Source organism: Silene latifolia, chromosome 9 (genome assembly GCF_048544455.1).
Source record: "Silene latifolia isolate original U9 population chromosome 9, ASM4854445v1, whole genome shotgun sequence".
Taxonomy (NCBI): Eukaryota; Viridiplantae; Streptophyta; class Magnoliopsida; order Caryophyllales; family Caryophyllaceae; genus Silene; species Silene latifolia.
Window position 1 is genome coordinate 13554625 of NC_133534.1, and position 61053 is coordinate 13615677.

The 61053-nt window shown below is 38.7% G+C and overlaps 2 protein-coding genes and 1 long non-coding RNA gene across 16 annotated transcripts; all 3 read left to right on the forward strand.

The window, feature by feature from the left end:
• Window positions 1-2473: 2473 nt before the first annotated feature.
• LOC141599130 (uncharacterized) lies at window positions 2474-7877 on the forward strand. Of its 11 annotated transcripts, none has more exons than XR_012523725.1 (8): window positions 2482-2834; window positions 3025-3143; window positions 3983-4089; window positions 4609-4767; window positions 4950-5047; window positions 5108-5169; window positions 5649-6838; window positions 7061-7877. It is a non-coding gene; the product is annotated as an uncharacterized LOC141599130 (long non-coding RNA). The 11 variants fall into 11 exon arrangements; XR_012523729.1 differs by having other exon boundaries at window positions 2502-2834; window positions 6736-6838; XR_012523723.1 differs by having other exon boundaries at window positions 2478-2834; window positions 5108-6838.
• Window positions 7878-32454: 24577 nt separating this feature from the next.
• On the forward strand, window positions 32455-43528 carry LOC141599135 (histone-lysine N-methyltransferase, H3 lysine-9 specific SUVH4-like). 2 transcript variants are annotated; one of them, XM_074419059.1, is made up of 16 exons: window positions 32455-32875; window positions 33765-34161; window positions 34661-34705; window positions 34793-34855; window positions 34980-35034; window positions 35146-35255; window positions 35826-36002; window positions 36100-36198; window positions 38244-38342; window positions 39770-39819; window positions 39911-39999; window positions 40755-40914; window positions 41000-41105; window positions 41186-41368; window positions 41872-42102; window positions 43102-43528. In XM_074419059.1, the coding sequence occupies exons 2-16, from the start codon at window positions 33772-33774 to the stop codon at window positions 43213-43215; spliced, it is 1971 nt and encodes a 656-aa protein (XP_074275160.1). In that variant the 5' UTR covers window positions 32455-32875; window positions 33765-33771; the 3' UTR covers window positions 43216-43528. The 2 variants fall into 2 exon arrangements, with proteins under 2 accessions (XP_074275160.1, XP_074275161.1); XM_074419060.1 differs by having other exon boundaries at window positions 32533-32875; window positions 34799-34855.
• A 440-nt stretch (window positions 43529-43968) lies between these two features.
• Window positions 43969-60391, forward strand: LOC141599134 (alpha-mannosidase At3g26720-like). Of its 3 annotated transcripts, none has more exons than XM_074419057.1 (29): window positions 43969-44302; window positions 48536-48619; window positions 48773-48861; window positions 49063-49237; window positions 49727-49846; window positions 49999-50082; window positions 50176-50247; window positions 51249-51362; window positions 51475-51575; window positions 51660-51753; window positions 51993-52160; window positions 52260-52334; window positions 52654-52719; window positions 52805-52861; window positions 53362-53578; window positions 53662-53801; window positions 54768-54836; window positions 55004-55063; window positions 55513-55584; window positions 56556-56603; window positions 56689-56808; window positions 57658-57723; window positions 58168-58280; window positions 58394-58478; window positions 58603-58713; window positions 58859-58954; window positions 59065-59112; window positions 59831-59899; window positions 59985-60391. In XM_074419057.1, exons 1-29 carry the CDS (start codon window positions 44099-44101, stop codon window positions 60192-60194), a joined length of 3027 nt encoding a protein of 1008 aa, XP_074275158.1. In that variant the 5' UTR covers window positions 43969-44098; the 3' UTR covers window positions 60195-60391. The 3 variants fall into 3 exon arrangements, with proteins under 3 accessions (XP_074275158.1, XP_074275157.1, XP_074275159.1); XM_074419056.1 differs by lacking the exon at window positions 43969-44302 and adding an exon at window positions 46927-47526; XM_074419058.1 differs by lacking the exon at window positions 43969-44302 and adding an exon at window positions 47099-47526 and having other exon boundaries at window positions 52805-52865; window positions 53366-53578.
• Window positions 60392-61053: the final 662 nt, after the last annotated feature.

Below are 61053 nucleotides of genomic sequence, written 5' to 3' on the forward strand. Positions count from 1 at the left end.
ATATAACGTTTTCAACCAAAATTTCATCATATGAAATCAGTTAGTAAGCAAATTACGAAAAACCTAAATCGATTCATTAACACGCTTATTTATGAAAATTTCAATAAAAATATCAATTTTAATAATAAAATATGAAACTTAGATGTGATTTTTACAGTTTACATCACTCTTTGAATTTTTTTAACTCGTGATATATATAATTTACACAATTAATTTAATATAAAAATAACGACATTTTTGTAAGGAATTTAATTAGTTAATTTATGTATAATGTGGAATGGTTAGTTCAGTAACTTTACATGGTGATGAGATAACATCATAATATGCTAGAAAAACCCTATTTTTTTTAATTATAGATTCATATAATTGACAGCACAATATGTTTTTGATTCTTTTCTTAGAAACTATGATCAAATAACTGTTTTTATTTGTCCTTTATTTTATTATTTATTTGTTTATTAAGGGTTTCTTTCGTTCGAGGCGGTTGTGGTAAACTCAGCATAAAAAAGACAATGGCGCTAGGAGGTGCATGACGGGTTGGTGGTAGGGTATATGTTTTTTAAATTTATTTTCGCAGTACGTATTTTACTCATTTCAGTACATTTTGCACAATTTTTTCCATTTACCTACCCTTGCTAAAAACAAAAACAAACCCTAATTCTCTCCAAGTGCAACAACTCCCCCTCTCAAATCTATCAAATTTATTTGATTATAAAGCCTAAATTGTTTGAAGAACATGTATATAATTCATAAATTACAATCTATTAATCAAATTAGTTATTCAATGTTTCTTTTTTTATAAGAATCTGGTTGTTCTAATAGGGTTTGAATTAGTTAGATTTTTTTTTAGTTGTTCGTTGTTGGTCCGAGGGTAACACGAGGAGCGACGATGGCATGGTGGGCCTGGAGAGGACGGCCGACATGAGGAAGGGAAGTGCAGGAGTGTAAAATGAGGAAGGGCGGCGCACGTGGTGGCACGGACAGAGGTTGCCATTAGAATTTAGAGGTGACGAGTGCGAATGACGGCGTTCGGTTATATAGAAAGATGTACGTTGGTTAATTAGACTGTCGGAGATAGGCGTGGTGGTCGCCTGATACTGGTGATGGCGGAAAGAGGTTGGTGGTCATTGTGGGTGGCTAATGGTAGACTGGTAGTCACGGTGTTGGGTAGGTGGCCGCTAGTGAAGGTTCGCTGACCACTAGCAGTTTAGTAATACATCTGGAGTAAATTGGATGAATTTTGCTTTTTCGTTTTTGTCCAATGTACTACTACTGTAACATAATAATGCTTGTGTTTTACTTTTTTTTCTTCTTCTTCAAATGTACTTCATAGTACTAGTACATTTATAATTGTAATAGATGTGTTTGTAAAATATTTTATCAACGAACTATACAATTTATCAACATATTACATAATTATTACGGTGTTATGAAAATAATTTATGAATGTAGTACATGATTAACATATAATTTAAATTTTGTTCATTAACCATAAGACATGTGAAATTAGAGAGAATAGATTAGAGAGAGAGAGGTTAGAGAGGGAAGATAAGAGAGGAAATGAGAGGGGTATAATTGTCAATAGTGTACTACGATGAGTAAAATGTGTACTGCGAAAATCAACACCCAAAAAAAAACCTTTATGTAATGCTCGATGTGTTTTATTTTTTATATTTATTTCCATTTACTTTTTTACCGCAGTAATTTTTTTTGTTTGTTGATTTCTTTTTATTACTTCTGTTTGTTTCTCACTTGTCGTACCACGCGATTGTTTTTGCTTTAGTTTGTTTTTTTGTCATCACAGTACATTTTATTTATATGATTCAATAGCGTGACTTTAGAAAAGTTTACATGAAAGACTCTATATTATCCATGTAGTACAATAATACGATATACAATATTAATTTAGCGACGCTATTAAAATATTTAAAGATATATGAAAAAAACATGTTAAAGACCTCGTTATTCGAACTTTTTTTTATGTATCCAACTAATTTTAATTGAAGGGTATATAGTGGTGTAATGTGATTTTTATTTGCCATATTACTTATTCTAACAATAAAACTACAAAATTTAAAATCTAGTATTTGATTTGATACTTAGTTATTGTTTAGTTTAGTTTATAGTTTACCTTTTTTTTTCGTACAATTTGTTTAGTTTACTCTAAAAGGCCAATTTTTAATGTTTGTTGTGCTCTAATGTGTGTTTAATGTAATTGGTTTATTTAATCTTTTCCCTTTTCTTTTATTAAAATATAGATGGTGATGTGGCTTGATAAAATCTTTCACCTTATACTAAATGTCCAAGCAACAAGTTACTATTCACTAATGAATAGTAACTTGGAGAATGAATAGTAATATGCAATGGGTGGGTTGGGTTGCTTTTGGCGGGTTTGGTTTTGTGAACGGTATTGGCCTCACTGATTGGGCCGTTTACATTTGTTTCTCGTTTTTCCTTTCTTCCCTTCACAGCCACTACAGTCCAACTCTTCCCCCCATCTCAACCGTTGATTCTCCCTAATGCAATCCATGCTCTCCACTCCTCTTTCATTCTTACCTACATCTTCTCACAACATCTGATCATTTCCCTCCATTCATTTTCATCTCCATTTCACTTCTCCTTTTTCTCGCCGTCTCACTTCTGGCTCCTCAAACTCTTCACTCCCTCAAAGAAAGATGACAACCTCTAATCGAAAGTATTTGATTTATGGGTTTGTTGTTTAATCTTTTCGTTTTATTTATCTTGTTTGATCGGTTTATTGTATCTTATCACATTGGGTAAGCCTTGATTTGAAGTAGAACTCACATTCATCGTCAAGGAAGAGGATGATTATGGTAAGTAGGTATTTTTTTGTTGTCTTTGTGGTCAGTTTTTTTTAATTTCCTCTGGTTTTATTGGTTTTCAAGTTAGGAACGAGATTAGTTTGTTTGTGGAGAAGATTTGCACTGTTCTGTTATTGAGCATTCAATGTTTTTATAAATATTATGATGATTATCAATCAGTTTCTCATCTATTCATTATCAGTGTGGGCTTTGGTGGTTGTACCTCCAATTTCTGTTGCTGTATGGAAATTCGATCGCTTTCTCCGTGAACTTTCACACAACACTCAAGCTGTGGCTGCAGCAGCTTCTTCAATTGCAGAGGTTTGTTGATCCATTAGCATTAAAAGCTACTATCTACATCCCATTCTTATTTGTCCTGGTTTGGCGGTCAAATACTCAAATCTTTTTTACTTTGGCCACTGAGTTCTCCAAACCTAATAGGTAACAAAATAGATGTAAAATATATCTCATTTGAGTAATTAAAACGACTATAATCACGTTGTTGATTTAAATTGCCAGTAGCTAATTAAAAAAAGGTCAGTGTTGTATTTGTATGGCCACCTTAGTCAAATGAGATAAATAGCGGTGGAGGAAGTTGTATTTATATGGCCGCTATAGGGAAATGAAAACTGATAAAAGGGGTTGAGGGAGTAATACATACGGGAGGTCCATTGGGGCATAACTTCAGTATAAGATATACTGCTAGATCTATCTTTTATCGCTTCCACTGAGTTGTTTGTACTACAAATTATTCATCTTCCATTCAAATTGGGAATTGTTACCTCTTTTTTGTTTTTTTTAAGGTTTTTGACTTTTGACGTGGCAATGGGTTTGATTTCTATGCTATGTTTAACAGTTGACCTTTTTATGATCATTTATCAGTTGTCGACCTTACTTATTTAGATATGGATTGAAGTTTACTAAGTCTGATTTATGATATTTGAACACTGTCAATGATCTATACTGGCGTGATGTGTACTTTTAGCTTCACTGCAATGCATTATTGATAGTCTTGGCCAATACCCAAGTTTTATTGCTTGTCTCGATCTTTTAATATCAAAACTCGATAGGGAGATTTAAGTGTTTACCATACTAAAGTATATATATTGAAGGTTTTTCGACTATAGCTATTTACAATACCGTAGCTCTTTCTCTCGCAGATTGCTAATGCAGTTGTGGTGCAAGAAGCATTGGTGCGATTCTTATATTTCCTAATATAAGGCCAACAGGGGAAGGGGAAGCAAACTGATGGATAATCGGACAAGAGGTCAGTAATCAAAGCTCGTCACTGCTGTTATTTTTCCAGTCTATTATTTCATGACATTCACACTGTTTTAACCCGGTTTAGCATACTGTTCCTTGACTAGAATCACGGGTCGGTAGTTCGACCCTCTGTTAAAAATAGAGTATTTTTTTCCTTTTGTTTCCATTCCGGAGGGTTGCTCTACCGAAAATGCTAACATCATATCCAAAAGATAAGACCATGTTTCTGAAAGGAGCTTAGCATATGTGCCGCATACACTATAGTGGACATCTACTGGGTTTGCTCCTACTTTCGCTATCAGTTGTCTTCTTTTTGTTTTGATATTTCCGTTTTCATCTGCAATCTTGATGGTCTATCCTCTTCTCTTAGCCCTTATATCGTTCCCATTGACCCTGTAAAATGAAGTTCCGTCTTGTTCTTCCCCTTGAGTTCTTTCAGAGCTATGCATTTATTTGACTTTCAGTGAGATTGGTAATCAGCTGCCCTCCATAATAATTTGAAATCTGTGCTTTTTTGTACCAGCTTTGACGAGGAGCCGAAAGAGGCATTCATGTCGGAACTGAGCAGGACGTCCGCTCAATCAGTTGACACATCATTCTCTTTCGAGAAAAATATCCTCTTGCTCTACCTTTGCTTATGAGAAGGAAATGAATTAGCTGTTGGGCAAACTTTCTATCCTAGGTGATGTTAATTTATCTGGAGAATGCTTATATTAGAGTTTGAAAAACTCATTGTTGGGGTCTTTTTTCTATTGCATATCTTTTAAACTTCTGACCAATTTTGTCTCCTTTGAACCTCATATGCCTATTATGAATTGGCTGTTAATTACATTAGTAAATGCAGATTTTTTATGATCTTGGCAGGTTGTCATATATTGGGAAAAAAAGGCGTCTCTGGACACACAGTCTACAAGTTTCAGTTGAAACGCCTTGAGGGGCAGCCTGACTTGACTACAAACCAGGTTTGTTTTATTGGTCTGCTCATTATCCAACCTGAATTGACTACAAACCAGATTTTATAGGGTTGTGCCTGACGGATTTAGAGCAATTCAGCCATATGGTGTATCGTTTCTGAATTCCTCAGGTATGATCAACTTGGTTTTGTCCAATTTAAGGTGGTTTTATTTAATTTTAGGGTTGTCTGTTTGAATGTTTCTGGTTTTTGTGACTGATTTGGGGGTTATTAAGTTGATGAAGTTTCTGGTGATTTTTTAGTTTACGAAAGAAACAAGTCAACTTTTCTATACTTGCAATTTGTGGAACTGTTCATTTATTTTTGAGTAGTATGGCAATCAACAATTGGTGTAATGGATCTTGTGGTTGAAATTATTTTTGTTTCATTAGTTAATAGACATGTTTAGACAAATCGGTATTTGCCTGAAGCTTTTTGGAAATGTTATCATCAGCTTTAAGTCTAGATATTGCTAACTTGCTGTGTTGAGAATTTATAAACCACCAGTTACTCTATTGGACCTTGCTTTTTATTCTCATTCCTTTTCCAACATGTATTATATAAGAAATTTATATTTTCGCTCCTTTTACCTTATTTTATTTACATTGCAGACATTCTGTATAAGCACATTTGGGTTAGTGAATCACTTGTACTTCTTAAGCTTTAGTATGCATAGCCAACAATATGGGAGTTGTCAAAGAATGAACTCTTCGGGGGAAAACATTACAACGAACTTGATAAAAGGTTACCTATTGCTACAACAAATCAATGTATTTGGCAGTGGCTAAGGGACAGGATGCAGTTCAGGTCAAATTGATGTCTATTTTATATTTCTATTCAAACACACATATATAGAGTATCAGTTTTGGTGTACTTAAGAAACTAAGTTGTAGACAAGTGAAAGTGGAAGTTATGGGCGATTATTTATGATTTTACTCTAATGATGTGTTCAATCGCTCAATGCGTTGGCGAAAAAATATGACTCCATACAATACACAATTACCAACTGAATAAACTCGATCATATTTATCGTATTATACAAATCATATTAACTTCCACTCTGTGAACTTTTATCATTTTAAGTTACTCTCTTTGTCCTAATCATTTGTTTTATTAGCATTTTAAATTTTAATCAATGGTATACAAATGATTGGGACGGATGTAGTAACATTCTCTCTTCGCCTGACTTTTGATGATCAAGTGCGAGTCTCAGCTGTTGTTTGCCAGTGCATTCATTCTTGCTTTGATACCTATCTTCTTATCATCGTTAGTGAGATTAGATCAGTAAGTTCGGATATAAAAGTTCGGACATAGGTTTGAAGCTGAAGAATCGCAAGATCATATTATATTTTCATGGATTTCGGGGTTCAGCTCTCTAAATCCCCTGCTGGTCTCCAATTTCGTATATCCTTCTTGTTCCATAAGACTGTATCCATAAGCCTGTTACAGTCGGCCTCTCGGAGTCTCCGCCATACAATAGCAATTTAGAATCTAATTTTCAAATACTTTTCACTCAATGGGCCTAATTAACTTGATATCCTTATTCCGGTTTTCTCGTGATTTCCATTTTGTTCATCATTTTTCATCACGGAATTTTATGTTCTGTGTTATTACATTACACCGGTTAAATAATGTAATAGGAGTATCTATCATTTTTCCCCTGTATAGTTGGGAAACTAAAGTTTAATTTGTGTGCAGGTAAATGATGAGTGCACGAGAACTTTAGAGATACTGAGTAAGAACTGGCATTTGTGGTTGGCGATTCTGTCGTGATAAGCTTCGTCCGAAGGCAGTTTCCAAGGTGGCCTTAGGCTCACTTAAATTAACTAAAGTTCAATTTCATTACCTTTTGCTTTAACAACTTTTGCACTTTCTAATCTCCTATTGTCAACCCATTACTTTGGAACTGGAAATCAACTGTTTCAGCATCTTCTTTGCCATATATTTATCTTGCTTTTCATCGTTCTTAAATCCGATCATCACATATTCTATTGGTTTTATATATGTGTTGGTTGCTTTGTAGGTATTTCCCAGGCTGTTTTTGCAGTAGAACTTTAAGGGCTTTCACTTATGAAGATGCGGAAATGAAGGATGCATCGTACTCTTTGATGCGTGTCTTTTATATAAGGTTTTCACCTCATTTTTACACGCATTTCTATGCTTTTTATGTAGCAACTGGCTACAATTACCCCCGAATATTCCACTTTGGTCCGTTTATTGTAATTTGCAGGAATTGACCGAAGAGGAGCTAAATCGAGCCTTAATTGTCCCAATTGTATGCATTCATGGAAAATAAGGAGTCGGAGCTTGGAAATCTAACACTTGAAAGACGCGTGAGCTGGGTTCGGGAAGCATTTCAAGGTTTAACGTGCTTAGGCCTCTCGATCGAGTAGTTTCTTGCTCGATCGAATGCTTTATTTTCTCAAGGTTGCTCGATCGAGCAGTTTAAGGAGTACATCGAGGAGTTTTGCAGGAAGTACTCGATCGAGTGGTTTGTCTCCACTCGATCGAGTGGATTGGTGATGCTTTGTTCGATCGAGTAGATTATTTCTACTCGATCGAGCGGTTTCTTATGTTTTAGCTAATTTCCGCTTAATCATATTATGGGCTTTGGTAATTAGTCCATAGATTAGGTTTTAGGATGAATTTTAGTATAAGACTGAGATGGAACTATGTTACTTCTCTCCTCTCTCACACACGTTGGTTTTGACGCTAGTTCTGGTTACTGTTCTTGGGATTTTTGCCTTTCTTTTACTCTCGGCTACTCGGATTTGGAACACGATTGGTATTATCATTTCACTGTTATTCCTAATTTTATTTATTGCTTTAATTACTACTTCTCTTTAATCGCTATCATAGTTACTTCATTTGAATCTCTGTTAGTTTCATCACCATGTTTAACTTTAATTATCAATTCGTCATTATCGTTAATTCATTGGTTATGAGTAGCTAATATTCTCATGCTAAGACTATAGGGGATCCGTAATATGAAGGGAGAGTAATCGATTTACTAGGTTAATGCTGGTACCGTCTTTGTTGTTTAAATGCTACAATTAATTGTAATTGCCTAATTGAGTCGACACAGTTAGACCTTTATTCTTAGTGATCCTTGACCTGGACCGAAAGGTTGGAAGAGGTAGACTAGTGGCGAACAATAGAGTATTGCAGTGAGGGCGAAAGTTAAACTGTTTACACTTTAGGGTGAATTAAGGACCGAAAGGTGACGTTCGCTACCCCTTAGACCGTACTACATCGACCTGGGGCCTAGATTACTTGACTGGATGATTATGGTGAACCGATTGTCTTAGCTGTTCCTCTTTATCTGTTTAATTCCTTCCTTTATTTCTCTTCTCCTTGTTCTCTTTAGTTTAGAAATCACATTTTATAAACCCCCAATTTGGTTACTTGACGAACTTAGATTTAGCTGACAATTTCCTACCTCTCTGTGGATTCGACCCGACTTCCCTAGCTATATTAGTTAGAGCCAGTTGGTTATTTTTGACAGGTACGCGATAGCCGTGTCAAATTTTGGCGCCGTTGCCGGGGAGGTGGCGCAAACTTGTTGCTTTAATTAAGTTTGTCTCTCGTCTCAGGGAATTTATTCCTTGAGGCCGATCTCATTTCTGCAAAGTTTTGGTTAGTTTGCAGGTTAACTTTTGCTTTGAAAGTTTATTCGCCAAGATGCCTACTATTACGGAGCATAAAGAGCCATGTGGTAGATGTGGCGCGGAAGGGCATGATCCTATCTTATGCATGGAAAGTGTTGAGCGCGTTCTTGCCTACCAGAAATACAAGCAGGGAGTTCCTTTCTCCCAGATGTATGAAGAAATCAAGAATGATTCTACCCCTTCTACGCCGATTACACAGTAGGTCTCTCTCCTTACGCAAGAGAAGAAATTGCCGAATTAAAATCCATCATGTTGAGTATGTCAAAGATGTCACGGCAATCTGAAACGGTTATATCGGAATTGAAAGAACAAGTCGCGCAGTTAACACTCGCGACAGACCAAGCCAAGCTTCTTCCAGTTTGTGATCCAGTCAGTGCAATGAATTTTCAAAATGACCTTACTCATGAAGAAGACGAGGTTTTGATAGCTGACGATAACTCGGATGATGATTTAGACGAGTTTTTGAAGGAAATACTTGATGCGTGTGCTGTAACCACTCGATCGAGTGACTACTACTCGATCGAGCAGTTCTAATCATCCTACCACTCGATCGAGTGAAAATGGCGATCGATCGAGAAGCACAGAATTCCAAGTTGGTCGATCGAGTGACAATCTTACTCGATCGAGTAACTATGCTGATGATATCACTCGATCGAGTGATAAACATGGTCGATCGAGTGAAATAGGAAAAGTAATTGGTCGATCGACTGATAAAAGTACTCGATCCAGTACTTTAAGTGGCGGGGATTCTAATTTACTATCTAATACCGCTACCGTGTCATCTTCCCCTGCTGTGGAGACATCACGCATTGACAAGGGTAAAGAAAAAGTTGCGGGACCACTCATCGCTACCAGGATACCCTTCCCAAGTTGTCTGAAGGACGCAAGGATCGAGCAACAGTACGGTAACTTTGTGGACATCGTGAAGAACCTCCAGGTAACCGTCCCTTTTTCCGAACTTGTTACTCAGGTACCCACTTACGCTAAGTTTATGAAAGATATCGTGACGCGTAAGAGAAATTTGAGTGAATTTGAGACGATTTCATTTATGGAAGAGTCTAGTAACTTGCTGTTAAATAAGGCCCCTCCAAAAATGAAAGACCCGGGCAGCTTTTCTATTACTTGTGTCATAGGCAATATGGTTATTGATAAGGCCCTTTGCGATTTAGGTGCCAGTGTTAGTGTCATGCCCCTCCCGTCTCGCAAGCGAAGTTGAGTCATTTCAAAGTGACTAACATTACCCTACAAATGGCTGATAGATCTGTTAGGAGGCCCTTAGGTGTCTTAGAGGACGTGCCTGTGAAAATAGGCAAGCTTTATATCCCAGTAGATTTCATTGTTTTGGATATAGCTGAGGACACTCGGACCCAAATTATCTTAGGAAGACCATTCCTTTTACAGTGGGTCATTATTGATGTCGACAAGGGCGTCGACTCTTGCGATGGGGATGACGCTATCACATTCGGATCCGCCAAGATACTTTAGCTCGCCCAATGATAGAGGACACTTGCTATTCGGTCGATGTCATTGATGAGTCTATTTATGACTTTTAGTCGGGTTCTTTTATGAAGGACCCACTAGAAGCCCTTATGCTTTTTGATGAGTGTGCAGATAGCCCAGGCAGCACGACGATGATGACTGCGTTGGATTTGCTTGTTGATGATTTAGATGAGCATGAGGGAGAACAGATGGAACAAATGATTAGCACTCTTTGCTCCATTGAGGTAAAGGTACCGTAACGTAAGCCTCTCCCTTCTCATCTTAAATATGTTTTCTTAGACGATACTGAGCAATATCCAGTCATTGTTAGTGCCAAGCTTAGTGATGATCGGTGACCTCTTTGTTAGTTGTACTTAAGAAAAACAAGAAAGCAATGGGCTATTCATGGACGATATCACGGGGATTAGTCCCGATATTTGTATGCACGGGATAGAGCTGGAGGAGGATCACAAGCCCTCGCAGACAAGGTCGTCACGTAGGTGAACCGAGAAGATGCGAGGATGTCGTGATGGCCGAGGTAATGAAGGCTGCTTTGGACGCGGTATTATTTATTTCGTCGGTAATTCTAGATGGGTGAGCCAAGATGTGGTGGTCCAGAAGAAAGGAGGGACAAATCGTAGTTAAGAATGAGAAGAATGAATTAATACCTACTCGAGTAGTGAATAGGTTGGCGGATGTGCATAGATTACGACAGGTTGAATGCCGCCACCAAGAAAGATCACTTTCCCCTTCTTTTTATTGATCAAATGGTAGAAAGGTTAGCTTCTCATAAATTTTTCTGCTATTTAGACGGGTATTCGTGGTTCTTTCGGATCCCTATCCACCCTGACGATCGAGGCTAAGACTACATTTACCGTCCTAAGGGCGTTTTTGCGTATCGCGAGAATGCCTTTTGGTTTGTGCAATGCCCCGCCACCTTCCAAAGGTGTATGATGGGGATATTTTTTGAGTATATTGAGTCTATCATGGAAGTTTTTATGGACGATTTCAGTGTATATGGAAGTGATTTTTTTCCGATTTGTCTGTCTAACCTGAGAAAGTGTTGCGTATTTGTATTGAGGTTAATCTTGTCTTTGAATCGTGAGAAGTGCCACTTTATGGTCAACGAGGGAGTTGTCTTAGGGCACTTGGTTTCTGATAGGGGAATAGAAGTTGATAAAGCGAAGGTGGAAGTGATTCGACAATTAGCACCTCTGTTAATGTTAAGGGGGTGAGGAGCTTCCTTGGTCACGTCGGCTTTTATCGCTGGTTTATCATGGATTTCTCCAAAATTGCTAAACCACTTACACGATTCTTGCCGCTTAAGGATGCCCCTTTTGTGTTTGCGATGCTTGTCTTTCGCTTTTAACGGGTTAAAGCGAGGCTTTGGTCTCTGCACCGATCATCTGACCTCCCAACTGGGACTTGCCGTTTGAGATCATGTGTGATGCGAGTGACTATGCACTAGGAGCGGTGCTTGGCGGAGGAAAGACAAAGCCCCGAATGCTATTTACTATGCGAGCCGAACTCGGATGAGGCTCAGTGAAGTACACTACCACCGAGAAGGAGCATTAGCCGTAGTTTATGCCTTAGAAGTTTCGTACTTATTTAGTTGGGTCGAAGTCACTTGTTTTTACCGACCACGCGACTTTGAGGCATCTCCTTTCTAAGAAGGAGGCTAAACCACGGCTATTGAGATGGATACTCCTTCTTCGGGAGTTTGATTTCTGATTAAGGATAAGAAAGGAGCCGAGAACGTTGTAGGCGATCACTTGTCGCGGTTGATGCGACAAGAAGAGGAAGATTCTCTACCTATTGATGATTCTTTCCCTGACGATACTTTATTTTTGTTATATCGTCTATTGTTAACCAAGAACCTTGGTATGCAGATATAGCTAACTTCGTTGTCGGTGGCGATAGCCGCCGCCCGACCTTTCTCATCAACAAAAGAAGCGTTTTCGTATAACGCTAAGCAAGATTACAGGATGATCCTTACTTGTTTAAGGAATGTGCGAGACGGTCTCTACGAGACGGTGTATTCCGGGAGTGGGAGACCAAAATAGTCTGGAAGGTGTCACTCCTCTTCATATGGTGGTCACCACGGTCCATCGCGCACCGTGGCTAAGGTACTTCGATCTGGTTTTTTTGGCCTTCTTTGTTTGCCGACGCTAAGTCTTTTGTTTCGACTTGTGATGCTTGCCAACGATCAGGGAACATTTCGAAGAGACATGAGATGCCACAAAACGGCATCCTAGAGGTTGAGGTTTTCGATGTCTGGGGCATTGATTTCCAAGGACCGTTCCCATCCAGTAAAGGTAACAGGTACATCTTAGTGGCTGTAGACTATGTGTCAAAATGGGTTGAGGCAATTGCTTCACCTCATTGTGATGCCAAGACCGTGATAAAGATGTTTAAAAAGATCATATTCCCCCGTTTTGGTGTCCCTAGGGTTGTCATTAGTGATGGGGGGATGCATTTCAAAGAAAAGAAACTAACTTCCATACTGTCTAGGGTTGGTGTCCAACACCGGCGTGGTTTGGGGTATCATCCCCAAACTAGTGGTCAGGTAGAGGTCTCTAATCGCGAGTTGAAAGAGATTTTATCTAAGGTAGTTTCTAAATCACGGAAAGACTGGAGTCTTAAGCTAGATGACACGTTATAGGCTTATAAAACTGCCTTTAAGACACCAATTGGTGCATCACCTTATAGGTTAGTTTATGGGAAATCGTGTCACTTACCTGTTGAATTGGAATGTAAGGCCTGGTGGGCAATTCGTGAGCTTACTTATGATCCTAAGTTGTGTGGTCAGAATCGTCTTTTGCAGCTAGATGAACTGGAAGAGTTTAGGCTTAATGCCTATGACAGCTCGCGCATTTACAAGGAAAAGACGAAGAGATGGCATGACAAGAAAATCCTACCTCGGGAGTTTCATGTGGGGCAAAAGGTGTTGTTGTTTAATGCCCGGTTGAGATTATTTCCTGGCAAGCTGAAGTCCAGATGGAGTGGCCCTTATACGGTGACAGCTGTTACCAAATTTGGATCCGTGGAGCTTGAAGATTCCGAGGGTCATAGATTCAAGGTGAACGGCCAATATGTGAAGCATTACCATGAGGCGAGTGAAGCGGACAATCGTGTTGAAATCTTGCGCTTCGACGAGCTCGACGCGCCAGTTAATTGAGGCCGGAAAGGTCGTGCGGGACCTCTTAAACCAGTACTCTCCGGGAGGCAGCTCGGACTGTTTTATTGTACTTCTGTTGAACTATTTATTTTTCTTTAGCTTTACGTTGAACTTTAGACGCTGTTTTATGAACTTCCTATGTATTGTCCTTGCGTTTAGTGCGTGTTTTGCAGGTAAAAGTACTCAATCGAATGATATTTTGTTCGATCGAGCACTTTCTGAGGCAGCTTTCCCTCGATCGATTGATAATGTCCTCGATCGACCGTATCCAAAGCCATGCCTACTCGATCGAGTGGTTCATCACTCGATCGAGCCCTTCCAATGCACTGGTTCACTCGATCGAGCTGTTCCAAGTGCTCGATCGAGTAGTTTTGACTCCCAGCTGCTGTTTTACGTCTATGGAGCTACTGCTTGACTTTCTTTGACCTCCCATGTTCATGGTCGGTTTGGGGAGGTCCCTCCTTACGACGTTTTGTAAGTTTTCCGACTCCACTTCTCCTTTTCCTTTCAGTTTGCATTTCTTTCCCTATTTTTGGTACAATGAGGGCATTGTACGGTTTGGTTTGGGGAGGTATGCATCCATATCTGTGTCTGCATGTTTTCTTGCATTTCTGCTTCCATGTTTATTATTTCCGCATGCATTGTTGTTAAAAAAAAAAAAAAAAATCATAAAATTCAAAATTTTTCAAAAATTTCATGTTTAATTTGAGTCGGAACGTTTGAACATTGACGCTACTTTGAACCCTTACTTGAGCCCTGCATATTCTTGACATTTAGCTGGCGTGACTATGTGCATAATCTACGAGTTTTTGTTTCTCCCTTATCTGAACGAATAGACTTGATTCATTATGTCGGCAAGCTACATTACATTCTGAGGTTAGAGCTTTTAAACTGGTGACATTCATGACCGGTTTCATTTAGGATGTGAGTAGTACTCTCTTTAAGACATGTAACATCAATTTGCATAAGCATGAGTCTAGTCTTCTTAATACCTGTATGCATTCAGTCTGTGGATGGCGACACGTGTTAGGAGAGGCAGTCCCCTTTATTTCATTCTACCCATGAGCCTCACATAGCCAAATTGCCTTTTTGTCCTATCAACTACTCTCTATAATACTTCCTACCCTAGCTGAGCTAGTAACGAGTAATTCTTGGAATGTTTTATTGCAATATGGTTATTTCATCTGATTTCAGAAGAAGGTGGAAGAATTGAAGGAAAAGAAAGAAAGAAGAAAAATGTCGAATTGTTGAAAAAAAAATGATGAAAAAAAAAGAGAATAAAATGCGAAAAAGAAAAGGAAGAAAAAGAAAGAAAAAAAATCATGTGAAAAAGAATGAGAATTAGATAATGATTTTCACTCCCATGTCTTATCTATATTTTATGGGGAGTTGACGATTTTTGGTGTTTTGTGAGTTTAGTGCATAATTTTTGCACCGTTTCACCTCGCTGTTATGAGTACGAAGTTGGGATGCAGTTTATATTTGGATCCGATGTTGCTAGCCTGGCTACTAACCCCACATATCCAAATTCATTTTAGCCCCTTCTTACCCATTACCTCACTTACCCAAATGTAAGTCCTCGGCTCGTGTCTTGGTCATTAGTATGGTTGGAATGCATATGTACGGTTGTAGAGACTTTATTCATGTTAACTGCATGCATGTTCTTATAGGTCGAGTTAGGTGAGTGTCTTACTTCTTCCTATCTTTCACATATATACTCACCTTGTGCCTGATTTTGAGTGACGAGCGACCCGTGAGAGTCCGATATCTTTTGAGTCTTGCAAGGTCGACGGTTCAGTAAGTTTGAAACATTAATTTAACTCGTTTGCACTTTTCACTGCCACTTTGTCATGTTATCGCATTAAATTGGTTCTAGTGGATGATTTGTAGCTGATGCGTTGGTCCCGTTCCATTGTTCACCCTTAGTTGCATTCATATTTGCTTGGGGACAAGCAAAGGTTTGGTTTGGGGAGATTTGATGTGTGTCTTTTATATAAGGTTTTCACCTCATTTTTACACGCATTTCTATGCTTTTTATGTAGCAACTGGCTACAATTACCCCCGAATATTCCACTTTGGTCCGTTTATTGTAATTTGCAGGAATTGACCGAAGAGGAGCTAAATCGAGCCTTAATTGTCCCAATTGTATGCATTCATGGAAAATAAGGAGTCGGAGCTTGGAAATCTAACACTTGGAAGACGCGTGAGCTGGGTTCGGGAAGCATTTCAAGGTTTAACGTGCTTAGGCCTCTCGATCGAGTAGTTTCTTGCTCGATCGAATGCTTTATTTGCTCAAGGTTGCTCGATCGAGCAGTTTAAGGAGTACATCGAGGAGTTTTGCAGGAAGTACTCGATCGAGTGGTTTGTCTCCACTCGATCGAGTGGATTGGTGATGCTTTGTTCGATCGAGTAGATTATTTCTACTCGATCGAGCGGTTTCTTATGTTTTAGCTAATTTCCGCCTAATCATATTATGGGCTTTGGTAATTAGTCCATAGATTAGGTTTTAGGATGAATTTTAGTATAAGACTGAGATGGAACTACGTTACTTCTCTCCTCTCTCTCACACGTTGGTTTTGACGCTAGTTCTGGTTACTGTTCTTGGGATTTTTGCCTTTCTTTTACTCTCGGCTACTCGGATTTGGAACACGATTGGTATTATCATTTCACTGTTATTCCTAATTTTATTTATTGCTTTAATTACTACTTCTCTTTAATCGCTATCATAGTTACTTCATTTGAATCTCTGTTAGTTTCATCACCATGTTTAACTTTAATTATCAATTCGTCATTATCGTTAATTCATTGGTTATGAGTAGCTAATATTCTCATGCTAAGACTATAGGGGATCCGTAATATGAAGGGAGAGTAATCGATTTACTAGGTTAATGCTGGTACCGTCTTTGTTGTTTAAATGCTACAATTAATTGTAATTGCCTAATTGAGTCGACGCAGTTAGACCTTTATTCTTAGTGATCCTTGACCTGGACCGAAAGGTTGGAAGAGGTAGACTAGTGGCGAACAATAGAGTATTGCAGTAAGGGCGAAAGTTAAACTGTTTACACTTTAGGGTGAATTAAGGACCGAAAGGTGACGTTCGCTACCCCTTAGACCGTACTACATCGACCTGGGACCTAGATTACTTGACTGGATGATTATGGTGAACCGATTGTCTTAGCTGTTCCTCTTTATCTGTTTAATTCCTTCCTTTATTTCTCTTCTCCTTGTTCTCTTTAGTTTAGAAATCACATTTTATAAACCCCCAATTTGGTTACTTGACGAACTTAGATTTAGCTGACAATTTCCTACCTCTCTGTGGATTCGACCCGACTTCCCTAGCTATATTAGTTAGAGCGAGTTGGTTATTTTTTTGCCAGTACGCGATAGCCGTGTCAAATTTTGGCGCCGATTGGGGGGAGGTGGCGCAAACTTGTTGCTTTAATTAAGTTTGTCTCTCGTCTCAGGGAATTTATTCCTTGAGGCCGATCTCATTTCTGCAAAGTTTTGGTTAGTTTGCAGGTTAACTTTTGCTTTGAAAGTTTATTCGCCAAGATGCCTACTATTACGGAGCATAAAGAGCCATGTGGTAGATGTGGCGCGGAAGGGCATGATCCTATCTTATGCATGGAAAGTGTTGAGCGCGTTATTGCCTACCGAAATACAAGCGGGGAGTTCCTTTCTCCCGGTTGTATGAAGAAATCAAGAATGATTCTACCCCTTCTACGCCGATTACCACAGTAGGTCTCTCCTTCGCAAGAGAAGAAATTGCCGAATTAAAATCCATCATGTTGAGTATGTCAAAGATGTCACGGCAATCTGAAACGGTTATATCGGAATTGAAAGAACAAGTCGCGCAGTTAACACTCGCGACAGACCAAGCCAAGCTTCTTCCGATTTGTGATCCGATCGGTCAATGAATTTTCAAAATGACCTTACTCATGAAGAAGACGAGGTTTTGATAGGCGACGATAACTCGGATGATGATTTAGACGAGTTTTTGAAGGAAATACTTGATGCGTGTGCTGTAACCACTCGATCGAGTGACTACTACTCGATCGAGCAGTTCTAATCATCCTACCACTCGATCGAGTGAAAATGGCGATCGATCGAGAAGCACAGAATTCCAAGTTGGTCGATCGAGTGACAATCTTACTCGATCGAGTAACTATGCTGATGATATCACTCGATCGAGTGATAAACATGGTCGATCGAGTGAAATAGGAAAAGTAATTGGTCGATCGACTGATAAAAGTACTCGATCCAGTACTTTAAGTGGCGGGGATTCTAATTTACTATCTAATACCGCTACCGTGTCATCTTCCCCTGCTGTGGAGACATCACGCATTGACAAGGGTAAAGAAAAAGTTGCGGGACCACTCATCGCTACCAGGATACCCTTCCCAAGTTGTCGAAGGACGAGGATCGAGCAACGATGACGGTAACTTTGTGGACATCGTGAAGAACCTCCAGGTAACCGTCCCTTTTTCCGAACTTGTTACTCAGGTACCCACTTACGCTAAGTTTATGAAAGATATCGTGACGCGTAAGAGAAATTTGAGTGAATTTGAGACGATTTCATTTATGGAAGAGTCTAGTAACTTGCTGTTAAATAAGGCCCCTCCAAAAATGAAAGACCCGGGCAGCTTTTCTATTACTTGTGTCATAGGCAATATGGTTATTGATAAGGCCCTTTGCGATTTAGGTGCCAGTGTTAGTGTCATGCCCCTTCCTGTCTGCAAGAAACTGAAGTTGAGTCATTTCAAAGTGACTAACATTACCCTACAAATGGCTGATAGATCTGTTAGGAGGCCCTTAGGTGTCTTAGAGGACGTGCCTGTGAAAATAGGCAAGCTTTATATCCCAGTAGATTTCATTGTTTTGGATATAGCTGAGGACACTCGGACCCAAATTATCTTAGGAAGACCATTCCTTTGTGTACAAATTGGGTCATTATTGATGTCGACAAGGGCGTCGACTCTTGCGATAGAGGGGATGACGCTATCACATTCGATCGCCGATACTTTAGCTCGCCCAATGATAGAGGACACTTGCTATTCGGTCGATGTCATTGATGAGTCTATTTATGACTTTTAGTCGGGTTCTTTTATGAAGGACCCACTAGAAGCCCTTATGCTTTTTGATGAGTGTGCAGATAGCCCAGACGACGATGACGCTGCGTTGGATTTGCTTGTTGATGATTTAGATGAGCATGAGGGAGAACAGATGGAACAAATGATTAGCACTCTTTGCTCCATTGAGGTAAAGGTACCAGAACGTAAGCCTCTCCCTTCTCATCTTAAATATGCTTTCTTAGACGATACAGAGCAATATCCAGTCATTGTTAGTGCCAAGCTTAGTGATGATCGGTGACCTCTTTTTGTTAGGTGTACTTAAGAAAAACAAGAAAGCAATGGGCTATTCACGGACGATATCACGGGATTAGTCCCGATATTTGTATGCACAGGATAGAGTGGAGGAGGATCACAAGCCCTGCAGAGACAAGGTCGGGCCAGGTGAACCGGAAGATGCGAGGATGTCGTGATGGTGAGGTAATGAAGGCTGCTTTGGACGCGACGGTATTATTTATTCTGTCGGTAATTCTAGATGGGTGAGCCCAGTACAGGTGGTCCCGAAGAAAGGAGGGACAACTGTAGTTAAGAATGAGAAGAATGAATTAATACCTACTCGAGTAGTGACCGGTTGGCGGATGTGCATAGATTACAGACAGTTGAATGCCGCCACCAAGAAAGATCACTTTCCCCTTCTTTTTATTGATCAAATGGTAGAAAGGTTAGCTTCTCATAAATTTTTCTGCTATTTAGACGGGTATTCAGGGTTCTTTCAGATCCCTATCCACCCAGACGATCAGGCTAAGACTACATTTACCTGTCCTAAGGGCGTTTTTGCGTATCGCAGAATGCCTTTTGGTTTGTGCAATGCCCCTGCCACCTTCCAAAGGTGTATGATGGGGATATTTTCAGAGTATATTGAGTCTATCATGGAAGTTTTTATGGATGATTTTAGTGTATATGGAAGTGATTTTTCTGACTGTCTGTCTAACCTTGAGAAAGTGTTGTAGCGCTGTATTGAGGTTAATCTTGTGCTGAACTGGGAGAAGTGCCACTTTATGGTCAACGAGGGAGTTGTCTTAGGGCACTTGGTTTCTGATAGGGGAATAGAAGTTGATAAAGCGAAGGTGGAAGTGATTCAGCAATTACCACCTCCTGTTAATGTTAAGGGGGTGAGGAGCTTCCTTGGTCACGCCGGCTTTTATCGCCGGTTTATCAAGGATTTCTCCAAAATTGCTAAACCACTTATACAGTTGCTGCTTAAGGATGCCCCTTTTGTGTTTACTGATGCTTGTCTTTCTGCTTTTAACAGGTTAAAGCAGGCTTTGGTCTCTGCACCGATCATACGGCCTCCCAACTGGGACTTGCCGTTTGAGATCATGTGTGATGCGAGTGACTATGCACTAGGAGCGGTGCTTGGCCAGAGGGAAGACAAAGCCCTGAATGCTATTTACTATGCGAGCCGAACTCTGGATGAGGCTCAAGTGAAGTACACTACCACTGAGAAGGAGCTGTTAGCTGTACTTTATGCCTTAGAGAAGTTTCGTACTTATTTAGTTGGGTCAGAAGTCATTGTTACTGACCACGCAGCTTTGAGGCATCTCCTTGCTAAGAAGGAGGCTAAACCACGGCTACTGAGATGGATACTCCTTCTTCAGGAGTTTGATTTGCAGATTAAGGATAAGAAAGGAGCTGAGAACGTTGTAGCTGATCACTTGTCGCGGCTGATGCGACAAGAAGGGGAGGATTCTCTACCTATTGATGATTAGTTAGAGCCAGTTGGTTATTTTTGACAGGTACGCGATAGCCGTGTCAACTTGGGGTAACCCAAAACGAGTTATGACGTTCTCCCAAATTACCTTTTGTACGGCCGCTGTGGTATTGGCAGGTACCGCGACAGCCTCGACCCATTTGGTGAAGTAGTCAACGGCGACGATTAGATACTTTCTTCCTCCGGAGGTCGTCGAAAATGGCCCTAACAAATCCATCCCCCACTGTGCAAATGGTAGTTGGCTAAGTACTGGTTTCAAGTCTCGGGAAGGTGCATGTATCACCGGAGCATGCATCTGACAATTCTTGCACTTCTTGGTCTTAGTTCTGGAATCTTTCAGCATGGTCGGCCAGAAGTAGCCGGCTCGAAGAGCTTTGTGGGCTAACGTTCTCGCCCCCATGTGATGTCCGCAGATGCCTTCGTGAATCTCTGTCAAGATTAGCTCGCGTACCGGTGGCCGACACATTTCAAAAGTGGTCTTATTACGGACCTTCTGTATAGTTCTCCTTCGAACACCAAGTACCTTGCGGCGATCCTTCTTATCTTTTGAGAGAGACAGCGGTCCTCCGGTAACTCTTTTGTTAGTTTGTATTTCATTATCGGAGTCATCCACGTCGTCTCGGCTTCGATGTCGCTCACCATGCCGACGGTCTCAGCGATGCTTTTAGCATTCCTGATATCCACCAGCACGGTTCGACTGACATTCTTGATGCTTGAACTGGCAAGTTTTGAGAGAGCATCGACTCGGTTGTTCTCGGACACTGGGATGCACTTTGTATTTGGAAAGATTTCAATTTTGCAGTGTCGGCTTTTACCCTTTCCAGGTATCTCACCATCCCGTCGTCTCGAGCCTCATACTCTCCTCTGATTTGATTGGTGACTAAGAGTGAATCTGTTTTCACCACAACATGCTCCGCCCCGGCAGCTCTAGCTAACTCGACTCCAGTTATCACCGCCTCATATTCGGATTCGTTATTTGAGGCCGAGAAGGTAAACTTTAAAGCGTACTCAAACTCGTCCCCGTTAGGGCTGATGATAAGGATGCCGGCTCCGAGTCAATTTGTTTGCGTGGAGGACCCGTCGGTGTATACTTCCCACACACCGGGATGTGATTCTTCTTGGTATGTGCACTCGGCTAGAAATTTGCAAGTGCTTGCCCCTTTATCGAAGGCCTCGGCTTGTCTTGAATGCCGGCCAGGATAGCTCCACCGCCCATTTGATAAGTCCGCTCGATTTTTCGAATTTTTCTAAGGCTTTCTCCAATGGTGGTCGGTTAAGACCGTCACGGGATGTGCGTCGAAGTAGGGTTTTAACTTCCTTGCGGCAACGACGACGGCGAAGGCCGCTTTTTCAATCGATGGGTAATTTTTTCGGCGGGCGGCGGTGTATGGTCGATAAAGTAGATTGGGTGTTGCTTGTTTTCTTCTCGACGATTACGACACGACCGTGGCGAGGTAATCTGTTAAGTATAGATATAGCGTCTCCCCGGCGTCGGCTGGACGGGGTCGGGAGAGTTAGTAGGTGGGCTTTCGGTTGTTTGAAAGCCGCACTCTGTTCCTCCCTCCAAAGAAAAGTCTTTATTCCCTTTTAGCACTGTAAAGAACGGAGTGCTCTTGTCGGCCGACCGAGAGATGAAGCGGGCAAGAGCCGCCATCCTCCCGGTAAGTATCATAACCTCTTTTCGGTTTCTCGGTTCCGGCAGGTCTAGTATCGCTTGGACTTTCTCTGGATTGGCATCAATTCCCCTGGCACTGACAAGCACGCCGAGGAACTTGCCGGCCCGGACACCGAAGTTGCATTTCATTGGGTTAAGCTTCATCTTATATTTTCTTAGTGAACAAAATGTCTCGCTCAAGTCGGCCAAGTGCTCGCTGTCAGACTTGCTTTTTACAATAGCATCGTCGACGTAAGCCTCGATGTTTCGCCCTTTTTTATCTTGAAACACTTTGTCCACCAGCCTAGTGTAAGTTGCACCAGCGTTTTTCAAACCGAACGGCATCATTTTATACATGTATGTGCCGTGTATGGTGATGAATGCGCACTTAGGCATGTCTTCCTCGGCCATGAATACCTGATAGTACCCTGAGAAGGCGTCGAGCAGGCTCAGCATAGTGTAGCCTGCCGTTGCGTCAATTAAACTATCTATTCGAGGCAAGGGATAACGATCTTTAGGGCATGCTTTATTAAGATTGGTAAAATCAACACACATCCTCCACGCCCCTGATGACTTCTTTACCATTACAACATTTGCTAGCCACTCAGGGTAAGTACAAGGCATGATAAAGCCCGCCTCTAATAGTTTATCTACCTCAGCTTTGATGGCTTCATCTTTCTCGGTTGAGGAGTTCCTCATCTTACGCTTGACGGGCGGCGGTGGAGAGTACGTTCGGCTTGTGAACGATCACCTCCGCTCACGCCGGCATCTCTCGCCGAGTATGCGAAGACATCTTTGTTCTTCCTCGGCATGTCTAGGAGATCGGCTCGAATTTTGGCTCCGGCCGACACCGAAGCGATTACGGTGCGCCCGGGTCAATTTCCACTTCCTCGGTCTCGGCTCCTTCGACCATGCCGCGTTGGTGTGCATCGGATCACCCTCTGCCGTAAGGATGGGCTCTTCCCCTTCTCTCGATTTCTTCGCCACTTTGAGGGATTGCATGTTGCACCCCCGGCCGATACTTGGACATTGACAATTTCATCTCTCTCGTCCTTTGAGACGAGCTTTTGTGCTTCCCCCTGGTCCGAGACATACATCAATGTCAGGGCCCGGATGGACATCACTGCATCGACCTCGCTCAAAGTGACCCGGCCTATTAGGACATTGTAGGCGGACGAACCATCAATAACCATGAACTCAGACCAAACATTTTTGGCCGCATCTGCTTGGCCGAACATCACCGGCGATCTGATTGACCCTGGGGGTACCAGGCGGCCCGGAGAAGTCAGACAAATGCGAGTTGGTGCAGGGGCTCAGGTCTTCAATCTTCAGACCGAGATTGAGAAAACACTCCCTGAACATGATGTTCGTGTAGGCGCCCGTGTCAATCAGGCACCTCTTCACTAAGTGGTTGGCTATGTCTAGGTGGACTACGAGCGGGTCGCTGTGCGGGGCGATGACTCCTTCGTAGTCCTTCTTTTCGATGGTTATATCGGGGACGGTGGAAGCGGGGATCGCTGTTTTGGGCACAAAGTTGATGGCTTGGTATAGCTCATTTAGGTGCCGTTTGTGCCCATTAGTTGACCCACCGTTCTCGTTTCCCCCGGTGACAACCTGGATCACTCCCATCCGCTGGAATACTGATTTTCTGTTCACCCCGTCGGAGCTTGTTTCTGGGTCGCCAGCTACATATTTGCTGAGGGCCCCTTTTCGGATCAGCTCCTCGATGGCGTTTCTCAGATGCCGATAGTTGTCGGTCTTATGGCCGGTTTGGCCGTGGTAGTCACAAAATTGGTTAGTGTCGCCGTCCCCCCTCGCCTTGGGGGGCCTGTCCCACTTCTGCCCTCCATTCTTACTTAGGGCAAAGACCCCGGCCGGTGATTTGACCAGGGGGATGAGACCGCTGTACCGCTTCTGGGTGTATGGTCCCGAACTCCCCGGCGCCCGCCGAGTTACATTTCCTATTAAATCTTTCGGCCGTGACCTATTCATGTCACGGCGTCCTTCATCTACGTTGTCCATTTGCTCCTCTCTCTCGGGTGCCCAGCTTCGATGTGGCCTACCCAGGTCTTGTGATAGTCCTCCACCTTTACGGCTCGGTCGGCCATCTTTCTGGCGGAGTCTAGGTTGAGGTCCTCGCACTTGATGAGCTCATTTTTGAACTCGCCTTTCGGCGAGCCTTTCATCGGTGCGAAGGCGCCGGCTCGGTGTTCGGCTCACGGATTTTCTTGAACCTTAGCGTCGAACCTCTTGACGTAGCTCGGAGGGACTCGTCCTCCCCCGTCGGATAGTCGGAGATCGAGGTCTCCACGGCCCTTCTCTTGTTGCGGGCGTCTTGGGCTATGAAGTTGTCTCTCAGGTCGGCATAGCAGTATACCGAACCATTAGGTAACCCCTTGTACCAACTTTGAGCCATCCCATGCAGCGTTGTTGGGAAGACTCGGCACCACACCTCATCGGGTTGCTCCCACACCGACATGTACGACTCGAAAGCCTCGGCATGGTCGGTTGGGTCGCTATCCCCTTTGTATGATATGGGCGGCAGCTTCAGTTTAGTCGGCACCGGGACTTCGAGGACATAGGCACTAAGGGGCTGTCTGACCACGTGCCGAATGACACGCGGCGATCGGCTCCTCGCAACCCTAGTCCGGCTTCTCTCCATGTGGCGGGAAGGGCTTCTTGTTGTCCGACTTTGGAGAGTCGGACTTCTTTCTTCATTTCTTCGGGGGTGGCCTCGTTGACGTCGCAGCGACGCTGTCCTCCCGCGAGTGGGGGAAGGACTTTGGTCTGCCATTGGCATCACGGGCTCCGCTGGCGTCCTTGCATGCCCAGCTCCTTGTATTACTCCGGTCAAGTTGTTCGGAGTCACTTTGTGGGCCCTGGTCATCTGTGGAGGCGCTGCCATCACCGTCGTCGCGACAGGGGTGACCGGCGTACCAGCGGTACCACCCATCAGGTCCAGGAATAGCTTCAGTTTGGCTGCATCGACCACATGTCCCATGACGGTGACTTGGCCGGTGGGAAGCGGTGTTTCTGGCTCTCTTGGCATCCCGTACTTCACCGGCTCGGTGACTCGGACGGTGGGGGACTGCCCGATCTCAAAATTAGGGAACGTGTCGTCCTGGTAGAATTCAGTTTCTACACTCACAAGTTCTGGCTGTTTTGACATCCTCTTAACTCTTTGAATGGTTTTTGGTTGTTTGTTTTTTTTTTTTTTTGTAAGGTAGGTGACCAGCTTTTAGTTTGTATTCCCACAGACGGCGCCAATTGTTCCGGGTGTAATTCCGGAATAGAGTTGTGACCACGTAAGCTTGTTGAATGACGTCTTTGACTTGTCTCTTCTTTTCTTTCTCTCCTGTAAAGATGAACAAACTGAGGGCTCGTCTTGGTACCGAGCGTACTCACTCCGACGCTCAAGTCAGTAAACTTAAAGAGATTAAGTTGTGTGTTACTTGACAAAGTATATTGTAGAGAGATAAGGGAGTTTATACCAGATTAATGTGTTTAACTGATTATTTTCGGATCCTTTTCTCGTTGAGAGAAGTGGAGTATTTATAGACTTTCACCTTTTGTCACGTAGTGGCCAAGTGGCTAGCAGGTGGAAAGACTGTTCTGTGGATATCTTTGACCTTGCTCAATATGTTGACTCGGTCAGCGGGTGCAGAATATGCCCCATCAATAATAATAAGGAAATGCTAAAGGGAAATCTAAACTTCATTTTATTCTGAAAACTAAGCCTAAAGCATATGGGAAAGTGTATGGAAGTGTGTGGATACAACACCCTTTATATAGGACCAAAGGGAGTAACGTAAACGAAGTAGAATAGGGGCACCCCGATCGGGGTCGTGATGTTTTCCATTATTTCTCTTAATTCCGTCTTTAATTTCATGAGGAATCTAATGTGAGCTATTAACCCATCTTTAATCCTCCGGTAAATTGCACAATGAGCATCCTAAGCTTGGCATTCTCCACATGAACTTGGACTTCTCTTTTGGGCTTTATTTTGTATGTGATAGGCTATCGCACACCTATACAAAGATAATATTTATATCCTAGACAACAAATGAATGTAATACTTAGGGGTCAAACCCAAAGGAGACGGGAGTTATTAATTAATTGTTATGGAGCGAAGTTTATCTTGAGTCGATGCGGTTGATTGATTGATTGGTTGATTATGCAAATAAAATGAAAACAACAATAAAAAGAAATTGTCTAGGGAGGTCGGGTCACACATGCTAATTACGTAAATGTTTATGTCAAGTTAGGAAGTTGATTTTGTGGTAAATGTTTAGGCTTAGAGATACCCACCTTACGGCATTAGTATCAACCATAGACCGGGTCCTAAAGAAACTCTCGTCCATGACTAGGTCGTCCTACTACACATATTTAGTCTAATTCAATTCCGTGCCTCTCGACTTTAGAACGAATGAACAAACTTAATCGATGAATAAGGCCTTTAAACATAGATTAAACATTATGGTGCAAACATGTGATAGAAACAATTATACAATATTAACTTATCTTTATTTTGACATTTACGAATTACTTAATCATGCATGACTTCCTTTATTCCCTAGACAAAGGTAAATTATTCTAACATTGTGGAAATGTAAATTAAACTAATGCTAAATGAAATGATAAATAACATAATTAAAATAAAGATAAAATTACCTTGAATGAAAATAGAAGAACAATTGCAAATGGAAATAACTTGGAATAAATCTTGAACTTGATAATAGAAATGTTGTAACAAACTAATACAAGCTAAACTAAACTAAACTAAACTAAACTACTAATATTTAGAGAGAATTTTGGAATAAAAATATATGTGAATGGTGTAAAGGGTGTGTGAGATTAGCACCCCTTATATAGGAAATAAGGGAGTAAACTTTGTAGAGGAATCCCAAAATGGCATCCTAAGCACACTCTTAATTTTCCTTCAATTCTTGAGTAATTGCCAAAAGGATTCCCATACAAATTCTTAATGTCTCTTTAATCACATTGTTAAATGTGATATTAGCATCCAAAACTTCTTAACATCCAATATTTTCCACCAAATATTTGGACTTTGAATTTGGGCTTGACTTGCATTTTCATTTTGATCCAACACTTTCTTCATGCAAAATCCATGCACTTCCAACACTTAGTCCAATCTTGCTCTCATACTTAGCTTTGCTTCTAGTGTTGACACATTTTATAGTACTTTAGCTCATTAAGCTCATTTTCCTACAAAACACACTTGAGCACACAATTGCACTAAAAACACAATATTAGCTTAAAAACACTTTGATAAGTGTTAAATGATATGTAAAATCAAACTAATATAAGAGGTTAAAATGTATAAAATATGCACTTATCAGTATGATCATTTTGCATATCAAACCAAGCTTCATACTTTTTACTCGGGTTTGGAAATTACCAAAATACCCTTCCGATATCATGCTTAGTCTTTTTAGCCTCGTCAACTCATGTGCTTGCTACTTTGACGGGAAAAAGTTACTAAAAGCATAATTTCCTACAAAACACAATGAAAACAAGCAAACACAACTAAAACACGGAATTAGCTCATAAATACATTATTAGAAATGCAATAATCAAATAAAACGAGCTAAAATAGGGGATTAAAATATATATAAAATGGACTCAAACTCCCCCAAGCCAAACCCTTGCTTGTCCTCAAGCAAGCACACAATACAATGTATGACAAAGACAAGGGTACAAGAAACAATCATCCCTTCCAAATGCAATTCCCGTCAAGTAACTTTAAAGTACAATGAATCAAATCCCGAAACAACATGGGCATAGAGAAAATGTAACAACATGGATGAGATTTACATGACGGCGTAGCATAAAGGACTTCTCATGGACATTTCGACTCTTGCGTGATCTTATTGACATCGGACTCCTCGCAGGATAACACTCACACTCATGATATGAACATGGCAATATATATGTGAATGACACTCTCCTATCTATGACTCAAGAGAATACGCCCGCAATATAGTATGGTAAAATGTAATACTACGGTTTTATGAGTCTATGGGTACTCTATCGAGTGGGGCTTACTCTGTCGAGTAAGTATGTTTTTATACGAAACAGTAGTCTGTCTGATGGGTACTCGATCGAGTATGTGTGACACTCGATCGAGTAAGTTACTTTTACGGATTGTTTTGACGGGATTTGTTAATAACGCGTGATTCATATTTAAATGTTTCCGTCACTTTATTCATCACTTTTACCTTTTCTAAAAACCCTTCAAAGAGAAAATAAGTTACGTTGTCTCCGTCATCGCGTTACTATCAAATCCCAAGGGCTAAGGTTGTCGGATCGTCACGTTCTTTGCACCATTGAGTTCGTCGTGTCGAGGGTAAGATCCTTGTATAGTTTTTATGTTGTTTCTTTGAGTTTGGTTAAAACCCTAGTTGGGTAAATTGGGGGTTTTGGGGGTATTGTGCTTATTAGATGGTGATTGTATGATTGTATGTTTGATAGGAGGTGATTTCATTGAAGAACGACTTTGATTAGCTGCTAGACCGTCTGTGGTGATTGCTTTTCCAGGTAGGGTTTCCCTACTCGGTATTAATTACATGATTGTGGTGATTGTGATGTAGTTAGTGATTGTTGATTGTTTCAGACGGTTGTGATTTCATATTATTGATTGTTTCAAACGGTTGTTGAGGTTGTATTGTGATTATTGTTTATCTGTCTGTGTTCTTCGGGGTGCGTCCCTGGCTGAGTGGAGTCACTTGCGGGAGTGGCTTCACGCCCTTGATTCGCCTTCTGTGAAACTCGCCACAGAGAGGATATGCACATTAATGAACTTGGGTTTATCGCTCGATGGAGATGAGCGGGGATTTGGTGGGTACGGCTGCGGTCCCCCACTGGCGGTGTGGAGTACTTATTGCGATGGGTACTCTGGTAGGGCTACACACTTTAGTGCGTAGTCAGTTGTGTGGAGATTGTTGATGGAGACTGGGGATTGTTGTGTTGACGGAGTTGTTTGGCTGTTGTTTCATGTTTGTTTTATATCGTGTAATTAGTACTGACCCCGTTTAATTGTTTTAAAAATTATGGTGATCCATTCGGGGATGGCTAGCTGGGATGAGTTATCACATGGATTAGAAGAGTCTTCCGCTGTGTCAGACGATGTCTTTAGTTTTCAGTTTTGGATAGTAGACATTTGGTTTTGGAAATTGTATTTGATTTATCAGTTTGGCTTTGAACATGTAAACGTTAAATTATATTTACTTTTAAAGTACGTTTCGTTATTGTCTTATGATATTCATTGCCTCGGGTAACCGAGATGGTGATGTTCCTATACCTGAGTGGTCCTGGTAAGGCACTTAGAGTATGAGGGTGTCACATAAACATTCCAAATCAACAAGACAATGCTAATCATGATCAAATATGCACAAGAAAATAAGCCAAAAACAAAGAAGAAGGCTAGGGGAAATAGGTAAGAAGGTGGACAAAAGTTTTTGGTCATGTAGAGCTAATGTCAAGCTAGTAACAAACCAAATGTGTAAAGGATGGTAATTCCAACCTTAACCTTTCCCAAACAACAAGAACAAGAGTCAAAAGCAGCATGATGACTCATTTTGCATTACAACACAAGAGATTACTTCCCAAACCATATATCTCAAACATGGAAGCAACTCACATTTCTTTCGTTTTCTTTTTTCATCATTTTTTCTCATTTTTCTAGGCTTCTTTCTTTCTTTCTTTTTTATTTCTTTTTCCATTTTTTCAATTCTTTTCTTTTCCCATTTTTTCCTTCACATCCATTCACCAAATTACGAGAAATAACAATCCCGTAACAACAATGATCACAATAATGATAAATAACCATATCCCAAAGATAAGAGCACCCGAGCACAAGTAGTAAATCACTAGCTCAACAAAGGTAGGCAATTTTATATGTGGCTAGGAAAGAGGGTAATTTTTTGGCAATATAAGTAAGCAAACAAGTGATTGGCTTCAAAATGCAATCATGACAGCAAAACTCATAAAAAGTGGAATAAAGACCATACTTATGCGTATAGATGTGGTTAATAAGACTTTTGGTCCCACAATCTTTATATATTTTCAGGGGGCGTTTAGTTGGGGGTCTATAGTGAAGGGAAAAGGAAACAAAGTTAATGATTTCTTTTGTTGCTGTTTGTTTGACACAAACAAAGGGAATGAAAATTCCCTTCCTTACCCTTAAATCCATCTAATACCTTAACCCTCACCCCCAAGGTATGAAATTTCATTACCCTTGTTACCCTTCAACCATCTTATCGACCTACCAGTCTACCACCACACTTGTGCCACCACCACAATACTACCAGGATGCCATCACCACCACCACCACAACGCCACCGCCACCACCACGACACCACCGCCACAGCCACCAACCCCACCACTGTCTGCTTCCTCATCCCTAACTCCAATACCCAACACCACCGCAATCTGTTACAACCACCACCACCTTATACCAATGTTAACCCTGCGATCGGTGACACTCCAACCCACCTACACCGATGCCTCTCATGCCCTACAACCCCTTATTCTCATTCGAAATCCCTATTGTAAACACCCTTTAAAAGCCTCGAAAACCTCTCCCCCACCACCTAAGTTCACCAGATCTGGTGTTTTCACGGATGATAGAGTGAACTTTGGTGGTGGGGGAGGGTTTTTCGAGACTTTTGGGTGGTGTGGTGGTTGTTTGAAATGGAGGTCGGGATGTATACGGTGGTTGTGCAGGGAGTACGCGCCGGCGATGGTAGTAGTCTTACCCCTACATTTTGGAGGTCGAGCTGTTGAGGGTGATAGACATGGGTGGTCTTGGCCTTTGGTGGTGGTTGGTTGGTGGTTGAGTATAAAATGAGAGGTTGCTTAATACAGTAGTATTTTTTTATTATTTATTCATACCAAACACCTATGATCATTTAAGGGAATCCAATTCTATTCCTCTTATAACCCTTTCCTGATTGCATTCTCTTTCCCTTTCCCGAACCAAACACCCCCTCATTTTCTTCCACATGTTATTGTACTTGTTGATTTTGTCTATTATCTAGACTAAAATGAGTATGAGGGCATTAGTAATAGACAAACCCCAAATGAGGTTTGTCTAGTGCCACATCACTCAAAACACAAACCTCTCTAACAACAAACCTCAATACAACAATACACAAATTTCTTAAATATAGACAAACCTCATAAAAGTATACTACATGGAGTCCACTATCATTGACAACAAAAAACACAAACCTGTATACAAAATTGTAATTATTCTCATCTACGAACCTCAACCCCCATTCACAACAATATAGAAATTTGTCAACAAACTTCTAAAAAGTACACAAATCTTTGTTGACAAACCTCTATTGTTGATGCCCTAGAAATAAATATCCCGTAACTATTAACTACGTAGTTGCTCATTCATGTACGAGTTTTACTTATTCAAGAACTTTTTTTCATTATTTTTCCATACTATGCCCTTTGCCTAATTCTCTCTAATTCTCCTAAGTCTCTCTTCTCTAATTCTCTCCCTCTCAAAATTAATTAAATTCTACAAAATTAATTAAATCCGTCAAATTACACAATTATGGATACTAATTCTCGTATCGATCAAGTAATAAGTCTAATTCTTAATTTTATTAATTATATTATATCAAATTAAGAAATTGATTTACCCTAATTAAATAAGAGTTTGTTTAAACCGTTGTCGTTATTGGTTGAAATTACATGGGAGCAGAGATTTTTAGTTAAATTCAGAAAAAGATTACCTAGCCAATCAAATGCTATGAGATGATAATCCTTTTATAGTAAAGGAATAACTTTGCGTATAAGTAGGCCTGTTACTTTGTAGCATTGCCCTGTCAAAACTGCACTTCTTTTTGATACAAATGCATTTTCTGATTCTTAAAATAGAAGATGACGAACTAGCCTTTGACGGTGCAGCTTGCGGTGATGCTTGACCGGATCTCATTGACGGTTGTGGATGGTGAATCAAGGAGAATTGAATATAGAGAGAGAAAATTGAAAATTTGAGGGAATGAAATAAAAGGGGTAAAATGGTCATTTTCGTCCATGAAGAAGTAAAACCTGTCCATGAATGAGTACCGCCCATTAACTAACCCATCTCAAAATGAAAATACTTCGTAATTAACTATTGTATGAAGGTTGTATAATTTGACAATCTAATCATAATTACTAGTTTTAAACCCGTACAAAATTGCATGAGTATGTATTTGGACCAGTATTACTGTTTTTTGATGTATATTTGTTTTTGCATTTCTATTGCACGGGTTGTAAGACGGAATTTATCGCATGTTTGAATCTGAAGAAATAAATACATTGCACACTCACGGGTCCCACCATAACATGAATTTAAAAAAAAAAAAAAAAAACTGCATTGATGACGTGACGCGTTAAGAATTGAGTATTGTCTTTTGTATTAATATAGATAAGATTATTACTCATGCATTCGTTTCAATAAACTAACTTAATATTCCGTATCTAATCTGAAAAACACTAATTTCTTTCCTATATCTCCCAAAATCATCAATTTAAATCAATTCATCAATGTTCAAGATCTTCCAAATTATCACCATGTATCATCACCACCTAACAAACCGATTCGAATATATGCTCTTTAGTGTTTACATACTCAAAAATCAAAACGCAGCTTTACCAGTCAGTATTACCGCTACCCAATCCTACGCTTGATCTCCAATAAAATTGGGGTTTTCTTACAATTTGGGCGCAATTTTATCCATTAAAAAAACAAATTTAGGGCGAAAAATTTGGCGTCGTTTCAAATTCCGCGCCTACTTTTGTCCTTGTTCTCTTCATTTCCCCCATTTTCCCTCTTTCTCTCTCTAACATCGGGAAAGCTGCTGCTGCACTTACTCCCTTGCTTCCCCACAATTTCTCTCTCTTCCAATTTCCCTCGTTTTTTCCGAAACCCTAATTATTTCATCTCGATTTTTCCGATTATTACCTCACAATTTCATCATCATCGCCTTCATTTCTGTATGTTTCTTCATTTACATTTCTCGCACGCATTTCTCAGGTGTTAATTAGTGTTGATTGTGTTTGTTTTGTGAATGTAGGTAATTTTTGTCTAAACGAAAAATTCTGATTTTCGCTGGTTATTTTACAGTTAATTTTGATTAATTTTTCCATTTTTTTTTTTTTTCGTTTTTAGTTGGAATTTCATTAGTAAAGTAGCACTGTTGATTTATAGATGATCGGTTTGCTGCATTGTGTGTGATTGCGTAAGATTTTTCGTTGTTTTATCGGTTTTATGAATACCGATACTTGTTGAGTTGCTGTGGTTGGATTGCGTAAGATTTTTTCGCGAACAAATGTTTCTATATTCGCATGCAAGCTGACTCTAGTTCTGCTAGGTTTATCGTACAAATGTTTCTATTTCGCGGTTTTAGCAAACTGCGATTCGCCTCATTGTAGTTGCTAGTAGTTTTAATATGTTTGTATGCTGTTGCTTTTGGTAGATTTTGTACTAGCTTGGAATGTAGGTGCTTTTTTTTACTAATGTAATAGAGGCATTGAGGCCGAAATAAGAGGAATTGCAAAGGTTGAGGTGGTCGTGGAAGGAGGAAGCGGAGGAAGAGTAACTATCCCTTCAGGGGTAATTGTTAGCCGTTACTCTCCTTGGGTAATTGATGTTCCTACATAACAAATAAGGCCTTTAACCACCATTACTTTGTGTTTATATTTTCATTTTCCGTGGCCTTCATTTCTTAGCGAGCTCATGTCTTGTCAAACTCTACATTGATTGTCATTTTCTGTGTAGCTATGATTGCACTGAGTGTGACGAGTAGTTAGTAATTCTTATACCTGCACACATTACTATGATATGCTGGGGATAAATTTGAAATTATGCCCTATTTCTGGACAGGTTGACGATGACGAATGCTAATGGAGAAGTACATTTAGAGAATATGGAGTTGGAGGATAGTGGGAGTAGGAGAAGGAGTGCACGCACAAAAGGCAAGAAAGTAAGCTATAATGAAAAGATAATTATGTCAACTTGTGGTGGGACGCCTCCAAAGAAGAAGCAGACTAAACAGCAGCACTCAAAAAAGTCAAAGCCGGCAGCTGTAGCTGCATCAACGGTATCAGAGGAGATGGTTACAAGCATTTTGAATGGGACAACAAAGGAAGGGGGTGGTTTGTTAGGGTTAGGGTTTCAGCTGGAAGAGGTTGATGCTGGAAATTTGGCGGAGAAGAGTGATAATCTGAAAGTGAAAGAGACTTTGAGAGCTTTCAACAGCTACTACCTTCACTTCATTCAGGTTTACAACTTCTACAGCTGGTATATTATGTATTTATGCCCTATATTACTTGGACTCGGGCACATGAGTCACATACACACATGTTAAACTTGCGGTGACCCAAATATTAAGACACAGGGACTTTGCTTTAAAATGAGGAGACTACAGGAACACGTTCTAACTTCTAAGTCATTAATTTAATTAGAATATTTAACTATTCTGTGTTTTAAGTGAAGTGAAATTGAGAGACATATACAATAGAAGGCTTAAAATAGTCAAAATCATACTATATGCTTCGTATACAGGCCTTCTGCTCTTGTCATATAAGACTGCCACGCTGTTCTCTTTTGGGAGAAGGTTTAGATTGGTACATGTCTTATAATACTAAATACCTATATCTAGTGTCGTATGATCATGTAGTGAAATGTCTTAGTAACACATAAGTACATAATCACAATCATTTGGAGTATTTACTGTAATTATTTAGTAAGTTGTGGTTCGCTGCTCCTGTTGGTTGTAGGAGGAAGAGAAGAGATGCAAAAGTGTGGAAAAGAAAGCTAAAAAGGTTTACTGCTTGCTTTAAATTATTTGCAAATTTCTGATATTCTAAATACTTAACTAACTTTGGTATTTATGCTTATGCCTTTCGAAGAAACAGAATGGAGAAATTATCAAATCACCTCATAAGCGCCCAGACTTGAAGGCAATCTCAAAGGTAATATGAATTCTATAATTAAAATAGGGTATCTATTCATTCAAGTTATCTTTGTTATTCTTTTGGGACACGAAGAAGTTTAAAAACTACCCAGCATTTGAATCTTTAAATGTTAATATTGCAGATGAACGCAACTGGTAGAGTACTATATCCTGAAAAGCAGTTTGGTGCTATTCCTGGTAAATTGTGTTTGTTGTTTAAGTTTTCGTTTTCGTTTTCGTTTTTTCTGTTAAGTAAATGGTACTCTGGTTGACATGCAGATGTTTTATGCAACTAATTTATCCTTGCAGGTGTTGATGTTGGTCACCAATTTTTCTCCAGAGCTGAAATGGTTGCTGTTGGTTTTCATAGCCATTGGTTGAATGGTATTGATTACATGGGCCAGAAATATTGCACAGGGGTAACTAGTTTGCTATCTTGGCAACTTTTAATTTTCATGTATTGTGATATTAAGTTCTGATGCGATTAGTATATCAGAGATTAAAACAACTACTGTACAAGACAATCAGATTAGAGCCAATGTTTTTGGTTTTAAATATTGTTGATAAATTGCCTGATCAAGTGTAGTAATAGGATTACAGAGTACTTGAAGAAAACATTGAGGTATAAAGTATAATCCGAACCCAATTGAGGTGGAACATGCCGAGCTCGACTTGTTGATTTTAAAAGTTTTTTAATTTTTTTAATTTATACCCCAATTCTTGGTATTAAATGCAATTTATGTTTTCTTGATAGATTTGATTTAAGTTTATTAGATAATCATACTGCAGTCAGACTTACAGTCAAATTCATGCAGTGGTGTTGTGAGTTAAAGCGTGTTTCCTAAAAAGTTATTTCTTTCAACTAGGTAGATTTGATTTAGTATATTAACCAGGCATACTTCAGTAAGACTAGGTAGTATTTACTGCTGCTGTTCGATCTTGTTAAAGGGGTCACTAAAGACGCTTCATTTTGCAACCTAATTTTGCAGAAGCTCAGCGAGTATACATTTCCTCTTGCTGTCGCCGTTGTAATGTCCGGGCAATATGAAGACGATCTTGATAATTCTGAGGATGTCATTTACACCGGTCAAGGGGGAAATAATTTACTAGGTGACAAAAAACAAATTGGAGATCAGAAAATGGAAAGGGGTAACTTAGCCCTGAAGGTGTGGTTGTTAATCTTATAAACATGTAACCTTTTGCTTGCACATGACTATATGCTCATAATTTTTATGATTTCATGTATCACATTTTTTATTGCAGAATTCAATGCTAGCAAAACTTCCTGTTCGGGTAATCAGGGGTCATAATTCAAAAAGCTCATATGTGGGAAGAGTTTACACTTACGATGGCCTCTACAGAGTAAGACCCTCCCAAAGCCTCTCTGAAATATATTTTGTTTTGGAGGCTTTTTCTGGCTTAACTATTTATTTATTAGTTCGTGCTTAGACTAGTTACGTTTCTTGTTTGTGTTTTGATACGTATGATAGTTTAAAAATTTGGCAAGGATTTGCTGTTATCCTCTCTGAGCTAAGTAGTAGACCTATGCACCTCACTGCAACAGTGATGCAGCTTAGCTATATTTTAGGCTCATTTGCATGTTGTTTTTGTAATTTTTTCAGTTGCATTGTAATCTTTTAAAAGTAGTATCTTGTTTATCGCTTCGGAAATTAAGCTTCCCAGAGTACATCACATTTTTTGAATGTTATTCTAAGTTAGGTTCATAAAATTTGGAGTTCTGATTTCAACTACAGTGTGAACTTCTTAAAGGGCTATAGTGTCAACTTCTCAAAGTGCCTTTGTTGTTTTCAAATTTAAAATGCTGTATTGAATACAAAGCAGAGTACGGATTGGGCTTGCCACATGAGTTTCCAATGTATGGTTCTGTAGTTGGACTTTGAGAAGGCATATTAAAAGATTAGTTAGGTATTTCTAAACTAGGTACTTGGGATAACGGGGTTTGATCCACGATTCCACGTTGGGGACGATGGATGAGAGGGTGTTTATCACATGTATATTTAGGTGCCTCTGGATAGATCTGTTAGGGAGTGGTCTACTTCTACCCAAGCTTTAGAAACGAGGATCCTTTATTGCAAAGTTTGATTTGTTTTACCGAGGTCTTCGAATTCTAGTATATATACCATTTCTGTACCCACTTGTGGTTGATATTTTGAGCATGATGACGGATGGAGCTACTACCTTTGGTGTTATTGAGTGGATTAAATGAGGAAGGAAGCTACTTCTTGCTTATCACATTCAATTTACTGGCGGTGTGATTTTGTTTCAATCAAGCGAGGGAGCATTTTTGAGAGGATCTGTACATTCTTTTCTCAGGCATGGAAATTGATTTGGCCACATGTGCGGTAGAAATTGCTTCTTTTGACAGGTGTTTGGTTCTTTATCTGCCGCTAACTTACCTGGGCATACCACTGTGAGGTGGTGGCTAGGAACCAAGAATAATTGGACTTTGGGAACCCCTTGATGCTATAAAGGTGAAGTGCATACGTGGTACGAGTAGCTTGGGAAGTAGAATTAGTGTTGTTTCTTATCCCTCCATCTTGCCACTATGATATATTTCCTTGTTGAAATTACCTGCCTGGGTTGCAGATTGGAAGAGGAAAAATCACGATAAATTACTTAAGATCCTGTTGTTAGTTGGGATGCTGTGTGTGTGTGTGTGCGCAAATCAAATTTGTTGCGTTTCAGTCGTCCAGTGAACTGAAGAGAGTTTTTAGGGTACTGGTGTCTTTTTTTTTCTTTCTATTAGAACTCGATTATTTGTTGAATCAAATAATTAGAAGTCGTTACAGTATACAAGTATCATGTGTAATGGATGTTACTTTTTGTTGGGGACCAATTATTTATTTACTTTCAAACGAATACATGCATAAGATATTATGATTATAAAAGGTGAGGAATGCGGAATTCTTGGAAGACGGGTGGAAAGCAGATTTTTGTTTTTGTTTTTTCTTTTTTTTTTTTGGGCGTGTGTGTGTGTCGTTTTTTCACCTGTATTTGTGATCTTTACAAAATGGCACAATCCCTGATTCAAGATGGGTGAAATGCCGAATTGTAAGACAATTAGAGGATGTTTGCAAAGGATTGCAATTTTACCTAAAAAGATTGCATTTATCATGGTTTCGTTGTAGTAATAGTTATCCTCTTGCTCCACCATTGCTTATGATAAGGAAATGAATTAGCTGTTGGGCAAACTTTCTATCCTAGGCGATGTTCATTTATCTGGAGAATGCTTATATTAGAGTTTGAAAAACTCATTGTTGTGGTCTTTTTTTCAATTGCAGATCTTTTAAACTTCTGAACAATTTTGTTTCCTCTGAACTTCATACGCCTATTATGAATTGGCTGATATTACATTAGTAAATGCAGAATCTTTATGATCTTGACAGGTAGTCAAATATTGGGCCGAAAAAGGAGTCTCTGGACACACAGTCTTCAAGTTTCAGCTGAAACGCCTTGAGGGGCAGCCTGAATTGACTACAAACCAGGTTTGTTTTATTGGTCTGCTCATTATTGGCCTGGGTACTCTGGTCAAAGATATTTTCTAATCTGCTTTTTATAATGAATGTACTGCTTTATTGAAGGGCACCATGTGAAAGCCATTTTTTGTCCTCGATTTTCTTTTAGAAACGATCCTCCTTTTCCATTTATGCTCAACAATTTTAATGAGGCTCTCATTTTTTTTGGCTCTTTTATTGTTCTTAATTTCTAACTGCTCCATGTCTCCGCGTAGTGAGCGATTCGAGTAACCCTGGCACTACATAAAACCTGCTTAAGGAAGATAGTATTCGGAGTTTCAAGAAAACCTTCTTTCAACAATGTTCTTAGCTGCATTTTTATGCTTTATGGGTTTTGTTGCACGTCCTTTGAAATCACCAGGCTCTAGTGAGAACTGGTGGAAAAGAAACCGGTGGTGTGTAGGCGGAATGTATTCTTTACGTCATGCTTAATCAACCAAACAACACTTGTGCCCATGACATCACATCAGTTTCTCGCACGCTTTTTACCCAAGGCATCATTGGCTGTGAGCCAACTGCCACTCACCTTGCTGCCAAGGGGAATGACATGTGACACTGTGTTTTGGTGATTTGGTGTGGTCGATTGAGCCTAGTTCTCCAGCTAGCTACATTACACTTGGCCCATGTAATTTTTGACTAATTTTGCCGACCCTATTTGAATATGTTCTCTAAAACACATCCATAGCTAGATGCAAAAGAAGTCTCACTATCCTTTAGAAGAAGAGTTTTTAAAATCTACCCAAACTTTTAAAACAAATGCATTGGAAAGGAGTGATGTTTTTCAGGCAGTCTAATTGTTTCCCTCTACTTTTTGTTCATTGTATTATTTAATTCTTTCTAAACATTTTCTAACTTTGTCACATCTAGAATCATCTTTTCTACTTCTGCAAATCTTCTTGCACTTATGATGCGATCTTTAATGTATAGAAGTCTGTCAAGATAGAATACAAGGAATCACTATTTTGTTTCCAATAGAGGGTTAAAATAATAACAAATACATGCCAGATATGTAATTATGTATGAAGGGGATACATTTGCACCAAACAGGATAACATAACCCTTACTGCTTTTCTTTTATGATGCCTGATGTTATTTCTAGACATGTGTTAATCTAGAACACCTAAAAATCATTTGTTGATTGAATTTAAAATAGCAGATAGGATCGTCAAGTCTGTAAGGAAATGTATATTTTCCATCTGCTTGCAAACTTTTGAATACTTAAAGTCAGGCATTTATTTTTGTAATTTTATATTAAGGTGCTTGATGTCCATGCCACAAAGGATTTTTTGGAAGTTGCATGTTTGCTGCTGCCTTCCACATTCCATAATTCACAAGTCTCTAGCTATAGACTGTGATGACATATATAAGGAATGCTGATCATTTTTTTCAATTGACAGGTTCAATACTTTAAGGGCCGAGTTCCTGATACTATTGCTGAAGTGCGAGGGTAATTGTTTCGTAGACGAATATTTTCTTGTCCAAATGCTTTTATGAGATATGTGATATCATTCTGTTTTTTTTTTTTTTGTTACTTGAAGGCTAGTCTGTGCTGATATTTCTGAGGGTCAGGAGGATATTCCCATTCCAGCAACTAATCTGGTTGACGATCCGCCTGTACCACCTACAGGTACACTACTTATGCTAACTTTTATAAATTCTCCGTTCTTTATTCTAGATGCCCATAATTCTGTCATTAGTGCCTAGAGTATAAATGTATGCAAGTAATGCAACTTCGTCAATACTTCTATCCTTCTAATTTACAAGAATTGATATGCCAGTATTTTTTAAGAGATCAAAGTAAGCAATGCCAATTTTGTTAATTGTTCATTGTGTACTTTTTAAGTTCAGAATTGAATTAGACAACTGGTTTAGAATAAGTGGGAGCTTCAGAAAAAGTTAAATACAATTGCACCTCTATTTAACTTCGTGAGTATATAAGTTATAAAATTGTACAGTCTCTATACTACTACGAATGAGAAGGAAAATTAACATAAAAAATGTGAGACGATAGAAGAGTGGAATAATGACTTTAATTAATGAGGTGTTATGAAGATAAACTTTCAAAGTCACAAATATTTGATGTATATGTTATGTTTCGCGCTAACATTCTCAAAAGTAATATCTTCGATAGATTTGTTCAAAACCCACTAACTTTTAATTAGCATCTAGTTTCAAATCGTTTTACCTAATTGAAAATTTGAAATTCGGCAATATAAGATTAATTTTTTATGTTGTGGAATTGTCTTTTAAAGTTTCAGTCTAGCACCTCTATCTTTGCCATCTCGGCATATAGCTATTCCTTCTGTTATTCAAGGATGTAGTTTTTTTTTAGTTTTTATGTGCTCCTATTCTCTTTGTTGAAATTGAAATAAAATATTTTAGGGTTCAAGTACATCAGATTTGTTAAAGTTGCTGATAATGTGAAGATTCCTGCTCCTACAATTGGTTGTGGTTGTACGGGAAGTTGTGTGGATCCAAAAATTTGTGCTTGTGCTCGGCTGAATGGTTCTGACTTTCCCTATGTTCAGAAAGATGGTGGAAGGTAGTGCATGAATGTGCTGATTGGTTTTACTAAAGTTGTTCCTGCTTTCATATGATATCGCAACTCTCGCATGTTTGCTCTTCAGGCTCATAGAGGCAAAAGCTGTGGTATTTGAATGTGGCCCAAAATGTGCATGTGGACCAGCTTGTGTTAACCGTACATCTCAAAAGGGGTTAAGATACCGCTTTGAGGTGATGTATTTAGCCAATCAATATCGCTTTGTTTGGTACTAGTTTAAATTGTTTACAATATTTCTGTTAACCTTTTTCAGGTTTTCCGTACCCCGAAGAAAGGCTGGGCGGTCAGATCTTGGGATTACATACCAGCTGGAGCTCCGATTTGCGAGTACATTGGGATCTTAAAGAAGTCAGATGATGCGGATAGCGTCTTGGAGAACAACTTTATATTTGACATAGACTGCTTGCAGACCATGAAGGGTCTTGATGGTAGAGAGGTAATGATCAGATCGTGTTGTCTTGAATAACTTTGTATGATTTTCTTTCAATTTCTAGGGCTTTTAAGATTAAAAAATATCTCGAGTGTTCCAAATGCTTCGAAGTGATGGTTCCTCTTTTGTTAATCTTTTAACTGTGTAAGTGAACTGTTGGAGAATTCTTTCTGATTATTGATGTTGTATTTTCTGGCTTCTGATTACTATATCATACTGGTCAACTACTGAGGATCTTAATTCCTTCTCTTTGCTCTTTTATTACCACTATGCTCAACTATACTCTGATCGCTTTGTAAAATTCTTCTTTACCTTTATGGATATATTTTGATTTTTGACCCACTATCTCCTGCAGTACGGGGGACAACCATGATTAGGGTGCGAAAACTGATTTTGTGATCATGATTAGTAATGATATTTCGTGCCATGGTTTTTACCATCGATCTACATTGGATGGTGTTGCTGGTTTGTTTGATTTTGATGGATTCAAACTTCTTGTTTGTTAACAGATGAGGTTAAGAGATGTGTCGATTCCATCGGAAGGTTTCTCGGAGAAGGAGAAGGTTTTTGCTGGAGCCCCTGAATTTTGCATCGACGCTGGATTGACAGGCAACGTTGCAAGGTTCATTAATCATAGCTGTGAGCCAAATTTGTTTGTCCAGTGTGTCCTGAGTTCTCACCATGATATCAAACTAGCAAGGGTGATGCTTTTTGCTGCCGACAACATTCCTCCTTTGCAAGTGAGTTGACAGATATTCAGCTTTGCTTACTTTTTCGTTAGTCAGTCATTTAGAATGTCCAATACGAAATGACATAACATCCAGGATTTAGGCTCTGTTTGGTAAAACTAACTAGCTGAAAACTAAAAAACTAACTGAAACCTGAAAAGGTAACTGATAAGGTTGCTGAAAATTAGGAACTGATAAGTTAACTGATTATATAAAAAAATGTTTGGCAAACTAACTGAATAGGTAGCTGATTTTGGTGAAATGACGTAAAAGGATATGATAATTATTTAATAGTATAGATTTAAGGGGTAAAAAAGGAAAATTAAATCAAATCATGTACCTTATCTCTCAAATGCCACTCTAGGTAGCTTATTTGGTTAAATAAGCTACTTGCCAAACACTTACAAAAAAATAAGCTACCTAAATTTTTTGTCAAATGAGCTACTTTGACTAAATCAGGTACCTGAAATGCCTTGCCAAACGGAGCTTTAAAGATTAGTTACAGTGCATGTGTTAACCAGGATAATAAGCTTTGGTTTGGGAATAGTAAAAGTCTTGTTTTTCTAGACAAGTTTGCTCTGTTTTGGTTCATACATTGGGGGCTGGGTCAAGTATTGTTACTGCAATGTGAAGATGAAAAACGGTTTGATTCAAAAGGCAGCGGAATAAACTATAGAGTGTGTGTGTGTGCACCATTTCAAACACGGCTTCCTTGATCCTACCCATAAATAGCCCCATAATGTGATTTCCTGTGTAGATTATGTTTTGTTCTGCGTTCCTTATACAGATTATAGAAACGGCACTCTTGGTCACCCTTGTGTGTGTCTAATTTAATTACTTCTTTAAATCCTGTATAATCTTGAGTAATGAAATTGCTTATATGATTACGAAGGAACTACGCTTTGAGTTTCACACTTTATCACTACGTTATATTGCCAAGTCAGCATTACTTGGAATATTCCATGGTCCTATACTCGTATCCTATAATTATTTTTATTGGTGTAATTGCAGGAGCTCACCTATGATTATGGATATGCTCTGGACAGCGTGATTGGACAAGACGGCAAGATCAAACAAATGACCTGCTATTGTGGCGCTCCTGGCTGTAGGAAGAGGCTCTTCTAGTCTTCTAGCCGGTAGGAATTGAATCAGGAACAATGACAAAATGAGTAAATATAATTTATATATGCTTAGAAGAGCAATTTTTTGGTCAAGGAAACGGTCACTAAAATACATTAGTAATTCATCAGACAAACAAAATGATGTTTCGTTGCAGTGGCTCTGTTCCGTTAAATATTTGGATGCGAAGGCAAGTATTGAGCTATGCTTGTAATTAAGGCATTAGTGACTTTAATGTAAATTTCGTTCACTTAACATTCGAAATATTATGGGATGCAACTATGCCTCATGGATGAGTGTATTCGCGGAAATAACAAAACCTCTAATGTTAGTTTAGTTTCTTTTGATGATTTTGTGAAATCATTGAATTCTCCTGGAAATACCGTACTGTTTCAGATTTCGGCTGCATCTAAAATTGTAATCCACAGCTTTCAATTTATGTTAATTTTCATTTTCTATTTTTGTTTATTGGTCGATGAATTTATCACTTACGGGAGTTTTGTTATTGGTCGATGGATGACGGATTTAACTCTTATGGCTTTTGTTACTGGTTGAAGGATTTACACTTTTACAGTGGAGTGAGAAATTTGGCAGAAACTTGTATTTTTACAAATATCCGATAAATAATCAAGTGTTGCTTGTAACCGTCACAAGTTCTGATGTCTCACAACCCCTTTTCTTTTCAACATTATCTAAATCGGTGATTGTCATAAGTAAGAATTGTGATAAATAATAAAGTATCTTAGGATTGTTGATCTCACATGATGGTTATTAAATTTAATCAAAATTTAATTGATATTATATGCTGTTGTCAGAATCAAACTTAATTAATTGATATCTCACATGATTTTAACACAACTTCCTTATTGAACTCATTGTATAATCAACAATGGCGATTTGTACAATGTTGTTCCAAATATTGGTGGGTTTGTTAATGTTTTTGGGTGTAAAATCAGAATTTATAGAGTATAATACTTCTGGGAAATTAGTTTCTGGGAAAATTAATGTGCATTTGGTACCTCATACTCATGATGATGTTGGCTGGTTGAAGACTATTGATCAGTACTACCTTGGTGCCAACAATTCCATCGCGGTTTTTCTCTCTTCCCTTTTCATATGTTTTTGTTTCGTTAATATTGTGTTTCATAATTCAATAAGTCTCCCTTAAAACGACATTATTCGTCTTAAGCTTAAGACGGGTCAAGTGGTATGATATTTGACCAGCTTGACCCGTCTTAAGCTTAAGACGGATAATACCGTCTTAAAAGAGATTTTGTGTTCATAATTTGTGTAATGTTTTGAGTTAGTGTCAGTGGCGAATCTAGGATTTATGGAATGGGGGTGTTTAATGAAATTGGAATATGAAGTTTATGCCACATTGGTAAAATCCTTATAGTGACTTATATGTTTACACTTTATTTTGTGACGGGGAAATAAAGAAAGTGTAAACATATCACTGGAACGGAGGGAGTACTAAACAATACACAGAAACAAGTGCCCAATCACTCAAAATAACCTAAGGAAATTAAAAATTCCGAATTTTAAGAACTTCAACATAATAAGCTTTAGTATATCAGTAATTAGTGTGTGAGACGGTATGATATTATAAGGCGGTTTATGTGTAAAAAAAATTACTCAAGTGATAGTAATAAATGAATGAAATTTTATAGAAAAGGATCGTCTCATGGTATAAAACGTCTTATTCTAAAATTTGGGTTATTATATACTCCCTCCTAATGTCTATGTTTGCCCCATTTCATTTGGGCACAAAGAATAAGAAAACTAATAAACAATGAAAAAGTAATGTTAAAGTTGGTAGTGGGTCTCACTTAAGCTAATAAACAATGAAAAAAATAATGAATATGTTCATAATAGAGTGGCAAAAGTTGTAAATAGAAAAAGGTCTTAAGGATAATATGGTCAAAAAGGTGTCTCAATAAGGGAAGTTGAGAAATGGGGCAAACACAAAAACTTTGCCATTAAGAGGAAATGGGGCAAACATAGACATTTGGAGGGAGTAATTGTTAAATACTCTCTCAGTCCCACTGTAAACATATTACCGGGACAGAGGAAGTAGTTTGTTATAAATACATAATATGAATCAAATTGTAAGTATATCATATAAATCGAATATCAAAATCGATAATCGAATATTTACAAAGTTATCCGTTGACTAATGGACTAACAACGAAGGCCACATGTGACATGTTCCTTATCCGGTTAAGAGCATAGACCGATCCGACAACAAGAAGGAACAAATATAATCAAAAAAGAAAAGAAAACAAAGCTCAAACATAAGAGACTGATCTCCTTCTCACAAACTCCATCACCTCTTCATCTTCTTCCCTAACTCCAGTCACCCGATTGCTCAGGAAATTACACCGATTGCTCGGACTCATTCCATTCCATCACCGATCTAATCAATAGTAGTCCTTTTCATCTCATTTCTCTATTTTACCAATCTAATCCGAATTGAATAGGATGTTGAAATACTACATACCTTGATGAAGACATTTTGTCTAACGGCTGTTGCTCGCCGGAGACGATAAATTAGAAATTTGGGGAAGATGTAATAATGAAATAGGATTAAACTGGTCAAACAAGGAGGAAGTTGGAGAGATGGGGTTTGCAATTTGTTCCTCTGTCTGTTAGTAAGAATACTGGGTAACGATTTTAATTTTTTTTTTCCAAATTAATGGGGGTGAGGGTTCACCCCCATCACCCCCTGTAGATCCGCCCATGGTTAGTGTGGGTATTCCTCCTATTGTCATTTGATTTCATAGGTGTATCTTGGCGGCGCCGCGGCGGTATTAATGAAATGACAAACTAGAACATACTCCGTATAATTTGGTATAGGAAATGTTAGACTTTAGGGTCGAAAATATTGTCTTTGATGTATTCAGAGGCTGTATTATTTTAGAGTCGAAGGGATGATTAGCCTTTTCTCTATATAACCATCTCGGACGAGCCAATGTGAGTATTCCCCGAGCTACAATCAAATTCTCCAAACATTAGATGTGGTCTTCAAAGCGTCTTGCTTGTGACCTCTCACAAAAAAGGAGAGGGGACAAGGTGGGGCACCTCCCATGTGCTTCCCACTCATCTCTCAATGGGCATTTTATGAGAGGAAACGGTATCCGTCACGTCTTTAATGAGATTTTGTGGTCTTCTTTTGAATATTTTTCGTGTGAATTTTGAAAATAGAAAAGAATATAGAACCATTTGTAACATAATTTATGTGCTCTTCTTCACAAGTCACAACTCACAAAATGACTCATTATATTGCCAAGTAGTATAAATAATAGACTTCATGCTCAAATGTACGCACAGAGAGACTAAAAACAACTGAGGAGAGAATTGTGGGATGATGAAAATTTGTGGGACATTTATAAACAATCAGCAAAATCTTGTCTATGACAGTCACAAGCATTGTGAGTTGTGACGGTCTCACACCCCATTTTCTTCTTAATATTATTTAAAATTGGTGTGAATTGAAAGTTTGTCACGGTTACAAACAATTTTTTTTTGATAAATAATAACGGGGCTAAGATTTAAATTTTATAGCCGAAAAATTTATGCTTAATGATATACACCATGGTAAGGTAAAGCAAGTTAAAAATCGAAAATTTTAACTAAAACTTTTCGATGCAAATTCTTATTTCAGACAACCACTTTTCATCTGAAGCTTCATATAATATATGTGTGATCATTTTATAGTTAAATGTAACCACAATGTACAACCAGTATTATAGCTTAGGGTAACTTGTTTTTTAATAGTGATCATATTTGGCTGTGATATGGTTACAAAATCTTGTCTTATCGCTTCAAACCAAAATGACTCATCTGAAGTAAAACCAACTACTTTTTCTTCAAGTCTCTATTCGTTTTCACTCTCTCACTGTACAGTCCACTACTACACTCAATAGTCAATACATCATTTCCCTTTCGACAGAAGCGATCATAAACCGTGAGCATGAAACAAATATAATTAATATGCTTAATTAATTTATACTGTATCAAATGATTATTGTCAAAATTTAATCAACCCCACTAACAATTTCCTTCATATAATCATCTGTATTAAACTCAATTGTAAAGTTACTGCAATCAACAATGGCGATTTGTACACTGTTGTTCCAAGTTTTGGTGGGTTTGTTGATGTTTGTGAGTGTAAAATCAGAGTTTATAGAGTATAATACTTCTGGGAAATTAGTTTCTGGGAAAATTAATGTGCATTTGGTTCCTCATACTCATGATGATGTTGGTTGGTTGAAGACTGTTGATCAGTACTATGTTGGTGCCAACAATTCCATCAGGGTTTCTGTCTCTCCCTTTTTCATATGCACAATTGTAGAATAAGATCGTCTTGTGGGGTGAGACGGTCCTTTTATCTATAAAAACCCTCATTTATTGTGAGACGGTATTACACTGTGAGATGGTCTTATACAATAGTTACTGTTTCATATGTTCTTGCTTGATCATGGTTTTGTTTGTTCTTTTATTGCTATGTTCTCAGAAATATTAAGATGTTAGTATGTTACTATTTCATTTATTCCAAGTTTGGTAATTTGTGTAGTTATTTACTCCCTCCGTCCCGATCAATTGTTGTCCTTTGGTTTTGGCACAAAGACCAAGGAAAGAGGGGGACCAATTACTAAATGACAAGTGGAACAAATTGAGTGTGAATGATCAAATTGTTTATCAAGTTCATTCTTAAAATAGAAAGGACAACAATTAACCGAGACACCCAAAAATGGAAAAGGACAACAAACGTCCGGGGACATAGGGAGTAGTTATTTATTTGGTAGTTTGGTAATTTGTTTGAGTTGGTGTGGAAGATTGGGTGGAACATGTTGATAAGCCTAGCTGTAGCGGTATTCCTCCTATTGTCATTTGGTTTTAAGGCTGTGTCTTGACGGGCTTATGAACGAAGTAACGAGATTATGAGATAAGATATTGGGTGAGAAAAGTAAGATTTGAGTTTAGGGTTGAATATTGTGATTCTATTGTATCTGTTTCGAGTCGATGGGGGCAACCAACCCTATTATCCCTGTTGCTGTGTCCCTGATTATGGACGTTGGGTGGTACTCTTAGCATTATTTTCAGTCGATTCTCATGCATTTCTCTTCCGGGGTTTTCATATATTTTGCATGTTTGTAATTTTCTCCTTTTTTTACCAGTTGATGAGTAAAATAATTGATTTACTTCTATCTTTCACATTGATTTATTTAGAGTGTGAATAATTGATATCCCTGACATTATAAACAATACTTTCATTTCTGCTCATGTTGTAACTGATGAGACATTGGGTGGTTTGATATGGCAGGGAGCTTGCGTGCAGAACGTGCTGGATTCTGTTATCTCATCTTTGTTGGAAGATGAGAATCGCAAGTTTATATATGTTGAAATGGCAAGAATCTCAAAACCCTCTCTGTGATTGATCTTATTTGATTGGTTGCTTGGTAATTAATACCGTATGCATAAGATTATGACCGATTAGTCTCCTGATTTAAAAATTGAAGTTTGGTGCTTGCATTTATTTGGTTATGGCCTCATTGTGCAGGCATTTTTCAAGCGGTGGTGGAGACAGCAAAGTCCAAAGCTTAAGGCTAAGGTCAAGGAGCTGGTCAACTCTGGTCAACTGGAGTTTATGTATGACTTACTAATCTAAATTTGTACTCCGTAATATTATTTTGTATAAGCTCTTGTTGCTGACATTTTTCATTCTATCGTCCCCAATTGAATCTGCTTCTTAGGAAGTAGGAGTAGACTTTCTATGCTAGTTGATATGCTTACTTGGAGCTGTTGATTGATGTTCCGAACCATTTTCTCACTACTTTTGCATTAATGTAGAAACGGAGGATGGTGCATGCATGATGAGGCAACACCACATTACATTGACCTCATTGATCAGACTACTCTGGGACATCGGTTCATCAAGGATGAATTTGATCAGATGCCTCGAGTTGGGTGGCAGATTGATCCATTTGGACATTCTGCTGTCCAAGGTTATTTGCTTGGTGCTGAGGTATCATCCATATTTATGAGGCATTCACCACTTGAAGTTTGTTAGTTATAGGATGCATGTGAATCTGGCAAAATTTTCGTACTTCTTGTTTGGATGATTTCTCTGTTAGATGTGGAGTTTGACTTCAGCATGTTCCTGTAAAATCTAGACATTATATTTTAGGATCCTAGCTTTCGATTTTCGTTGAAGCTGCTGGTGCTATGTGTCTATGTGGGTGTCTAATAGTTTGAATATTCTAATAAAATTGGTTTTAAACATTGAAATATCGATAGCCCAATAGGCAACGTCAATCGCCATACTCTGGTAGAGAGAATCACCTAGTGACAGTAATGTGTTTTTTTTCCCTCATAAGAAATCGCACTAGGATGTTGAATATCACATTGATGAAGCAATAGATGTCTTTGTTGATAAAATGATACTGATTTTATCTTTCTAAGAAGTACTTAGTTCTCGTAGCTGTCAGTCTAACCTATAGGTTCCTTATTGCAGCTAGGATTTGATTCGTTGTACTTTGCTCGAATTGATTACCAAGACAGAGCGAAAAGGAAAAATGAAAAGACACTTGAGATGGTGTGGCGTGGTTCTAGGTCACTTGGTTCAACCTCACAGGTACGCCTTATTCAAGTATGAGGTTTTCCCCCTTATCCGTTGAAAAATTGGATACTCCACCTGCAATTAGTATCTTTTTTCAAGCATCTTCGTGTCTTGTTCTTTGTCCTCTCTATCCCGAATCCTAGCTAAGTTGGCTAACACTTTCACAGATCTTTACTGGAATATTTCCTGTACATTATAACCCCCCTGATGGGTTCCAATTTGAAATAAACGATGCGTCCCCTCCTGTTCAGGTATGTATTACTTTTTATTCAGATCTTTGTTTATTTTAATAATTAGTTGATGCTAATACAAAATTAGGTGGGCCAATTTTTTCCTTGTTGAAGGATGATCCTCTATTATTCGGCTTTAATGTTCAAGAAAGAGTGAACGACTTTGTTGCTGCTGCTGTAGCACAGGTGAGTCTATGGAGGGGTGTTTTAAAATTACTTCCGTAGTTTTTTTTAATTAATTTATCTGGTTGATAACTTTGGGTTCTTATTTCTCCCTTCTCACTCTATTAGCTAAAGTTAGTTTCCGATACAAAGGGAAAATTGGCTGACGAATGTTTGTTTAGCTGTTTAGCTTTTCAAATCCAAGGGCTTAAATTATTTATTTTGAGCTGGAGATGGGATCCTTAGAATGCCAACCTCATTAGATACTAACACTTGATCTGGATGGAGTATTAGGAGTGAGGGATTAGGGCATTATGTCAAAAGATGATTCTTTTCCCCTAAGAATGATAGTCTGCACGCTCGACGGTTGCACCTCGGGGTAAAATTTTGCAGTAACTCTTTACTCTGTTGCTCATAGAGGGGTAAATTTTTTAGGAAAGCGAATACCTGTCCTAGGAGAATATAACCAACTTGGTATTTTCTTATCATATATTCCCTTATAGTACTTAACTACTAACATAAGAGCGAATGAGCGATTCAAGTCATGTCCTCTAACGGACAGCAACAAAGGGACAGGCAGGTGATTAGCTCATATTTCGGTACCACACTAAATGAAGGTTTATTGTAGTTGGTAATCATGGCTTTAAGGATGTCTGGAGGGAATATGATTTTCTTGCGAAAAGTATTGGGAACAAGTGTATGTGCGAATGTTTCATGTATTATGTGAAATAAGAGGTTATATGAGAGAAGTTAAACTAGAAACATGGAATAACTTAGATGACATAAAAATTCAACGAGATTGTTTGGCGTCATTCTGTTTTGGTTATCTCGGTTCAGTTGGCTGATTAGATCATATTTCGTACCACACTCATCCAATTAGGATTTGAATATAGGTCGGACCTCACAATTATATCTGAATCCAACAGAATCTGGTCCAGCCCGTAGCTATCCCATAGGCAATTAGGTACTGTAGTAGAAGGATTACAAAAGAGAGAGCTTATGCCATTCGTTTTTATGTCATGCAGGCAAACATTACCAGAACAAATCATATAATGTGGACCATGGGTGAAGATTTTCGATATCAGTATGCCAATTCATGGTACAGGCAGATGGACAAGCTGATTCATTATGTGAATTTGGTATTTTATGCTAACTGTTCAATGTTTCATTCAATAATCTATGCATCTTTGCCCTTTCTTTATTGTAGCCGATCTCATGTTTAATGTTGCATAATGTTGACATTGGATGCAGGATGGTCGTGTCAATGCATTATATTCAACACCTTCTTTGTACACAGATGCAAAACATGCTGCAAATGAAACATGGCCTGTCAAAACTGATGATTTTTTCCCGTGAGTTTTACATTTTCGGGAACAATTGACTGAATCCTTTCTTAAAGCAACAATTGTACTAATGCAATTCATTTGGTCCTTCAGCTACGCCGACCGTGCCAACGCATACTGGACTGGATACTTCACAAGTAGGCCTGCTTTTAAAGGTTATGTCAGAGCGATGAGTGGTTACTACTTGGTACTCTCTTTCTTCATGAATAAACTTCTTAGTTTCCATTTTGGGAGGTCCATGAATAAAGTTCCTACTTTGAATATTTCGTTTTCTGCATGCTTTTGTGGTCATTGTGGTTTGCTACCTACCTCTTTCATCAACTACATTTCCAACTATCAAATATGTGCTTTGTAATCTTTTGAAATGCTCAATGTCTTACATTATGAGTATCTATAACTTTTCTCTGTTTTTTTATTTGTTGTCAGGCAGCAAGGCAATTGGAATTTCTTAAAGGAAGGAATGGCTCGGTTTCTCAAACAGAAACGTTGGCCGCTGCTTTGGCAATCTCTCAACATCATGATGCAGTTAGTGGTACCGAAAGACAGCATGTAGCTGATGATTATACATTGCGGTTGCACACAGGTTATTTAGAGGTGCCATTTTGCTTGTTGTGGAATTTTTGTGCAGATTTGGAGTTGAAAAAAGCTGTGTTGTACCATAAATTAACTAGCTATGCTAATTCTCAATCGCAGGCTGAGAAAGTAGTTTCGTCCTCCCTCACTTCTTTGACCAGTACCCATGGAGAATCACAAACCAGCTTTCAACAGGCAATACACTCCCCATTCACTTATAGTTATATGAAGATCGGATCCTTGACAGTTTGCATTATTATTTGTGTCTGAAGATATTTTAATGCCGACAGCAAAAGACCTTGAAACTGAATAATGGTTTCTAAAAGCATATATATCTGCCCTCTGCTACTGTATAGAAACTGCTGCTAAAAAAAATTATGGATAGTGCCGATGGAACTCCGAATATAAATATTACCATAATGTGGTTAAAAGTCACATGCTACATTTAGAATACCTGTAACTCTAATAAAATGCTATTGTACTTCTCTAATTTGGTTTGGTGGTTTGCTTGCAGTGCCCTCTTCTTAATATAAGTTATTGCCCACCATCAGAAGAGATTTTGCCAAAGGGGAAGAGTTTGGTATATGAATCTCATGTTTGGTTTTTGAATGTTTCACGCGTTATAGAATTTACTGGCTTCAATTTGACCATCATTTCTATTTCAGGTAGTTGTCGTTTACAACTCTCTAGGTTGGAAAAGAGACGAAGTGATACGAATTCCAGTTAGTGCTCTTTATCTTCATTCTCCCTCTTAAAACTGTGTATATTTTTCATATCTAGATCTGATTTCCTGTTTCTTTTCTCAATCTATATGCAGAGTTACAGCCGTAATTGTAAATTTTAAAGTGTAATTATAAAGCAATCAAATAGACGTATTTATATGTCCAAATTCGGACACAGTATGAATTAAATCTCTTAAACACGGGATTTCCTAAATTGAGGATACGGGAATTGTCATCTAAAAATAAATATATACAAAATTAAGATATGTTAGTGTTTTTAAAATTAAATATAGAGATGTCAGTACTTTTTGTCATGCAGCCCTCCCTTTTTGGCTATATAAAGTGAAACTTTAGATTGTTAAGGGCTGGGTATAGATGTCATTCCCATAATCCCATGTACTTGTGTTCCTTATTAGATACTAGTACGACCCTAGAAGTGAATTGTTGAAGGAGCATAGTCTTAAGTAATTCAAATTGAGAGCAGATCCATTGTTTCACAGGTAGATGTTGACAAGGTCCTAGTACAGGATTCCAAGGGAAAAGAAGTCGAATCACAGCTGCTGCCTCTAACTAACGCCTCACTGAGCATCAGAAATGATCATTTGAAAGCTTATCTGGGTAAACAACCAGATGGTGCCACCAAGCATTGGCTTGCTTTTCACGTATCTGTACCACCGCTTGGATTCAGTACCTATATTGTTTCCTCTTCTCAAGCAGGTTTGCTATTTACACTATTCACTTTAGTACCGACCTTTGTGTCTGCTTTAGTTGTATAATTTCTTTAAAAATTTGTCTTGAAGGGACAAAGTCAGCTGTCTCAACAACATTTACTGTAGAAGGAAATGCCAATAATACCATAAAGGTCGGACAAGGGAATTTGAAGTTACTATATTCTGCCAGCAAAGGAACCCTTACTCGGTATATAAATAATCGAAATATGGTGAGTTGTGTTTCTAAGATGCAATTTCCTGACTTGATGTTCTGCTATTTTTATGCAAATCTGTTATCTAAGTTGATGCATATGCAAGCAAAAAAGTCTAGTAAATCACTTGCCAATGTTATGTATGGTGCAATATATCACACCGTTATCTGAATTGGCAATTACGTTGAGGTATTCGGGTCCAAGACACCGTAGAACATATTTTTTGCGCATCTTATTTTACTTTTGTACTAAAAATATTAAAATCTATAATTTTTGTATTATAATAGGATTAATAGCCTGAAAATCGTGAACATAACAAAGAACCAAAAATTGGCGCAATTTATGGGTCATCTGGAAAGAGCCTCTACTCCACCCCTAACATCCCACCATTTACAAGAGCCCTTGAGGCATTGAGGTCATGTTTTATTAGATACAAAGCTACTTAGGTCCTTCCCTGCAACTAGTTATCTGTACCGAAAAACCTGGAATGCTGCCCATTCTTTTATTTGGTTAACGTTTTCCATCCTGTCTGAGTGTCTGGGAACTTTGGATTAGATAGAATTTTACTGCCGAGAGCCAGTGTAACTCTATCTAGATTTTTCTTTGGTTCCTGATGCCATATTCAGGAGTTCTGTGTACTTATCCTTTAGGCTCATTTTGAAGGAGAGACAATGGTCAAGAACTTCCGTAAATTTATCTAAAATTCAAACATAATGGCCGTGTAACTTTTGAGCAAGATGTTAGTGCTTAATTAACACAATGACTTTGGTTTTGTGTCGAAAGGATCTGTGGTTTCACTTATTGAGAACCTTGTTTAATTTGACGTGGTTTACAACACACATTGTAACTTATGTTATGACAATAGTGCTGATAAAGAATCCTCGTATGCAAAGGCTAATCCTTTAAAATATGCACGCTGTTTGAAGTTGTGGACTTGCAAGAGCATCCTAATATTGACAAAGTGTTTTGGCCTTCTTGGTAAAGGTTAATGCCGTTACTGAGCAATCGTATAGTTATTACTCTGGATTCAGCGGAACAGATGCAGATTCGCAGGTAACAATATGCATTTCATATAAAGTTATCAATTTCCCTTTTTCATTGTCCTTAACTCCTTATCGTTTAGTCATTGTGACCTTGAACTGGGTGTTGATCCCTTTGTAACTTTCATTTTATCTATATCTCCTTCTTGGGCTTAATTTGTTAATGCTTTTTTCATGTAGGCCTCTGGGGCTTATATTTTCCGCCCAAATGGCACATTTTCCATTGGAACTCAGAAACAGGTATTTACGTTCTTTACTCTATTTCAGAAAGTGTTCCCATCTCAAATTGGTGAAAAGACTCACTACTCACTAGCCTTTGGCTTTAGAAAGGATGGAATAAAGCAAAGTGACGCACTCAACTCTCTATGCTTCTTGTATCGTGAATTAGCAGAGCGTCGATGAATCTTACGACATATTTATTTTGTGTCCTTCGAAAACAACCCTTATGTATTGAAGGGGTAAGGTTTCGTATATCCACCCCCTCTTATCCCACCACAAGCGGCAGCCGTTAAGGAATTGGAGTAATTGTGGTAGGCGCCATTTAGGCACGGGGGTAATTGGGGTGGGAGCCCTTTGAGGAATTGGGATAATGTTCGTATCGTGTAACTCTATCACACGTGATCTTTGCCTGTACCGGCTTTGTTTCTTGATCATGCCCTAAAGTAAAAGTGTTTTTTTTTTGGCGGCAGGCTTCGTTGACTGTTATGAGAGGCCCACTATTTGATGAGGTTCATCAACAACCGACACCGTGGATATATCAGGTGCTTGTCATATGAACCTAACAACGTATGATACTTAAATGGTTTCATTTAAAACTTCGGTTTGGAATCTATAGTTAGCTGTGATACTGAAAAGGTGCGTGATGATTCTTTGCCTGCACCAATTTATTTATGGAGTTAACACATTTTTCGCCGACAATTTATTGTACCACAACGTTTTGCTGTTGTAGCTGTCACAAGGTTCGTTCATATGTGTTCCAAACAATCCTGTTATCTGAAAATGCAGCTCTACCCACTGCACATTGCTTATATCTCTTAGGGGGTGTTTGGTTCACACAAAAAAGGTATGCGGTATGGGTTTGGAATGAACCAAACCCATACCAATTGTTTGTTTGGCAAATACAAGGGTTTCATACCCATACCTCAAACCCATGAGGTATGGCCAGGGTTTCTCATACCCAAGGAGGGGGTTGAGTATGAGATTGATACCTATGGGTATCAAACTAAAATGAACAAAAATATGAAAAAGCAAATTATAGCATATTCTTAATCCAATTTTTTATATACTTATTTGATTAAATAATCATTTTCATGATTTTATAATATTGAAAATTATTATTTACAATATTTTAATTTACGCATTTTAACCTTAGTTGAGGTTCAAACCCATACCACTAAAAAATGAAACAAGCACAAGGTATGAGGAATCAAGTTCCAAACCCATACCACCCGGGTATGATTCCTGATTCCAAACCCATACCCGTGCACGAAAACTTAGAAGTGGGAAAAATTGAAACTACAAATTTAATTCTGGCCTTTATCATACGGTCTTGTACAAATACTAGAAGATCTGCTGGCTGACAAAACTTGTGTACTGTTTGCATCTTTCTAGGTTTTCTAGGAATTCTTAGCAGGTTACGAATGCCATGTTGACTCTGCTCCCTAATATTATACACTTGTGTTTTTTAAGCACAGAACATATTCCTCTAAGTTCCACATGAATTTGTTTGCAGGTAACTAGAGTATACAAAGGAAAGGAGCACGCTGAAGTAGAGTTCACGGTCGGTTTGTGTGTTATGCACTTATGCCTTTATTTACACCGATTCTACTAGTCCCCGAATTCCTTATCTATACATTCCTTTTTAGATTGGACCTATACCTATCGATGATGGAGTTGGTAAAGAAGTTGTCACCCAGATCAGGACACCCATGAAGACGAATAGGACTTTTTACACAGATTCCAACGGACGTGATTTTATAAAAAGAGTAAGTTAACATTTGGCAATTAATATCTTTTTTTGTGGAGTTGTCACTTCCTCAGTGTGTTTTGTTATTTGACTTTAGAGGGAAAGCATGACATAATTGATATTTTATAACAAGAGAAAGGCGTGATGTGAACACTGATATTCTATGGTGTACCCCTGAGTTTTTCGGTTTTCTATGTTGTACCCCTCTTTTTTTTTTAATTCTACATTGTACCCCTAAACTTCTTACTTATTTCTCCATCATAACTTCGTTTAACTCTTCATTAACTTTATCACTATCAAACGACCGTACTTTGACCTTTGTTCTGACTTATTAATTGTATATCACTATTCTATATGAGAAACATCACAAATCACTTTTAATAAGCATCAACTACTATTAAAAACATTTGTTATGAATCATGAATGATAATGGAGATTTTTTGAACTTTTACTTGGTTTCGTATACTATTTCTTGGGCTAATGAGTAATTCGGCGAACTAATAAGTAAATAAGTAGGTTGTCGAGTAATTGGGATGATAAATAGACGATTTAATAGATCATTTAAGAAACTAAGTTAGCAAAGACAATAAATAAGGTCATGTTATAGACTAATGTATAGAGTTTAGAGATACACCATAGAATATAAAAAAAAGGAGGGGTACAACGTAGAAAACCGAAAACTACGAGGGTACACCATAGAATATCCCTAAATTTTTTCTACAGCAGTTGCTCATTCCCCATTTCACTTAATGATGTAAATCCATGATTTTATGTTGCAATAATCAGGCATTAAATCAATTACGTTAAAAATCGTATGTCTGTAAACTTGTAAAGTTGTCCAAGCTGAGCATTTTGACCGATTATGCAGATTAGAGATTACAGAGAAGATTGGAACCTAGAAGTCAGTCAACCCATTGCAGGGAATTATTATCCGGTAAGCTACCTTCTCGTGTACTAATCCCTGATATTGTATTAGCCAGATTATTCATTTTGTTGTCTTTTTTCCTACGCTTGAGTAGATTGTCTTGTTCCCCATTCATGTAACTGGTTGGCAATAGTTTATCGCTGCACCTGGTCGAATATGGTTGTTCTGCACCATTCATGATCTATGCTATCTTGCAATAAAAGTTACTCAACTGATTATTTTATGTCCTATTGTCTTCTGAAATCCTGGTAAAGGCAGCCTTTAAAAATGGAAATAAGGGAAATCTGGTTTAAAAATCTGTTGTGCTTTATATAAGCAATAAGTAATCATAATCTTATGAAAAAACTGTACAGGACATGATATCTTACAGTAATGAATTTGTTGTCAGGCAGCTATTCTGTAAACTGACCATGCTCTTCTATAAAACCCTAATTATACGCTGGTTATTTACAGATAAATCTTGGAATCTTTATCAAAGATGAAAACACGGAATTATCAGTGTTGGTAGACCGTGCAGTTGGTGGGTCTAGCATAATGGATGGTCAAGTAGAATTAATGCTTCATAGGTATTCTCTCGAGTTACATTATTTTTAGTCAGTTTAGTCGCATTAATTTATGTCACACATATATCTGGTGCATATCTTGAAAAATATCTTTGCCACAAAATTATTGTTACCAGGAGGCTTCTTCATGATGATGCTAGAGGTGTTGGTGAGGTATTAAATGAAACAGTTTGCAGTCATGATGAGTGTAAAGGCTTGACGGTAAGCCATGTTGGCATGTTGCTTTGTGTTGATCCAAATTTATGTTTATGCGCACATGCTGTCCAAATGTGTAATGCCACAAAATTTTACTGCATTTTTCAAGCCTTAAATTTTCGTTCTGCAGATTAAAGGAAAATACTTTGTTAGAATTGATCGTACAGGTGAGGGTGCCAGATGGCGACGTACTTTTGGCCAGGAGATTTATTCCCCACTTATCTTAGCTTTCGCAGAACAGGTGACAAAATAATTAAGGCACCAAAATTCATAAGATTTCTAGAGCAATTTTCTTATAATATATGCTTGTACTTGACTGGATTTCTAGAGCAATTTTCGCAGAACAGGTGATGTAACATCTGTATTTCTCTCTTTGCACTTTCCAGGACAATGATGACTGGAGTAGTTCTCATGTACCGGTGTTTTCAGGAATAACTGCTTCCTACAGCCTTCCTGATAATGTTGCTATAATTACACTGCAGGCAAGTTTAGAATGCCTTTCAAGGATAATTTTTAAAGTAGTACCATATTTAACAAACTGTTCAAAACTATGTATTTGTTGGTTCAATCTAAATTTTTCTAACCACTTCAGGAACTGGACAACGGGAAAGTACTGCTTCGATTGGCTCATCTATATGAGGTTTGTCACGTTTGTGTCACTGTTCTTCGCTCCGTTTAGCTTGAATGTTGAGATGCATAATCACGTACGCATTTGTTTCTATGCTGATTGAGAACTGAGAAGCCATGGACGACATATACTAATATTCACGATGGTATCTCTAAAGAAACACATACTCGAAACCCATCTTACTCTGACCATATTTTCTGATGCTTGGGAATTTGTTGAAACTGACAGTAAAAAAGACACAAACCCGATACTGGGGCTTGCACCATCAATTATTTTTGTGTCTTCCTTAGTATATCCTTTTCAAAACAAGGTTCACATGCTCATCAGGCGGCAAAGGGTGTTTAGTAGTGTAATGTTACAGGCGGTTATAGGTAACTCACTCTCTTGTTTGTGATTAAGTCATGGATGGGTTCTAAACCAACATTTGACTGCCATGGCTGCCTATGTTTAGACAGCGGTATGAACTCACCAAATTAGCCACCCTATTTACTAAGGTATAGTGTCCGACTCAAAATACATAATCTTAGGCCACTTTTCGATTTTTACTTGAGACGCATGGGCTATTATTTCATACTTTAACTAACTGAGCCAACCTATCTTGTTCATGGTATTGCTATTTCCCATAATTTTTCTTGCAATTAGATTTATCTCCTCATTCTGGCTAACATATGTTTTTTTTTTTTTTTTTTTTGTTTTTTTTTTTTTTTTTTTTTTTTTTGCGTATGCAAAGACCGGAGAAGATAAAGACTTGTCAGCAATGGCAAATGTAGAGCTCAAGAAGCTCTTCCCTAACAAGACGGTAAATAAAACTGGTTTTTGTCTTGCTTACCCCAGTTTCCACGTAGTGCATACTCCCAAGTTTATTATAGCTGTTTCTTTTTCAGGTGACTAAAGTAACAGAGATGAATCTATCTGCGAATCAAGAAAGAGTGGAGATGGAGAGGAAGAGGTTAGTGTGGAAAGCAGAAGATTCTTCCGACAAAGAGACACAAGTGTCAAGAGGAGGACCTGTGAATCCCGTTGATCTGTTGGTGGAACTCGGCCCAATGGAAATTCGGACTTTCTTGGTAGACGTAGAGTACATACAGATGTAATATGTATGGTGCTTGACTTAGGTCCATGAAACCATGAAGGTGTAACAGTGTATATGTCAGAGTAGGGCTGGCCTTTGCATCTTTGTTCTTGAATGCTTTGGTTCATTTGTGGTCTATGCGGCTGTTGATTCGTGGAAACGCAAGTGATGGCAGAGTCACTAGAGTTGTTTCTAAATTCTAGTGTGCTTGACGAACAACTATTTTGGTTTTCCTCGCTCTGTGCCCCTACATTTGCCATTTTTGATTCAGGACGAAAAATTACGTCAAGGTGCATAAGCTATGTAGCTGAACTGAATGTTATGAACTAAATTAACTCGGCTGAAAAATAAGTCCGAAAAATTAGGGGATCGCTTCGTTGCAATAGAAGCGCAAGTGATGGAGGAGTCAGTGAGTCACAAGAGATATTTCTAAATTCTATTGTGCTTGACGAACCATTTTTTGTTTTCCCTCACTCCATGCCCCTACATTTGCCACTGACTCGAGAACGAAGAAGTAGATCAAGATGCATAAGCATGTAATTGAGCTTATGCACCTCTTTTCTATGACTTGTCCAAGCTTGTTAAAGCGGGCTTTTTAGCGTTGTCCATACTGGCCATTTTAAGGTAGTGGACTTGTTCGTGGACTTGCGTGCTTGAAGGTCCTATAGTATAGGACGGGCCTAATAGAATAGTTAGCCCAATAAAACGATGATGTGAGTGTTACTACAACTATTCATTTCGTGAGGAGATTGAGAGGCGTGGAACGCCGAACCGGAGTCGGCAAAGGATGACGACGAGTTGACTAGTGGAGGTGTATGATAAGGTTGTTCGTGGTGTTGGTGGTGAATATGGTGGGTGTTGGCTTCAAGTGTGTTGATTCC

Excerpts from the sequence above, each read along its gene's own strand:
- LOC141599135 (XM_074419059.1), top strand. The coding sequence starts at position 33,772 with ATGACGAATGCTAATGGAGAAGTACATTTAGAGAATATGGAGTTGGAG. Across the intron at positions 39,820-39,910 it reads ACTATTGCTGAAGTGCGAGG|GCTAGTCTGTGCTGATATTT; the intron begins GTAATTGTTTCG and ends TGTTACTTGAAG. Across the intron at positions 40,915-40,999 it reads GTTCAGAAAGATGGTGGAAG|GCTCATAGAGGCAAAAGCTG; the intron begins GTAGTGCATGAA and ends TTTGCTCTTCAG.
- LOC141599134 (XM_074419057.1), top strand. The coding sequence starts at position 44,099 with ATGGCGATTTGTACAATGTTGTTCCAAATATTGGTGGGTTTGTTAATG. Across the intron at positions 50,248-51,248 it reads TTGCTGCTGCTGTAGCACAG|GCAAACATTACCAGAACAAA; the intron begins GTGAGTCTATGG and ends TATGTCATGCAG. Across the intron at positions 54,837-55,003 it reads GAACAGATGCAGATTCGCAG|GCCTCTGGGGCTTATATTTT; the intron begins GTAACAATATGC and ends TTTTTCATGTAG.